The sequence below is a fragment of the Balaenoptera ricei genome, chromosome 20, assembly GCF_028023285.1.
Source record: "Balaenoptera ricei isolate mBalRic1 chromosome 20, mBalRic1.hap2, whole genome shotgun sequence".
NCBI classification, from domain to species: Eukaryota; Metazoa; Chordata; class Mammalia; order Artiodactyla; family Balaenopteridae; genus Balaenoptera; species Balaenoptera ricei.
Window position 1 is genome coordinate 25,535,512 of NC_082658.1, and position 60,338 is coordinate 25,595,849.

The 60,338-nt window shown below is 46.1% G+C and overlaps 1 protein-coding gene across 1 annotated transcript; it reads right to left on the minus strand.

Annotated features, from left to right (window-relative positions):
• Nucleotides 1-303: 303 nt before the first annotated feature.
• On the minus strand, nucleotides 304-39,786 carry IGF2BP1 (insulin like growth factor 2 mRNA binding protein 1). Its single transcript, XM_059906874.1, has 15 exons — nucleotides 39,316-39,786; nucleotides 38,084-38,144; nucleotides 14,411-14,459; nucleotides 13,841-13,892; nucleotides 10,366-10,429; nucleotides 8,796-9,077; nucleotides 7,904-8,038; nucleotides 7,279-7,401; nucleotides 6,368-6,503; nucleotides 5,216-5,338; nucleotides 4,736-4,855; nucleotides 3,830-3,904; nucleotides 2,930-3,061; nucleotides 2,551-2,664; nucleotides 304-872 (listed from the first exon to the last, which is right to left on the minus strand). Exons 1-15 carry the CDS (start codon nucleotides 39,488-39,490, stop codon nucleotides 780-782), a joined length of 1,734 nt encoding a protein of 577 aa, XP_059762857.1. The 5' UTR covers nucleotides 39,491-39,786; the 3' UTR covers nucleotides 304-779.
• Between the last annotated feature and the right edge of the window lie 20,552 nt (nucleotides 39,787-60,338).

The following is a 60,338-nucleotide window of genomic DNA, read 5'->3' on the forward strand; positions in this document are numbered from 1 at the left end:
TGGGGAAGCCCCAACAGAGTGGGAAATTTGAACTGTGCCAATTTTTCAAGGTGGTGATCTGGAATCAATCAGCCACAAGGGCACTCCTTTTAAACGTGGATTACTGTATAGTTCAATCACCTTTCTCCCCATTTCTCCCCCATTCTTTATTCCTTGCTGTTCCTACTGGTTGGTTAGGAAGGGACTGGAATTAATCTACAGATGCCAATGTGTCTTCTCCCTTCGAGTCAATAACGTAAGCAAAGCAATGGATTGGTTCTCACTTTTGCCAGTAGCAGGAAGGTAACATAACCAGTGTGAATATACGAAAAGGCTATGTCAGGGCACAAGAATAGAGGTATTTTAATCAATAAACCAAGTAGAAGAAGGTTGGAAGGATCTTAGGGTCAAGAAGTAAACCATCCTTTGAGGTTGATTAAAACACCCCTCTGCATGTTTTAAAAACCTGAAGGAAATTTTATTTCTCTTCCCACTGGGGTCTGACCCACCCTCTAGGTGGGACCTGGAGAACCTAAACAATCCACGTTTAAAAGCACCCTGAGCTAGAATTTCCATGGTGACACCCTCAGGGGTGGGCAGTGTTGGGCCAATTGGTTGGGTGTTTAGGGCTGAGAGATCAGGGTTCCTCACTGGAACGACTTCCTCAAGCAAGTGGGCAAACCTGATCTACATCCCGGCCCAAGTGTCCCTGATTCCCGCTCATTCTCAGGCCTGCTGGGGAGAACGTGCTCTCGATTTCGGCCTGTTGTCCTTGAGCCGACATGATGGGAAGGGGCTGGTCACTTCCTCCGGGCCTGGGCCTGGTTACTCTGTCCCTTTTGGTGCAGCTGTTTGACTTGCGCCAAGATGTCTCGTATCTTCCGCTGAGCCATCTGCAGACAGAACAAGTGAGAGTGAGGATCTCCGAAGGCGAGGAGATACAGCCTTGGAGAGAAGCCATCGGGGTCTGGACACCAGCGGCAACAACAGGTCATGTTGGACTTGTACGAAAGGTAAGAGAAGACTGAGGATTAGAGTGACCATAAGTTTCTTTGCCTCCCAGCAGACCCTGAGCACCCACTGGATTCATACAGAGGAAGGGAGGATAAACAGTAGTATAAATTCATTCATCAGTATTTAAAACATGACCAAGTGGACACACGTTACTGAACTCAAGGGGAAACTCCCAGAGCTTCCAGGCGCATGTGTTGTCAGAAGGTCAAAAATCAGGAGACCTCGTCACCAATCACAACTCCACTATGCATGTAAATATCCCAGGAAAGGGGATGCATTGGGATAACCAAAAGGTAGTGAAATAAGCTCCACTGTGAAAGTGGACAGAACACCAGAGGACTGGTATCTTTACTCTTTCCTTCTTAAAAGTGTCTACCCTATGAACAAAGTTTTATAAGGGAAATCAACTATAGAATGTGATTCTCTTGACAGAAATTTACCAGAATGTCTCCTTTCCATAAATTGAGTGCTTGATTTCTTGGTTAAAGAGAAAGTTGGTCTAGGTTGGGGAAAGAATGTGGAGTCAATATTTATACATTAATTCCTACGCTGTCACCCCTGTGCTTGATGTTTTACATAGTTTTTCACTGAGTTCTCATTTTAACCAATGAAAAATGTCCCCACTTTGGTATTTAATACACCCTGGCTCTCTGCATCCCTGGATATATCATTTAAATCTCACAGTCCTCATTTGTACAATGAGGTTGTTATGAGGATTACATGAGTTAATAGAGACCACATAGAATAATGCTTGGTGTAGCAGCAGAACCCATAAATCTTAAATATTTCTGTGGCTATTAATGGCTCCCAAAGGGCTGTCGGAGAAAGTTGTCACACTATGCTGGGGTCTGGGTTCCTGTTTTGCCCTTGATTGCGTGAGCAGCCTCAGGTGGGCCACAAGCCTGATGTGACATGCTTATCCTCTGTGAGTGGAAGGGACTGTATCCAATACTCTCCACACCCCTTCTAGCTCCAACACTAGGGGGTTTTAGGAAAACCCCACTAGCTTCCAATCATCCTATAATTTGAACCTGATACCTGCCCTCCTTTCTAGACCCTGGGGTCAGTCCCAATGCTGGGCACTGCTGGCTGGCTTACTGGAAGCAGTGCCGGGATGGATGTGAGTTCCAGGAAGAGAACAGGAGGGTGGAAGAACTGGAAGCAAGGAGGGAGCAGTGGTTCTGGGAAAGGTGAAGGAACTGCTCTGCAAACGGGCAACCCAGGACGTTATTCCATGAACAGGGCTGGGTGGTGGATGAGACCCATTTCTCTTCTCATCCAGTGCAAAAGAGAAGGACTAAGGTTAGACGACAGGGAAGACTATTAACATATAACATATGCTACACCACAGTTATTACATAATACAGACTACCTATGAAAACGGTCAAATCACTGTCCCCACAGCCTTAAGAAGGGATAAAACATCTACACCTCATGCCCTTACACCTGGAAGGAAAGAATGACCCAGCCCAGAGGCAGGCAGAGTGCATGGGACTTGTCGAGGTCATGCTTCTGGAGCCCTGCCGCCCTCCCGTGATGGGGGAGCGACATATGTACCTGGCTGGCATAGAAATGCCCGATGATCTTGACGATGACCTGGTCGTTCTCATCAGGGGTCTGGTCTCTTGGCACCACCACCTCCGCTGCTGTCAAATTTTGCAGCTCATTCACCTGGGGGCAGGGGCAGGGAGGACCGGTCAGAGAGGAGCTCAGGGTGCTGTCCATGTCAAACATGGGTGGGACTGGAGGGTCAAGAGCTTGGTCACTAGCAGGTAGAAACTGGAGGAGTCAGGAGCTGGGCTTGGGAAGTGGAATCAAGTAAACAGGCAAATTGCGAGTACCCAGGCTGGGCCGGGTGGAGGAGCTGGGGGCCAGGGAAGAGCTGTCGGGTTTGGGGACTATGTCCAGAGCTTTCAACCTGACCCTCACGGCTCACCGTTTTGCCACCTTTGCCAATGACCCGGCCAGCTGCCGACGCTGGCACCCGGATATGGGTCTCCAGCTTTACTTCCTCCTTGGGACCGAAGAAGTTCTCCTCCTTGAGTTTTCCATAAATTCTTCCCTGAGCCTGAGAAGAGAAGGTCATTGTTGTATCAGCGGGCCACCTGTGTGTGACGAAAGGGAAGCTCCCCAAGCCCCAGCCCTTCCTCCTCTGGCCCACAGGCCCACCCCCACTCGGCGGGGGAGGGGGGGGGGTCACCATGTAGGCCAGGTGATACGGAAGGTCCACAGGACTGACCTGCCAACACTCCTCCTGCTCACTTGTAACACTGGGGAGCCTGGGCAGAGTAACTGCCCGGTATGAATACGTAACTCCCAAGAGGAACATAGTACCTAAGCTACAAACCAGACCCATGGGGTCTGGGATGCTTGCATGGGCTTGGACAAGCTGTGGCTGGCAAGTCAAGGCCCTGAGTGGCAGCTGGTGGAAGTCACTCACTCAGAGGGCAGGCTCTTGGTCACTCCACACAGTCTAGAGAGCTGTCCCCATTGTCCATCCCTCCCTAGGTCAGAATAAGCTATCAGCTCTTTGGCTGTCTGCCCAAAAGTTCGAGAACCTCGGCATGTCATAGGGACATAAAGGAGAGAAGGGTCTTCCTTGGTCACTAAGGCAGAGGGCAAGGAAGAAGCCCTCAGACTGCCTTCTTTCCCATGTGCCTGTTTACTCTCAGGAAGCAAAGAGGGAAAGCAACAGAATTCCCATTTGATGTCAATTTGAAAGCAGCCTTGCAGCCCTGTATTTTGCAGGGAAGCTTAAAAACGTGATACAGATTTGCACTCCCATCCAAACTCGATTCCTCTGGGTCCTACTTGGAAAAACAATAAAGATGAGAACCTTGAATTGGGCCTCTGGGGGTCCAGTGATGATGACCATACGAACTTTGGAGTCCGGAGTTTCAGGAGGAGCGATCTGCAAAGCAAACACCGGTCAAAGAGGTGCCCTCTATCTCCACCTCCTCCAGACCCCTACCACCACCCTGCTTCCACTCCCCACTTCGGACGGCCAGGGGAGTGAAGAACAAAGACCCCGAACCCCAAGGCTATCGCGCCTGCACCAAAACTCTTATGAGGGCATGGGTGCGTTCGTTTCTTGACATTCTCTAAGTAGGGGCACCCTGCCCACACCCCATCTCCCCCACTCCCCAGCAGGTTTCAGTAGAGTCCTGCCAAGAGGGAGGGGCACAGATGACCAGTCGGGGGAGGGCAGTGACCTCCCAGAGAATCTCCCGGAGCTCTTCTTCAGAGAACATATACTGCATTTGACCAAAACCTTTCAGACCACTGAAACCAATGGCTTGAGACTTGTGAAATTTAACAAAACATCTGTTCACTGTGACAGGTTCTCCATGGCCAGGGAAGGTGGGAAGACAGCTAACATTTACTGAGCAACCACTGTGCACCAGGCACTGAGCCAGGGGCTTTGGCTGCATTACTTCAGAGTATTATCATCCCTACTGTACTGATGAGGAATCGAAGGCTCAGGTCCTATAGCTCAGAAGCTGCGATTTGAACCCGGTCAGCCTTGCCTGAACTGAAGTTCTCTTCTGTGCTACAATACCACCTCCTCCCTTAGCCTGAAAGCCCAGGAGCCTGGAAGGCATCCCACGGAGGACCAAGCGAGGTCAAAAGCAAAGCATCTGCCTAACACTAGGCAGATGGGGTGCCTGAGAACAAAAGTAGAGGGTGATGGGAGCAGAGCACTCTCCCACCCCGGGAACTGGAAGGAGACAGAGCAGGTCACCTTGATGGAGGCACTGGCGAAACGGGAGAGCTGTTTGATGTGCTGCCCCTTCTTGCCGATGATGGCGCCCACTGCCTGGGCAGGAATGAACACCTGCACCATCTCCTGCTCTGGAGCCTGCTGCCAAGACAGGACATGTTATTAACGCAGGTCAAGGGACACAGCCCGGCAGCCCTCCGTGGCCCTGCCCTGCATCCTCGGGAGGAGGAAGGGGTGCAGGCACCCAGCGGCCACCCTGGGCTACATGCTCTGTAGCTCTCTGCGGCAGGGACAAATGGAAGAAGCCGGGCAAGACTAAGAGGAAGAGTGCCGCCAGCATCTGAGGCTGCTGTGCACAGGGCTGATGCCCTGGAGGGCTGGCGCCAGTGGCTGGGAGCCCTTCCCTCTCCCCTCAAATCCCCAAGCGTCAGGCTGCCACAAAGAGTTGGACCCTGCGGCCACATGGCCCAGGGGTCCCCTGTAACAAGACCCTGCACCTACCATAAAGGAGCTGTAGGGAGCAGCTCCGGTGACGCTGCTGGGAGGTGGTGGGACTGCACTGGAGGAGGCTGGAAAAAGGCCTACGGCAGCCAAGTTCAGGCCGGGGATGAGATGAGACTGCAGCTGGGGAAGGAAGGTCAAGAGAAAGAGGTCGGCTCATTCTGACAGGACCTGGTGGCCCTTGTACGTGGCCCTGGCTGAACAAGAGGGTGAGTGGCCCTAAACAGCGGAATGACGTGCTTTTGCCCCGAACCTGCCTGCCCTTCTGGTTTTTACACACACTCACATGTACACCGAGGGCTCTCGCTGGACTAAGAACCGGCAGCCCTGAGGAGAAGGCCCAGCGTTAGACCCTCAGACGTCCTTCCTCTCTAGTGGTTTACTCCGCTCTGACAGAGACATACCTCGGACTCAGCCCATGACAAGGAAGAGGAGACAGATCTCTGACTTTTAGGACTCACCTTTTTGGTCACGTGCCCCACATCCTCACGCCCCTTTAAAAACCAGATGAAAATTATGGACCCTCTCCCCACTAAAGTGCACATAAACACAAACTTTACAGGAGGATCACAGACCTCAAAGCCCAAGACTGGACTCCCACTTGCACCCCAGGAATCAAATGAAGAATCCCTATTAATTTAATTTAAAAAGGATTCTGATGAATCGAGGTCCAAAAGCAAAGTAAAAGCTCCAAGGCTGGGGCTTCCCTGGTGGCGCAGTGGTTGAGAATCTGCCTGCCAATGCAGGCGACGCGGGTTCGAGCCCTGGTCTGGGAGGATCCCACATGCCGCGGAGCAACTGGGCCCGTGAGCCACAGCTACTGAGCCTGCGCGTCTGGAGCCTGTGTTCCGCAACGGGAGAGGCCGCGACAGTGAGAGGCCCGCGCACCGCGATGAAGAGTGGCCCCCGCTTGCCGCAACTGGAGAAAGCCCTCGCGCAGAAACGAAGACCCAACGCAGCCAAAAATAAGTAAATAAATAAATAAAAATTAAAAAAAAAAAATGTAATGCCCACATTTCAACAAACTGCCTGCTTTAAAAAAAAAAAAAATCTCCAAGGCCCCCCCAGCCTGTGAACGCCCACCTCACTGGCGACCCACTCCTGCCGTGGCTCAGGCTCACAGAAGGGCAGGCAGAGGCAGCCAACACTCACGCTCATGGCCGCCACGTCATTCTCATAGGCTTCCCGAACTTTCTTCATGATCTCCTGCTCGGCCCTGCAGCAGTTCTCAATGGCGCCCTTCACAGTGATGGTCCTCTCGGGGTTATAGAGGGTGAGGTCCTGGAGCCTGGGGCGGGGAGCAGAGCAGCGTCAGCCTTCCACTGACAGGCCAGGACCGGGAAACAGGTCCTGGCTGGGGCCGAGACACAACAATGCCATTTCTGCAGGCTGTTTAGTTTTGGGCAAATAGCTCTCTGTTTCTGGCCTTGGGTCTGTAAGCAGGGCAAGGATTCCCCACAGGGGGGTGCGGACACTCAGAGCAGACTGGTAAAGCAGGCAGGATGCTCAGAGCTGGAAGCTGGTCCCCAGTGGTGCCAGGCAATCCACTTCCTGCGCCCTTAGGAACACAGCAGCGACTCTGCCCACTGGTAAGTCTCTGACGACATCAAGAGGCACAGTGCTCACGGAGTTGCTAGAACAGCTGCACGACTTTGGTTCCCCCCACAGTGAGGCAAACCACCACCCACAGCACGTGCTCAGGGCTCAGAAAAGGATCTGGGTCTGTCTGCTTCCCGTGGCCTGGCAGATGCTCCCGAAACCCCAAAGCCCTGGCTCCTGGCCACAGGTTCTCTCCTCCAGGTGCAGAGCAAGAGAGACAGGATGTGGCAGCAGAGGACTGAAGAGGCAGCACGCTGACAACAGCCCACAGCGGTGATGGGCGCTATAATAAATGCTCCAGCCCTTACAGATAAATGCTCTTTACCGCTTCTTTGATTATTCTTCTTCAACAAGCAGAAACTGTATCCAACTTAAGGAGCAGATATTAAGGCTCAGTAATGAAATACGGCCACCCCAGGTGCCCAGGCATCCCACTCGTAAAGGGAAATGAGAGAGCGCCTTACGAGGAGATGGTGATTTTCGTCTCTGTGTCCTGCTCGACCTTCTTCAGGTTGCGCCCCTCCTTGCCAATGAGACGCCCCACGAAATTATTATGGGCCAGGATCTTCAGGGGAACCTCGTCGGCCCTTGGGAAGAAGTGAGGGACAAGAGCTTCTTAGATGGTGGACCACCGCAGATGAGGGGTTTCCAAGGTAAACCCCAAGACAAAATTACGTTTTCAAAGAAAACCAGCAGATCAGTGGTTGTTTAGGGAGAGAAATGGGAAGTAGGGATGGGTGGCCAAGGGCACAAGGTCAATAAGGGCAATGGATATGTTCCTTATCCTAACTGTCGTGATGGTTTTAGAGATATACTCATAGACGAAAAGAAGCCAACTATAGAACAGCATGTTCATTATGATCCTATTTGTGCTAAAATACACGCACATACATACACATGCACAAACCTGTGAGGGCACAGCATTGCTAGGATATACAAGGCGTTATTTACAAGGAGGATTCATTTTCTCAGCTTTTATCCTTTCGTACAATTTCTGTGTCTCCTATTTGTCTCTATTTTTCTTTAAAAAAGTCTGTGTTAGAGTTGAGGAGGTGGCAGTCCCCATGTGCCCAGAAGCTGAAGCCTTACGTTTTGGTGTCCTTTGCCTCCTTGTGCATAATCTCCAAGATCATCTTACAGGCAGAGGAGCAGCCCTCGGGGGTCGAGTGGACGCTGATGGCCTTCTCGGCAGCACCTGCGTTCTCCTTCCTGTGCACGTCGATCCTGAGGACCACAGGTACACGGATGGTTAGCTAACCCTCAGCCAACGCTACAGTCCTGCTCCTTTTGGAACAAGGCCAAGTGCAGAATTGAAATGGGCAGAGAAAAGGGCCAGCCTGTTGCTATGGGTTCTGTCTCAGTCAGGAGGTGGTGGCTGAGAGTGGTGGCGTCTATCATGGGAATACAGGGTTGGGGGATCGACAGCCCTCAGCTCTGAAGCTGCATTTCCCCTTGAACTCTGGATTTCCCCCTTGCAACACCTATAAAGACACGGCACACTGTCCCAAATTAAAAGTAAATAATAAAAGGATGCGTTATGAATAAGGACACAACGTGACCTGTTCTTTTTCCACAGAGCACACAATGATCAGCTATAAAGATCAGAGAAGAGGGGTGGCTGTGGTGGAATGGGAGACGGGTCAGAACTGTGACCTCTTACCAAGGTCCCTGACGGGCCCCATCCCGTTGCCGCCAATAAGCGGTGCCGAAATCACAGAGCACTAAGGAGTGGCCACCTTACCAAGACTAGGTTTGCTCGAGACTTTCTACAAGAAATAGAACCCTTCTTACTAATGAAAGTGTGTGGCCCAGCCACTGCCACCAAATGGCACCCCCCAGGCTTATTCTACCTCCCCAACATTTCCTAAGAGGTAAAGTTGAGTCGAGGCCCCTCAGCGTGCTTCCAGGAGAGACCTCGCCTCCTGGGCACCAACCACTGTTCCCTGGCCCCACCTCCACTTCCCCTGCAGCCAAGACTCACTTGGACTGGGTCTGTTTTGTGATGTTGCGGATGGTGGCACCCTCCTTGCCGATGATGGCGCCCACGTACTGCGTGGGCACGAGGAGCCGCAGGGGGATGTCCACTTGCTGTTGTTTGGCTGGGGCTCCCGCTGCCACAGGAGAGCCCTGGCGGGGCTGACCCCGAGAGCCAAAGCCTCCTCGGCGCCCATTCTCGGGACCCTGTGCTATCTGCTCATCAGGAATGTAGGAGACCTTCAAGGCGTGGTTCTCCAGCTGGTGGCCGTTCAGCTTCATGATGGCTCTGAGGACAGAGGGAGAATCTACTGGTCACTCCAATCCATGCCAATCACACCAAATGCCCTCCCAGGTGTAAAGCACCCAGCTGGGTTACAACATGGAACATGCCAGAAGAAAGGGAGATGACCACCTGCGCACCACTCCCACCTCCACCTTAGAGAACCTTCCAGTCTAAATAGCATAGGACATCAAGTAAGGTATTATAACACAAATAAGTTATATCCACTGAATTTTGGAATTGGCTTGTGAATTTCGACCAGAGCTACCTATCACATAGGATTCACATGAGAATCACATGTGATTCGCGATAAATGAATAATAAATAAAACGTGCTAAAACAAGGTTTGTTGTGTCACCTATTGAGAGTGATACCGTCCACATTTAAGCAAACTCCATGGAAACAGAAGAGGTGGAGACAGAATGGCTTGCAGGAGTTTAAGTCTATCTAGAATGTCTGAAAAACGGGACTGGTGGACACTGAAGGGAAGGGACAAGCGCCATCCATTCCCAAGGCTGATGCTGGTTAGAAATGTTAACAAGGCAACAATATGTAGTAGGAAGTAAGCAAGTGTTGACTTAAAGCCAGGTTAAGGCCCATAGATCAGCCACAGGGACCTCCAGAAAATTCTGAGTCCAGCAGGCAACTAAAAGAAAACTGAATGGTTTGAGAAAGTGGGGGGATTTTACACTAGGTTGGAGGAAACAAATGGGATAGAGGCAACATGCTGAAGGGACAAGAAAGCCATCAAAAGCAAAATGGCCTATAATAGAGTATAAATGAGTACACAAAGTATACACGTCTGTCAGTACCAGTGGGTGGAGAAATGTGACTCAACCAAACAGGCTAAGGAGCCAGAAATTGTGGGTGTGATGGGACTCAAGGCAATCCCTGAGATAAAATGTCTGCCTCTGCCACATCATAACAAATCCTTTAGGTCTTAGTTCCTTCTCATTACCACTAGATGGCGCCATGAACACAGCAAAGGACCCTATGGGTTCTCCCGCAACCAGACACCTATTAAAAGCCAGTATCTTGTCCTAAAGAGGATGTCCCACCTTCCCCGGGGGGTCTTTGGGTCTCTCCCTTCAAAGTATTTGCTATCAATCCTGGTGAGGTTTCTGAACCTTTCAGATTCCTGAACCAAAAGACAAGAGTCTGGATTTGGTTGCCACAAAATCAGAGGCTAGGTGCAGACTCGTGCCCACCTAGACCCCATCTCTGCCCAAGCAGGGGCACCTGGCTCTCACCACTCACAAAGACCCTCCCTTGCCCCACTTTTGGGTCCACTCACTGCCTGGTCTGTTCGCGGTTGGAATAGGTGACATTCACCACTGCTGTCTCACTCTCGGTGTTCACTGGGGAAGCAAAACAGAGGTCAAGGTTAGAGCAGTGAGATCTGGAGATGGCACCAATGATGTAAACATTGTAAAAAGCTCATCTTTGATGGTTATGCGATCAAGAAGGAAATACTTGAATGACAAAGCATTTCCCCTATAGACCGCTTTCACCACAACTCCTGGAAAATTCAAATTAGACTTTACATGCCTTCCTTTGATTTCCCTACCAGCCCTCAAGAGAGCCAGGAATACAAAAGGGTGTGCAGTCAACATATTCGGCAGTTATGCAACAGGGAGAAAAGACACACACACACACACACACACACACACACACACACACACCCAATCTGGAGATAAATTTATTCTTAGAAAGAAATTTAAACTAGTTAAAAATCACACACCTAGTGAGACTGGACCAAGAAGTGGTCTGTAAGGACCTGGCTGAAGAGATTTGGGGAAACACCCAAAACCATTTTAGAGTATCCTCAAGGATATACTGATCAAATGTAAGTGCATCACGACCTAGCTGAATGAGTTGACAAGGGTGGCTGCCATGGAGTCTGGGGGGAAGGATTTGGGAGTGGACCTGGGTTGGACATTAGAATTCCAGGCGATCTGGGCACATACTCTTCCCCCTTTGGGGATTGATAAAATTAACCGCTATGCCTCGTCTTGTGATTATGGGTCGCCTAGGCCTGCTTAGCCCTGGCATGGAGGACTTGGACCAAAAAAATCAAGCCGCCGCCCCACAACACTGAAGGCACTTAGCCACAAAACTGCAATGCAGACCACTCTCAGCCCTTCTGACCTCAGCGGTACAGCTCTCCCACCTCAGTGGAGAGGAAGATTCTAAAAGAATAATCTACCAGAGACCTCCCTGGTGGCACAGTGGTTGAGAATGTGCCTGCCAATGCAGGGGACACGGGTTCGAGCCCTGGTCCGGGAAGATCCCACATGCCACGGAGCAGCTAAGCCCGTGCACCACAACCACTGAGCCCACGTGCCACAACTACTGAAGCCCGCGCACCTAGAGCCCATGCTCTGCCACAAGAGAAGCCACTGCAATGAGAAGCCCGTGCACCGCAACGAAGAGTAGCCCCCGCTGGCCGCAACTAGAGAAAGCCCGCACGCAGCAACGAAGACCCAACACAGCCATAAACAAACAAACAAATAAATAAATGTAAAAGACGGTGAGACAAAGGACTATTACTCAGCCATAAAAAAGAATGAAATTCTGCCATTTGCAGGAATGTGGATGGACCTAGAGAACATTATGCTTAGTGAAATATCAAAGAAAGACAAATAGTGTGCTATCACCTATACGGGGAATCTAAAAAATACAAATGAATGTACGTGCAAAACAGAAACAGAAACACAGACAGAAGGCAAACTAGCGGTTACCCAAGAGGAGGGGGGAGAACCTTAAGGGTATGCGGGTATGGGATTGACAGATACAAACTACTATGTATGAAATTAGACAAGTGATGGGAATTCCCTGGCGGTCCAGTGATAGGGACTCTGCGCTTTCACTGCCATTGGCCCAGGTTGGATCCCTGGTCAGGGAACTAAGATCCCACAAACCGCGCAGTGTGGCCAAAAAAATGTTTAAATAAAATAGACAAGTGACAAAAATATATTGCACAGGGAATTATAGACAATATCTTGCAATGACTTTGAATGGAGTATAATCTTTAAAAATACTGAATCACTATGCTGTACAACTGAAACTAATACTAATACATTATAAATCAGCTATACTTCAATTAAAAAAATAATAATAAAGTCATTCTCTCCCTGAAAAAAAGTAAAAGGGTGGACAGAGAGGACTTTGCTTAGAAAGTGGCATCTGATGGGACTTCCCTGGTGGTGCAGCGGTTAAGAATCCGCCTGCCGGGCTTCCCTGGTGGCGCAGTGGTTAAGAATCCACCTGCCAATGCAGGGGACACGGGTTCGAGCCCTGGTCCGGGAAGATCCCACGTGCCGCGGAGCAACCAAGCCTGTGTGCCACAACTACTGAGCCTGTACTCTAGAGCCAGCGAGCCACAACTACCGAGCCCGCGTGCCACAACTACCGAAGCTCGCGCGCCTCGAGCCCGTGCTCTGCAACAAGAGAAACCACTGCAATGAGAAGCCCGCACACCGCAACGAAGAGTAGCCCCCCCTCGCCGCAACTAGAGAAAGCCCGTGTGCGGCAACGAAGACCCAACGCAGCCAAAAATTAATTAATTAAAAAGTGGCATCTGAGCAGACTAGAAGACTTAATTTTTACAAAATCAAACACTTCCCATTCTGTTCTCTCCAGGTAGCAGGTATTGCCCCCAGATTCGGTGTGTTATAGCTCCCTGGTGAGCCTCTTAACCAGCGGTGACTCCTGTTGGGCGCCCCCAGTGAGGCTCTCCAGTGTGCTCCCAAGCCATTGCTGTCTCTTTGTCCAGGAGTAACTGAGTCATCAGTCTAAGCTGTGAGCAGGACTGGGCGATGGTTATCAGCGCTTCCAGTTGTGTCCTGGCGTTTATGATAAAAGGCAAGCTTCGGGGTCAGCAGGAGAGAACGTGTTTGATTGATTTAGCACTTCATACCTTTATGCAGGCAAGTATTTTAATCATTTATAATGATTTACAGCTTGCCCCTTTCCACAAAGAATTTGGAGATGAATACTTAAGTCTTGTCTAGGTTTCTTAAAGTTCTGCAAACTCAAACTGTTTATTTTGCCTACCTAATGACCAAGCTCTGCTTTATGTCCAACCCAAATCACTCCAAATTTTATTTTAGCTTATTTTCTCTGAAAATAATTTATAACCTTAAGCAATGGAGAAATTTCAAAAATCGTAGCAAACTTCTTATGATCTAGAATTCTTTTTTTATTATTTCTCCTTCTTGAAGGAGAAGTAATAAAAAGAATTTAAATAATAATAAAAATAATTTCTTCTCCACTCTTGAAAGATTTTGCCTGCCCATCAATATGTACAAAAATCCTGTTTTTTTAAATTGACCAAAGACATGTAGCTCACAATGAGAGGTTCTACCAAAAAAAAAAAAAAGACAACCCATTGATTATTCCAGACAAAAACAAAGAATTGTGAAGCTTTTAAAGTAAAAGGGCTACAGATTTACTCAGGCCACGTGCACAATTTCCATTCTTAATCTATTCCTAAAATCTTGGGACCTCTATTGCTACCTTGGTTGGCCCCAGGAGCCTGGGGACCCCGTGCTTGGAATGAGTGACTTTGTTGAGTCTCTCATTAAACAGAGGAGAAACCTGTCCCGGAGAAGCAGCAGAGCTGAAGCTGGAACTACATGTCCCAGCCCCCACCCCAGCGTACCTCCCTCCACACCTCTGGCCATCTGCCCCTCTTCCCACCCACGCCCCCGCCCCCAACTCCAACACCCACCCCTACCCCACCGCCCCACTCCTCTGCCCGCTCTTACCTTGCTCGCAGTTCTCCACTGTACCATACTGAGCCAGCAAGCTGTCCAGTACCTGGGAGCAGGGAGAAGGCAATACAGCTGCTCTGGGCATCCCAGGAACTCACAAAGCATCACTAGACACTCCTCACCCCAAAGCACTGGGGTACAGGCAGAGACTTTGGCGGGGATTGAGCATGTTACCTGCTCAGTTTGCCCTTTCTCAGGTACTAATGCTGATGGTAATCCGTCGGGGTGTCTTTACAGAATGTACTTGAGCTCAAAAAGGCATTTAAGGGCCTTTTTGGAAGCAGACCTGTGCCACCTGAGTCCCTAGCTGATCCTCTGTCATCACTAAGTTTGGGGTTCAGGGAATACCCTTCCCACCTCCCTAATGCCTCTCACGGTAGCGACTGCCCAAAGGACTAATATTGGAAGTCTTGGGTTAAGGATGCGATCCAACCAGCCTCCCCTCAGCACCAGCTTCTCTGGCCTAGCCCCAAACCCCCAGGACAGCTCCCAGTCATCTCTGCCAACTCAGGCTGACCCAGACTTCTTTCCCAGTGCCACTGAGAGTTTCCCGCAGTCACTTACTTCCCATCGAAGCTGGGGTGGAATATTTCGGATCTGTATTTTTCGACTCCTGAAATTAGAGAGAACAGCATCAGTGACAGCTCTGGATACTCTAGGGGCCTGTGACCTTGCATTTTTTAGTCCTGTTCCGGTCTATCTTCCTACCTTCTGCTCAACACCAAAGCCTTAGAGTCTGAGAATGATAACCTTTGGGAATGGAGATTTGGCTTCATTTTAGAGAGCAAAATATAGTGCTACCACAGATAGGAAAGCCAAAATCAGATGCCCTAAGCACTGGGATAACATAATTCCTCCCCCCCCACCCCAGTCACATCTGCTTTGTTTATCTCTCTTAGGTTCTCCTCACCAGTTCTCTTACTCAGCAGCCATCTATTACCACCCACTGTGTTTCAGGATCTAGGAATACAGAGCTAGCTATGTGAATTACTACACGAATCATTAACCTGATACCTTTTCAATCGGTGTCTACTTCATGCTGGACTTTGTTCTGCATGCTGGGGACACAATGATAAAACAGACAAAGTACCTGGCCTCAAGGTGCTCACAATTTATTAGGGGAAACATATATGCAAACAAATTACAGCGGGATAATTGGCAGCAGCTCAGCTCTTTCTTGGTACAGATATGGATTTAAACCTGTGCTCCACTTAACAGCACTGATCTTTAAAAGGTTATTTAACTTCTTTGAGGCTCAATTTTCTCCTTTGTAGAACAGGGATAATACCTATTCACAGGGAGCTATAAAGTAATGTTAGATAATATTATCAAGAGCTTAGCAAAGGGCTTGGAGTAAGTACTTAAGATGTAATAACAGACACATGTGTGGATGCTAAGGTGGAGTAATCAACACGCACACAACCCAGCATTAGGACCACCCCCTCCCTCCTCCCAGTTTACTACGGTTTCTCCTTTCCATCTTTCCAATCCCTCTTAAAAATGTAATTTTCCCTGAGGAAGGCTTTCAGGTTCAAGGTTGACTCCCACAGTGATTAACTGCTCACCACCCAAATCAATGCCCTAATCCCTGGGTTTAAAACATTTCAATTGACTTGATCTGCATTGGTCAATTGTCACTTATGTCTTTGCATATCCTTGATCACAAACTCTTAGTTCAGGGACATGGTCCAACAAAATTCTAGTGGCACAAGGGAAAATGAAACTAGGAAGCAAGAAAATCCAGTTCTAGCCCTTAAACTGCCCCTGATTGGCTGTTCTGACTAAGCCACTCAAGCTTCAGGCCCCATATTCCTGGCTGACATGCAACAGGGCCCAAGGCAGTTCTTGCCAAGCTAGGGGGAAGGGGTACTCAAAACACATGAGAGCAAGGGAAGGGATGCTAAACTCTAACTGTAAATGTTTTTGATCTTGGCTCTGTCCTCAGCCAGGTCACTCATTTCATCCCTGTGACCAAGTGTCTTGAGATGTAAAATGGAAACAGAAGGGTCTTTAAGATCCCTTCTAGCTCTGCCGCTTTGAGGGTAGAAAGTCTTAATCAATGAAATCTTTTCCCAGGTTGAAATAACTTAAGGGAAATGTAGCATAAGTGTTGGAGAATCTATGTCCACAGTTCTCTACTTTGGTTGGTTCATGAACCTGATCTAAGGAGGTTAGATTACAGCAGGACAAGGGTCAGAAACAAGTCCAGTTCCAGGTCCTTGGGTCCCACACCAGGCCAGCTTCTTGGGATCCAATTCACTGGCCAAGAGGGAGCCTCATGGCATCTGCATGACATGGCATATAGGATTTCCCATACACAACACATTTCGTGATGAAATGGGCAAAGAAAATGCAGGGGCCCTCACATGAGGAAAATCAAACTCTTGGTGAACTGAAGAGATGATTATACCATTGGAAGATTGAGAACACTGATCTACCTTAATGCTAGTGACAGGGGTTACCTAAGCTGAGGGAGGACCTCCCTCAAGCAAACGCTTCTGGAAGGACTGCGAGGAGATGGGCGGTGCCTGCCTGGAGTTCAAACCAGTAAGAGCTTAAAGCAGTCCCCTGCAAAAGTTTAGTTTGAAGAGCACTCTTTCAAGATGGTCCTATAGATCACTATAATCTCAGGTCAAGGGTCAAAAATACCCTCTTCCTACTTCAAACTCCCAGTTTTAAGGGCTTCCTTTTCAGGGTAGGGAGGAGTTGGGAGGGGATGGGGAGGTGAAATCAAATCTCAGTTTGGGATGTTAATCCATATCCTGAAAGCAATGGCAGTCTGGAATGTCTGGAATGTTCCAGGAGGGGGAGGAGGGCAGGGACACCCAACCAATGAAAGAAAAGACATCCTGGCAACCCTCCCCCACCCCCAACAGGCAGGGACTCACCCACCCCTCCAGGGCACACACACCCAATCCTGGGAACCCAAGCCAGGCCCCTTCAGGCCTCCAAACCTGGCCAGCAAAGCCCCCAACCCTGACAAAAACACAGAGACCAAGAAGAACCTTTGTCTTTTATGCCGTTGGCCTGGTTTGTGTTAAGTATGGTGCTTAACACACCATATTTCTTTCTGGCCCAAAGCACATGTGACCATGCTGAGAACTGGACCCAGTACTCCCTTCTAGGAACCCATGGGTAACTCACTCACCCTACAGGTATTTCTGGATGCCTCGCTCAGACTGGGCCGGGGCAGTGTGCTGAGGGCTTGGGGAATCAGCATGGAAGCTAAGAGACCCTAACTGCTTACTTCTTCGCTCAGTACCTTAGTTTCCTGCGGAAAACTGATAGTGCTTTTGTGAGGGCTTAAAGCAGGCGGGCGGGGGGCGGGGGTGTGCCTGCCATGCCGTGGTGCTCAGTCCCGGTCCCCAGGAGCCACTACCTGTGACAGTAAAATGGTTAGGCTTCTGCACTGGTGGGGAAATAGCGGCAGATACCACAGCCTAGAGAGAGCCCCGGCACTCCCACCTCCCGTGACAACCAAAGGGCCCCACTCCAGCACTCCTGTTGAGCGGCTCCCACTAGGTTTGAGTGGAGCCTTCGCCCTACAGGCAGTAGGGCACTGCACTATGCGCAGGACCCTAAACTCTAACACCCATTGTTTAGAAAAGCAAGGGAACTCCCAGAGGTTCAGGAGCCACCACCCACCCTGGAGCTGATAAACCTGCTGAGTGAAAGAATGAAGCCTCCAGCCCCTGGCAATGAAGGCAGTGGTTGCGCCAGTCAAATTATTTCCCTGGATGCTGATACCCGGTGGCTTCTTACCCCCTCTGCCTGCCCTGACCAGCAGGGCAGTTACCAGGCCCTGGGGCAGCTCCCCAGATACAGAGCAATCACAAGGGATGCTCCTTTCTAATGTTGCTGGGGACAAGCAGGGGACACCAGGGCCACAGGGACCAAGTGACCATTCAAGCCCAGGGGAGATTCCAGGAGAGACCGGAGGGAGAGAGCATCTGAGCAACGGCGTCGTAAGGAGTTAAGTAGGAAAACAAGAGATTCAGGAAGCACAGGAGCTAGGCACCCGGAAGTATGGCTGGGAGTGCTCCCTGGGCAGGAAGCTCTCGTCCTTTTCTCCTTTTTAGAGAAATGTCATTGACTTAGAGACTGAATGGGAAGGAAAACAGTTCATTAAGGAAGAAGCTTACATTTGAGGAGTGCTTACCAGATGCCAGGCTCAGATTCAGCACCTCCTATAAGCCTCCCACTACCCATGACCACGATAACCATGGCTCCACTTTACAGACTGGGGTCCTGAGATTGAGGGCTTGAGTATCTGCCAAGTCACATAGGTTCTAAGAGCCAGAGCCAGTACTTGAACCCAAAGACTGTCTGGTTCCAGGCTCTTTGCACGGTCCCCTGCGCTGCCTTTTTGATGGCAGAAAGGAAAAAAAAGCCTTTGCCAAAATATAGTCAAGTTTTGGCTTGAGAACAAAGTTAAAATACTCAGAGTTCACACAACAGAGTGAACAACGGGCCTGCTGAGTGGGTGCTGCTCTCCAATAAGTCGAAACATCCCACTTGTAACTCCTTAAGACGCATATTTCCATTGTTAGTGGAAAAGTGATTCTGTGCTTATTGAACACTGACTAGACATTTGATAATATTGTTAATATTTTAGGACTTCCCTGGTGGCACAGTGGTTAGGAGTCCGCCTGCCAATGCAGGGGACGCGGGTTCGAGCCCTGGTCCCAGAAGATCCCACATGCCGTGGAGCGGCTGGGCCCGTGTGCCACAACTACTGAGCCTGCGCTCTAGATCCCACAAGCCACAACTACTGAGCCCACGTGCCGCAACTACTGAAGCCTGCGTGCCTGGATCCCGTGCTCCACAACAAGAGAAGCCACCGCAATGAGAAGCCCGCACACCTCAACGAAGAGTAGCCCCCGCTCGCTGCAAGTAGAGAAAGCCCGTGCGCAGCAATGAAAATCAAACGCAGCCAAAAAATAAATAATAAACAAATTTATTTTTAAAAAATATATATTGTTAATATTTTAAAATCAGGTAATTCCCTGGCAGTCCAGTGGTTAGGACTCTGTGCTCTCATTGCCGAGGGTGCAGGTTCAATCCCTGGTCAGGGAACTAAGATCCCACAAGCCGTGCAGCACGGCCAAAAAAATAAAATAAAAAATAAAATAAAATCATACTGATTTCTAGAAATACATACTGAAATAGTTACAGATAAAATGTCATGTCTAGGACTTGCTTTAAAGTAATTAGGGGGAAAATTAATACAGACTGGATATGATTTGGTAATTTTATTTATTTATTTATTTTTGGCTGTGTTGGGTCTTCGTTTCTGTGCGAGGGCTTTCTCTAATTGCAGCGAGCAGGGGGGGCCACTCTTCATCGCGGTGCACGGGCCTCTCACTGTCGCGGCCTCTCTTGCTGCGGAGCACAAGCTCCAGACGCGCAGGCTCAGTAGTTGTGGTGCACGGGCCTAGTTGCTCCACGGCATGTGGGATCCTCCCAGACCAGGGCTCGAACCCGTGTCCCCTGCATTGGCAGGCAGATTCTCAACCACTGCGCCACCAGGGAAGCCCTGATTTGGTAATTTTTAAAGCTAGGTGATGAGTACATGGTGGAATTATTTAATTATCCTTTCCACATTCCAAAGTTTTTTTTTTCCATAACAAAAAACTTTTTAAAAAAAGATAATTCTGAGAAGATGTGGTACATATATACAATGGAATATTACTCAGCCATAAAGAGGAATGAAATTGGGTCATTTGTAGAGACGTGGATGGACCTAGAGTGTCGTAGAGTGAAGTAAGTCAGAAAGAGAAAAGCAAATATCGTATATTAACGCATATATGTGGAATCTAGAAAAATGGTATAGATGATCTTATTTGCAAAGCAGAAATAGAGACACAGACGTAGAGAACAAATGTATGGATACCATGGGGGAAAGGGGTGGGGTGGGAGGAATTGGGAGACTGGGATTGACACATATACATTATTCATACTATGTATAAAATGGACAACTGATGGGAACATACTTTATAGCACAGGGAACTCTACCTAATGCACTGTGGTCGCCTAGGTGGGAGGGAAGTCCAAAAGGGAAGGGATATCTGCGTGTGTGTGGCTGATTCATTTTGTTGTGCAGTGGAGGCTAACACAACATTGTAAAGCAACCATACTCCAATAAAAATAAATAAATAAATAAAACAAAAATAAAAAGATAATTCTAGCTCACCCAATTTTAAAGTCATCACAGATTCAAAATTAATGGGTCTAAGCCAATGAGGTTTTCCTCTTTTATTTTTATTAGCAAGAATCCAGGCCCTGGTGAGGAGCCGGCTGAGGGCAGGGAGAACGGGCCTGAGTCGAGCGGAGAGAGGAACAGATGCATAGATAGGACACTTTGCAGAAGGGGGCCTCCCCATATGACAGATGCACACCTGGACGGAATGCACCCGGGAACAGTCTTCAGGTCTTCCGGAGGACAGCTAAAAACTGCCCCAGGGAGTGTTCTTTTTCTAACCCTTTGCAAACCAGCTCCTTCCTCTTTCCACCCCCATTCCCAGAGGGTAGTGTGCCATCTTCAATCACGCTGGCGGCCTCACCCTGCCCGAGAGGGAAGCGTTCCTTTAAACCAGGGTGGAGCAGGCCAGTTGTGAGGAGGGAGGCAACAGTAGGTTTTGGAAATCTTTTCAGTCTTGGGGCCTCAACCCCCAGAGGCCACTATCAGAGTCAAACCTGGACTTTCATCTCTCCAGAGAACTAGGATTAAACCAGGATCTCCAGATTAGACCCTTCACCTCTCCACCCCTCCCCCGGGCCGTGATTCTCTGACTAGCAGGCTGCTTGCTCTTGGGCAAGTTAGGCCTTCAACTCCCTAGACCTCAGTTTCTCATATCAGGGGAACAAGGATTAGGATTAGTCCATTTTACTGGATCTTGTGTCCCCAGACAGAGATCAACCCTGTCCACCTATAGTGATACACTTTCTTAATTAGAGTGATTTTCTGTGCCTTAATGGTCTGCCTAAGTGGTTCTTAACCCCCTTTTTTTCCTGGAGACTAGGTTCCCATTAGGAAATATGATAAAAGCTAAGAACACTCTCCACCAGCAAAATGCAAAATTCACTCCAGCCTGCAGACATCTCCTCGAAAATGTGGGAAGAAACTAGCCCAAGGCAATTAGAAAGCTAAGCTTGACTGGGGATGGAGTTGGGGTTATTACCTGGCAATTTTAAGAGTGAGCAACTAAGATTTTTCAAACTTGCAGTAACACCATGCTCTTTCAATTCTAATCAGCAGTCAAGAAGGTCACTACCACTTCCCCAAGGTTTCTGGTGTCCAGCTGCTGTGGAATCATTCCAGATTTTCTTGGCACCTACTATGCACTGGGCCTGTGTTGTCCACACTACAGTAGCCATTAGTCTAGTCATATGTAGCTACTGAGCACTTCAAATCAGCAACTGAATTTTTTCTTAAAATTAAAATGTTTGTATAATTTAACTTTTTCTTCTGTATATTTTATGAACTCTAAATACAGATCAACTGTTTCCAATGAAAATTTAGCATATGAATTGGGACAGGCTCTAACAGTAAAATAAAATACACACTGGGTTCCTAAGACTTGGTAGCCCCCCCAAAAGTAAACGATCTCATTAATCGTTTATATTGATTCCATATTGAACTAATAATCTTTTGAATTAACTTTAAAAATAATTTTTGAGTTAATCGTCTACATTAATTTCACTTTTTTCTTTTTTAATGTGGCTATTAGAAAATTTACACTTACATATGTGACTTGCCTCGCATTTCTACTGGACAGTGCAAGGCGCTATGCTGCAGCACAGAGCGTGGAGGGATGAAGAGGCCAGGCAAGCCTCCTGCTCTCAGGAGTTTACAGTCCAGCAGGGGACCCCAGTTTGGTTTTTTTTGCTGTTGCTGGTTTTTTTTTTGTTTTGTTTTGTTTTGTTTTGTTTGACCATGTTGCAGGGCTTGCAGGATCTCAGTTCCCCGAACAGGATCGAATCCGTGCCCCCTGCAGTGCAAGCGAGGAGTCCTAACCACTGGACCGCCAGGGAAGTCCCCTCCGTTTGGTTTGGGATGGGAGAAGAGAATAGACAAGGTTAAGTGGGTTGGGGAGGTGGGCTGGCCACAGTACCCTTTCAGAAGTGGGTGATCCTGGGACTTCCCTGGTGGTCCAGTGGTTAAGATTCCATGCTTCCACTGCAGGGGGCGTGGGTTCGATCCCTGGTCGGGGAAGTTCCGGGTGCTACACAGTGCGGCCAAAAAAAAGAAGTGGGTGATCTTGTTGACTCCTCAACAAGAGTCCCATGCGGCTGACACCGGAGAATAAGCACCACCCCCCCCAAAGCTGGCTCCCATCCCAGTTTTTCTCCCCAGCTGGAAATCACACATAAAAGATGTCCTAACGTGCCAACCTCTGCCCTTTCCATAAGATCACCACTGACCTAGTCCTTCCTCCCCACCCTGCCTCCTTATCCCTGTAGAGTGGAGAGGTGGAGAAAAAAATAATTGTGTAGGAAAGCTTCTGAAGGGGGCGGACCTGGCACGCTCCAAGCATGGCAGTAGCTGAGAAAGCGGGCCAGGCTGGGGAGGGGAGGAGGAGCTGGCCCAATGCCCAGGGCTCCGTGCCAGGCTGATCCAGAGGCAGGGCAGCCAGACAGGCAGGCAGTCGGGTGGGTTGACCAGCAAGGTAGGGGCTGGAAAGGAAAACACTGACCTACTGGAAGGTGCAGGACCAAGCAGAGCAGATGCCACCACCAAGGGGTCAAAGTACTGGGGGGAGGAGCTGGAAAGCAGGGACACCACTGGAGTGTATCTGTGGTCCCATGAACATGGTCTTTTAAAGGTATGAGGCACACACACACTGTCCCACATGTGCTCCTGAACTAATGCTGAGGACAGGAAGGAAACGCAAATCTCGGGGAGAAACTCTGGGATGGACGATATTCCCTCTCTGGCAGGCTCTTGTACTGTGTTTAATGTGCTCCTGGCCTACCTGGAGTCAGGGAAGAAGAGGGGGATTCACTAGGCCTCTTACATGACCAAGGACACACACACCCCATTAACCCAGCAATCGGCAGTTCCAATTGAAGAAAATCAGATTCCTACATTGAGGAAATAAGATTCATACGCCGAGGTCTGAGAGGGTCTTAAATAGTCACCCTCATTTCACAGATGGAGAAACTGAGGCTCAGGAAAAGGAAAGAGACTTGGCAACTGTGAGGTAGGACTAGAACTCAGCTGGTTGATGCTGAGTTCTAGTCCTACCTGGTTTATGATGAGCATAAACCAGCCTCCTCCCAGGCTGGTTTATGCTCATCTCACCAAACTTCGCTTCTTTCTCTCTGACAAGAAGTGTTAACACAGCAGAAGTTGTATAGCCCCGATGTCAGCAGCAGGAAAAATGCCCATATCCTGTATGGCTAAGTGCATGCCAACTGGCTTTTACTGCATGCGGCTCCAATTTGGGCACAGGATTTAACTTGCAGAAGAGCTAACTATACTATAATACGGCTGGATGACTGTCAGAGAGATTTGTTAGCAGGGAAAAAGTGTAGTCACCAAAAATTCTGTCTTGAAAAATTTCACGTTGGTTTGGGATAGGCAGGGCTGCAAAGGTGAGAGGCGGGTGGGAAGGTGCCACCCAATGTTGGAAAGCAAGCAAAAGAGGAATAAATCCTTTGCTCAATTCACTCATCTCGGAAATACATGGTTTGACTAGAGAGAGCTCACGTTTTTTTTCTTGCCCATCTGGGCAGTGCCAGAGGAAGCCAAAACAGAAGCTGAGACAGTGGAGCTCTTTCCAGTCAAATTCCAAGTCGGCCTGGGCCAACTGCCACTCCCTCCCTCCACCATGCTCTCTCTGCCTAGAACCATGCTCTTTCACCTGAGGGGCTCCGAGAGCCAGAGATGGCCTCCTGAGCCCTACACAGTGTGAAGTGCAAGGTGTGATGAAGCCATCAGACTAAACCTAATGCATGGAGACAAACAGGAGAAGTGACCTGGTGTAAGCAGTGCAACCCTGTTGGTCCAGGCAGCGATGGTGTGGATAAGAAATTAACCATTGGGGACACTGCTCACCTGCCTTCTCTGGCTGGCAATGGGAAGCATTTCCAGGATCTTCTTGGGGGGGGGGGGGGGGGAGGCGGGTGTTAATTCGCTCCGACAGAGGGAAAGGTGGAGGGGGGCTAGAAAGACCATTTCCTGCCCCAGCCTCACTAGAGACGTTGGTTTAGCTCACCCCCCAGGGGAGATGTCAGCATCTCTCCAGAAAGCTTAAGAGCCAAAAGGTCTGGCACTCTGGGGCCCAGAGACCTGACTGACGGTGGAGCTGACACCCAGAGGAAAGCCCTACGGGGCATGCCTCGGAAATGGAGCAAGGGGGAGAGGCTCTCTCCTCAGGAGGGACCGGCAAGCTTGGAAGCACAGCTCCAGGCTAGGATTTTGAGGCAGAGAAGCAAAGAAAAGGATACTAGACCAGACTCAAGAGAAATCAGTTTTCTGCAACTCACAATTTGCACTGAGAAAGACCCTAGTGGAGTCTGGGTACTTCTTGGAATTGTTAGTGTTCCTGCTAAAGGATAAGAATGCATGCCAGCATACGCTGAAAAATACTAATTCACCCTACTAGTGGAAAGGTGCTCTGGTGTGTCCCTTAACAACCTCAAGGAATCCTTGTCTCCTCTCCACAGCTGCCAACACAGACCTGTTGGTGGCCGAAAACTTCAGGAAGCTGCTGTTTGTTTCTTTCCAGTGTGTAGATCTTCATCAGAACAACTCTCTTCTGACATGGACCCCTATCCTGAGTTCTGCCCTGGCTTGCGCGGGAGCAAAATGCCCTCTCTGTAGAGGTCTTTCTCCCCAGCCCCAGACTCTTCCAGGGCGTCACGACAGCACCATTCGAGACGGTTCTCATCCATCCTGGGGGGAGCAGGGGCAAGGTCTCTAACAGCCCAAGGGACGGCGAACACGGCCTTTCAGGAGGCCGGCGGAAAGCAGGCGCGGGCAGGGCAATTGAGAAAGAGGTGCCGGGGAAGGGCGGCAGCAGCTGAGAGTGGGGGAGGGCTGGCAGCAGCTGGGGGGGAGGAGGGGAGTCCTCATGAACGGGCAATTGAGAAGGGCCGAGCAGCTGAGCGGCCGGGCTGGCGTCGCCGGGCCTGTGCCCCACGTGGGCCGGCCCCTTCCCCCAGCCCCTCTCACCTCACCCAGGGGAAGCTGAGCGCTCGGCCCCGCACCCCGGCCGCTGGGTGGGCCGAGTCGGCAGAGCACAAGGAGCGGGACAGAGGATGTCCCCGGGGGCCCCCTCTGCTGGGGGGCCCGGCGGTCTAGAACGTTCTGCCGCCAGAACCCCCTCGGCGTCCCGACTCTCCCCAGCCGGTCCCACCCGGCCCAGGGGGCCCTGGGCTACGCGCGCAGGGCCCGGAGGGGGAGGGGACACGCGCCGGGGGCTGCCGGGTGGGGGTGGGGACCAGGACTTTGCCCTTTGTCTCTCTCTCTCTCCAGAGCCACCGGCCGAAACCCGACCCCATCAGTGAGCCAGGCAGCCAGCGAGGGCCAGGCTCCCCCTCCGGGGTCCTTTAGTAAATCCAGACCCGACCTCCCCGTGGTCAGGGCTGTGACTGAGGTGGTCCTGTGGGGGAGGGGGCTTCCCGCCTGCGAACAGGCCTGCAAGCATTTAAGTGGGTACCGGCTGGGGGTAGGGGGCTGGGAAGGGGCTGGAAGTGGGGCCGCAGAAGCAGAAGGGGAGAAAATGGCCCGGGAGGCGGCATTCCTTGGAGACCTCGGCTGGGCTGTGGGAGGAGGCAGGACCCGGGCGGGAGGCCTCCCACTGCGAAGGCAGGAACTGAGGCCTGGGAGTGGGGTGGGCTGGGGGCGCGGAACCAAGAGGCCTTCCGGGCCTCGAAAAAAAGACCCTCCCCTCCCAGGGCGTTCTGGGAGCGGCTACAGAAAATTTATAATCGAAGAGTCACACCTCCATGCAGAGTAGGGTATTTGTCTGGGGCTGCGAATGACCTTCTTTTGTCTGCCCTCTTGGGGTGTCATCAATTAATGGTAGTCTTATTAATAACTCACGTTTACACAGTACTTTAGGGTTTACAATCCACACTCTCCTATGAGCCTAGAACACAGGTTGATTTGAGCCTCTAAACCACAGAAGATTGAGAATATTTTTATTTCCATTTTGCAATTCAAAAAGAAGCTCAGAGAGGTTAAGTGCCTAGTCCCAAGTTGACACTAGCCAGCCACTGTCACCACACCATGAAGCCGGCTCCTGCTCATCAGGGAAAGGTAACTGGGTTCTCGCTCCTCAAAAACATGTATGAGCTATGAATTATGATTCTGCAGACTTGTAACAAAGGTCAACTCTTTGTCCCTTCCTGCTAGGAGGAGGGCGGATGGGAGGGGAAGCCACTCGATCCCTGCGCCCTTCCCCCCAACCTCTCATTTTCCCCAGGTTTGAACCCAAACAAAAGGAAAGGGGAAGGGAAAAAAAAAAAATTAGCCCAAAGCGCCAGCCCTGGCACCTATAGGAATGCCAAAGGATGGAAGCTCTTAGAACTCAAAATAGCTACCCAGCTTATTTAGCGGGGTTCATGGAGATGGGGAGGCTTCATATGAGGACACGAGGCCCAGGAAGATACTGACCCCAGATACCACGGTGTGCACACATCTGGCAGAAGGGCAAACTGAGGTTGACGCCTGAATCCTAAACCACTCAAGTCCTTCTCCACTTCATTCAACCCCCTTTCCGTGGTTTTTCATTAAAAGCAGAATTCCCATTTCCCATGATAGCTGCCCAGACAAGGGGAGAATGTTCTTAGTTTTCTTCAGCCACTCAAGATTGCCTGAAAATCTCAATGGTGAGAGGAAAAATAATGCAAGGCAAGTATGAAGCACCTACGGAGGAAGGAGGCTCAGAGCAGGGAGAAGTTAATGTTGGGCATGTTTTTATTTGCTAACCTTATGCTCTCCCCCCCAAAACATTCAACTTCTCTGAATATTAGAGGATCAGCTATTCCCACCTTCTAAGAGAGCTCAGCCTTGAAGGTAGAAAGGCCTGGGTTAGAAACCCAGCACCAGTATTCAAGGTATGACCTTGGCTAAATTACCATAACCACTCAGAGTTCCAGCTTCTTCTTCTGTGGAATGAAGAATAATGCCTGCAGGGTTCTTAGGACTCAATGAAGGAACAGTGCCTAGCTCTGAGTAGATAGTCAATAAATGCTCCCTATTATTTTTTTTAAAGCATTTTTTTTAAATTTATTTATTTATTTATTTATTTATTTATTTATTTATTTATTTATTTATGGCTGCGTTGGGTCTTTGTTGCTGCACATGGGCTTTCTCTAGTTGCGGTGCATGAGCTCCTCATTGCGGTGGCTTCTCTTGTTGCAGAGCACGGGCTCTAGGCGCAAGGGCTTCAGTAGTTGCCGCACGCGGGCTCAGTAGTTGTGGCTCGCGGGCCTAGCTGCTCCACAGCGCGTGGGATCTTCCCGGACCAGGGCTCGAACCCGTGTCCCCTGCATTGGCAGGCGGATTCTTAACCACTGCGCCACCAGGGAAGCCCTGTGCTCCCTATTATTGCAGAAGGAACTCGTCTTTTGACCCACAGCACGTCACACAGAGCTCTAGAGAAAAGAAGATGCTCAATAAGGGAAATTACGGACATCTGCCATACTTACCTGGGGGCCTCTCCCCACTAGGATGCCATCCCTCTCTTCCAGAAGAGTTGTCTTCCCACAAACATCTCCGTGCCTGTCCACAGTGCTCTCCTGAATCCACTCCTATTTTTTCTGCCTGTCCTCCAAAAACACAGCTTAAGCTCACTCAAAGCCTACCTCCTGTTAGTTAGTTCCTGTTAGTTCCTGAGCTTGTGTGTCTCTCACTGCATGCAGTCTCTTAGCCTCTGCTGTCCCACAGCTTTTCCTGGATCTAAAGTGAAAACACTGGAGGGCAGGAATTTTATCTTGCACCTCTTTTGTGCAGCTCCTTCTCCCTATGTCTCCCTTCCCTGCCCTGAAAAAGACCCAATAATGCTAAATAAAAACCCAATAAATAATCAAATGTATAATTCAGGAGAAGGGTCAGACAAAGACCCCCATTTTATACAGAATGAGGAGGTGACCACCGTGTAAGAATCAAAATTGGTGATGCTTTAAATATGGCCAGAGGGAGGCGGGAATGGGGTGTTACTGTCTACTGGGTACAGTTTCAGTCTTGCAAGATGAAAAGAGTTCTAGAGATGAACGGAGAGGATGGTTGCACACCACTGTGAATGTTCTTAATACACCCGACCTATACACTTAAAAATGGTAAATTTTGTGTTATGTATATTTTACTACGTAAAATTATTTTAATTATTTCATATTAATTTTAATTAATATAAAAATGAAATTTAATTTAAAATTTAATTATTTTTTTTTTTTGGCTGTGCCATGCAGCTTAGCAAAAAAAAAAAAGGATAGAGGTGGAAACCTAAAAGCTCCTGGAGAAAAATGATCTGATAAATTGTATTTCTTTGCTGTCTCCACTCTAAAGACCAAGGTCTTTTGTTTGTTCTTCATTATATTTCTATAACCTGGCAGAGGGCATGTCAGTAGCAGACTCTGGGGCTTCCCTGGTGGCGCAGTCGTTAAGAATCCGCCTGCCAATACAGGGGACAGAGGTTCAAGCCCTGGTCAGGGAAGATCCCACATGCCGCAGAGCAACTAAGCCCGTGCGCCACAACTACTGAGCCCACGTGCCACAAGTACTGAAGCCCTCGCGCCTAGAACCCGTACTCCGCAACAAGAGAAGCCACCGCAATGAGAAGCCGGGGCACCACAACAAAGAGTAGCCCCTGCTCGCCGCAACTAGAGAAAGCCCGCCCGCAGCAACGAAGACCCAACACAGCCAAAAATAAATAAATAAATACATTTATTAAAAATAAATAGTAGACTCTGAATAGATAAAAATAAGTGGGTGCATGCATACATGTGTGAATGAATGCATGATTAGCAGTACCAAGCTTTGGAGCAATATGCAAGCTATCAGATGTCTATAACATGTTAAATATTTTCTTACATGATTTAGTTGTAAAAATATATTTTTAAAATTAACACCCCACTCCATCTCCAAAAAATGGCTAATGACTGACTGGCAAGAGCCCCACACACCCAGGCTGAAGTGGCTGACCATGTGATGTTCTGAAGAGGAGAACAAAGGAACGTGGGCCTAGACAGGCATCATTCCTCTTCTAGTTAGAAGTTTAGGGAATTACCTGGCGGTCCAGTGGTTAGAACTCTGCACTTCCAATGCAGGGGGCAGGGGTTCAATCCCTGGTCGGGGAACTAAGCTTCCCCATGCCGTGAGGCATGCCTCCCCTCCCCCACAAAAAAAAAAAAAAAAAAAGAAGTTTAAAGGAAACTACTCAAGATGGTCAGGGGCAAGGGTGGGAAAGTGAAAGAAAGATGATCTGAGAGATCTGTGAGGTTATGAGGTTCGTGAAGATCATTTTATTCCACCTCTTGCCTCCCACAGCTTATTCCGGACAGATATCACTCCACTCTATTCTAAAAAGTCAGCAGAAGCGGCTTTGAATCAAATGGTAATAAACATTGGGAGGAAACCTCTCTATATAAAATAACTTCAGTCAGCTAGATTTTCCCTTCTACATTAAATAAAAGGTTGCTGGAGTGGACACTCTAGAAAATAAGTGAAGAGATTATTCTTCTGAACCCTGCCGTCTCCGCAGCCAACATCCTATTTACATCTCGTCCTCGCTCAGAACACACTGGCTGCAGCCACCAACAGCCACGTCTGTGAAGGATCATCTTTGCCCTTTAATTTAGGGTTCTGTCTCCAAATCCTGCCAAAGCAACTGCTCTCTATTACAGTTGGACTTCTCCTCCCAAGCAACTTAGAGACCTGGAGGAGGAAGTAGCATAAATACGTCTAACTCTGAATAGATAGCCTCAACAAGCTTACTCCACCCAACAGGCCCACTCTAGTTCCTCTCTCCCCTCATTTTCTCCTCCTCAGAGTACCTAATGGAAAGGTGATAAGTCCCAAGCAATCCCAAATGCCACTCCAGAAAAGAGGCAACACACATCATTCCGCATAAACTAATTGTAAAACCCTTTATAGTAACTGAATAAAGTCACAAGCCTGTTAAATGGCCTAAAACCACATCCGGATTGGAAGCCCTTCTCCCCACCCCACTAAGAGAAGATTCAACCTTCATTCCCTGGACTGAGATGTGGAAAGGGGCTATAAAGTCTGTGGGTTTGTGAGTTTGTACCTTTTGGGCAGGGAGGGCTGAAAAAAGGAAGTGGACATCAAGGTGGGTCCTGAGCACACCTTTGGGGACTGTTTCCAGACCAGGGAGAGAAACTGAGACCACTGTGGCTTTGCCATCTAAGAGGGCACGGGAAGGGGAGCCACGTATGCCGTCACTTCCTCCGCAGCCAAGGGTCCCCAACTCCTGAATGCCTACTTTGTTAGCTTAAGCAAGAACAGAACTTCAAGACAAACATGCCCATCTCCTACCAGATAGGGGAAGCTGCCCATTTCTTCTTCCTCAGACCCCCAAAAGGACTTACACAGTCCCCTTCATCCTGAATTCTTACAACACCTCATCTGCAGAATTAGGATAGTTCTCCTCTCATCAAAGTCCCTACCCTACATGCACTTTTGACAGGAGCACCGAAGTGTGAAATTTCAGCGAGGAAGCTGGCCCAGGTTGAGGGCATCAACATTGCAATGTATGCTCCATTCTCCTAAGAGGATGGTTAAGAGACAGTGGTAGGGTCCACATCTAGGGGCTCTTGAGGGTTGCCCTGATGAGCTTCATCTCCCTCTCCCAAAAGGTGGCCTTTCCTTTCAGCACACAGGTTATCGAAAGCATCCTGCACACAAATCCCCCTCAATATGCCTATCCATCATTGTTCCACATAAAATACACGCCATATTCACAGAAGTGTACTTGAACACCGTACCTGTTGCCTTAGATATATGGCCAAGCTGTTACACACAGTCCAAAGACAGGAGGCACAGGTCCACATGGGAAACAAAGGAAAATAATAGCTAATGTGTAACAGCACCAGCTTACAGTTACGGCAATGACGGCTCAAGGAGGTTAAGTAACTCTTCCAGTTTCCCAGTCATTGCCTGACTCCAAAAAACTCTTGTTTTTGAGCACTGAGCTCTCCTGGAGAGACCTTTCCTCCACACTCCTGTAGGACTGAGTGAGGGACCTAGGGTAGGTCATGAGACTCTGACCTAATAATAGAGCTTCCTCCCTCCTTGAGCCTCAAGAATTCTGAAAATGATTCCTGTCCTCCCTGCTCCTGTTGCCAAAGAACTCAGACTCCACAACCAACCTTTACACAAAACAATTTTTTTAAATTTCTAAATTCTCTGATTTCTCCTCTTAAAGATTCTAACTATATCCAATCAACTAAACTATCCAATCAAACTTAACTTAGACTTAACATTTTCCATTTCAAGTGGCCAAAACATCTGGATGAAGGACTAATTTTTTAACTGAAACTAACTCAAAATGAATAAAAATTGAAGCCTTCCTTAACCCACTTTTCCTAAGGAAATGTTGAAAGGATTGACTAGAATCCACAAAACAGATACATTGGAGAGGGAAAGAGAAAATGAAGAGAGATCCTCCACTTCTCCTGTCTCCTCTCTAACAGAGCTTTTCTCCACAACCCTCCCCCTAAACTATGGCCAAAATTCCCACCCATCCTGATGGGTCACTTATACGCCTTTAGCCACCAAAATGCCACTTGTCTAATAATCAGACTTGTCCTAGGGGTGTTGAAAATATCTGGACAATCCAGTCAAAAATTATTTTACTCATCCAGCTGCTTGCTCTGTATTTCATACAAAAGCAGTTCACTGGTGGGCTCGCCATGCTCTCTGCTCTCTGCCACACGACCAGAACATCAAATCCTGGAAGCCTGGACTTCTGCACTAGGACTGCATTTCTGGTGGTGTTTGTTCTGTATACAGTTACATTTCAGTGTTTCGCAATCAGGTTTTCTCCAACTATATTAAAATGATGAGGTCCAGACCTACTTTTCTCCTGTGATTTACCCATAATCAACACACGTTTTATTTCAGCAGTCTGCGTTTAGGGTGAAAGCTTGTTCCAGCCTGTTGTTCCTTCATTCCATGACTATTTATTGCAAACCTACTGGCTGCAAAGGAGAAGGAGGTCTTACAAAGCTGGCTCTGCTTGTTCAATACTAGGATGACCCCTTGGACCCACTAAAAAGTACAGAGCCCCCTTTAAACAAACTCAAGTTCTTCTACTAGAATGCAGTTAACAAACTGGGGACTGGACATCTCCCTGCTGGCGATGCGCCCTTGAAATGGTTTGTGTTGTCACAGGCGCTCTCCTGGTTGATCATTTTCTAGCTAAATCAAACTTTTATCAATAACCAAAAAAGCATACATTTTGATTCCACGTTTTTTGAGAAGAGACCTTTTCTTTTTTGTTTTGACAGACATTTAAAAAGGTGTGGACTGGGCACAGGTGGAAATGGTATTATGCAAATTTGACATTAACATGGAGTCAAACACTGGCTGAGACCCTGAGAAAGATCTTCAAAGCCTCGCCAGTGGCCAACTGGAAGACCCGTTGTCCATCTTTTACAACATAAATAAAACCCATCATAGAACCTCTGGTTACTATTACTCCCTTTGTTATTGTTTCAGTCAGCCTTTGGGACATGGGGACACACAGTCCATCTACTGAAGATTACAGATTATGCGACGCTGTTAACTCTCCAAGGTTCTATGCCCCATGGCCAAGGGGCCTCAGCTCCTGGGAGAGGGCAACAGCTAACATGCACTTCCATTTTCTCTCCACCTCTCCCCTCTTACTTTCCCCTGACCTGCTTTTTTCCTCCCTCCCCTGACTCTTCACTCCACAATCACGCTCCAGCCTTTAGCTCTTGCCTTAGAATGTAAAGGTCTTGAGACAGCGCGGGCGCTGGAAGGTCTGCACCGCGGGGCCTGGGACCTCTCCCAGTGGGGAAGGCTGGGGAAGCCGCGGGGAGGTTTGGGATCTGGGGGCTCCCAGAACGAAGGCGAGGCTGTGGGCCGGCGCGCCGCAGCCAGGGGTCTCGGGACCCTGGGAAAGGAAGCCCTCGTCGGAGACCCAGGCCTGCGGATGTTCCCGGGCAGGGGCTGGTTCAAAGGCAGGCGAGGGCCCCTGCGCGGAGCGGGCAGAGATTGCGAGGCCGGGGCTGGGCTTGGTCTGCGGCGGGCGGGGAAGGGCAGCGGGGCCGGCGCGGGCTCTCCAGGAAGCGCCTCCAGCGCCGCCGCGACTTTCTCTGTTTTTTGAAAAAGCGAAGGGAAGGCAGGCAACTCCGAAAGCAAAAATCGCCTTGCCCTGGGCTGAATCTACCACCCGTCTTCTAAACCTGGTGTCTGCGACCCCCTCTCCCGTGGGTCGCTGTGCGCCTCCAGCCGCTCCTCTTTAAAAGGGAAGCGGGCAATCCACCCCAACCCCCATCTCCCTCTCCCTCTCCCTCCCTCCCTCCCTCTCTCTCTCTCTCTCTCTCTCTCTCTCTCTCTCTCTCCCCCCCCCCCCCTCTGTCTCTCTCTCTCTCTCTCTCTCCCTCTCTCTCTCTCTTTTTTTTCCCCCGTCTGGAATTTCCAACCCAGGACTAACTCGTCTGATTTTTCCAGTCTCCCCTGCTGCTTTTTCCCTCCTCCTCTTTTCTCTCCCAAACACTCCCATCCCAAAATCTAAGCTGCACTTTCTGGAAGGCATTAGCCACATTTTAAGAATCTTTTAAGAGGATGGGGAGCGAACAAGACTGAATTTAAATTCTAACAGCTGGCAAAATGTCTGTTTTTCAAACGCCTTTGCTTCATACATTTATTCTAATAACAACATCACCAACACTACCACCCCCCCACACACACGACAATCAACACAGGTACAACCAATACATATTTCTTCAACACAAAAACCCTTACTTAGACTTCTACAAATAGCACTTAGGTCTCCCTCTTTTCACTTAACTAAAATTTTAATGTTTTAAAATTTTATACTCACTAGCCAATCTCAATGGTATCTTTGTCAACTGGATGTTACACATTATAGAATAAATAAGCTCAAAAAATAAGCCTTAAAAGTACCCAAACACATAAAATATGATTCAAATGACATATATTAAGGTAATTTTAAAAGATTAGAAGCTCTGGACCTGTGAATCAAGATTCTTCCAATGGTAATGTCATGTATTTTGTCTCTAAAACATAATTACAAGAAAGAATGTTTTGCTCTTGTTCCAGCAAAATCTATGCCATTAAAACTTCACATTTGAAACAGTTAACTATACTTTGAATAAATTAGTGATGGGAATTACAGTTCTTCCCCCTCTTTACTCAAAAGTTCTCCATCTGGGAAACCACTGGAGTAAAATTTCATCTTTCTACTTTGGGTTAGAAAATAAAGTGTTCTGGAAACCTACAACTCTTCCAAAGGATAGTCATATACCACTGTCTTTAGGAAAGTCACCTTGAAATACTGAGCACTAAATAACAAGTTAAAGATTTCTCTAGCAGTGAAAAAAACTTAATTTATGAATTTGTAAACATTATTTTCTAGGTGAAAATTAAAATGGAGAAAGTGAATTGATTTCCACCTTTCCTCCAAACAGCGCAGAAAAATTAAGAATCAACTTATTTAAAACTCAGAAACTTGATATTAGTAAGAAAACCTTTTTGCTAAAAGTGTCACAAACCGTTTCTACTTTGAACTTACTAGTTGAATATCTGGTCAGACGTATCTTTCAACCATAACCACTAAGGCAAAAGTGCCTGCAAGTACTCCCACCCTAGTACTTGTCCTCCTTTATAGTTGTTTTTTAAAGACATTCCCTTGTTTCTTAACAACCCCCATACTTAATCTTCAGCCCATAAGAACAATTTTCCTTAAAGGCAAACCCATTTCTGAAGGCAAAATTTTTGTCTGTTTTTAAAACATTTAGTGATCCAATTATTTCTTCAGAGTCTCCGCAAATCATTTAAAAATATTTTTGCCACTTACAAGACATCCCTTTGCAGAGATTTCTAAAGCAACTAACTTTAGAAAATTAAACCATAAAATCAGAATTAAGTTTGAATACTTTCTCTTCTGAGAGTTCTCACACTTATAGGGCTAGGAGACCAATTTCTGTGTGCTTTTTGATAGTTAGAAATTTAAGGGAAAGTGTTATTAGCCCACCTCATTTTAAGTCAGAGAAAACAACCATTAATCTGCCTAAGGAAATCAAAGTCTTTAACTTGAACACATTTCACCTAGAGAAATGCAGTACATCTCTTCACTTTTTTTCTTAACAGCAACAACTTTTATTTTGATGACACCAGTGGACAGGAGGTATGCTATCTTTAGGCCACATTCCTCTAGAAAAAGGCACACACAGTGGCAAATGAAACAAAAATTTAATTCCCTTTTAAGGAATTTTCTCCCCAAATACCCAAGCCTCACTAACATGATACCCCTTTACCTTAACTACTCAAGTGTCTGAAATTAAAACAAACAAACAAAAAAACACATACAAATCCTTTCCACAACTGTCTTTAAAATGCTTTTGGTTTTCCTCCTTTGTCCTAATACTTGACAGTGAATATATACAAATTCTCAACAATAAGCTGAAACTCTTGACCAAAATTCCAACACTGACTAAGAGAGTATTTGGGAAGGTGATCTCAGAGAAATTTAACACCGCCCATTTTAAAAATTCAACTTAATGTTTTCAGTTTTTCAACTTAATGTTCAGTCTCTTGAGTTCTTAAAAAGGAATAAATTATATTTAGCAAATAGAGACAAGGTTAAAACAAAATATATTAATACTTCAAAATCAGTTACTCAGAGTTAATAACTGCTAAAAAATATTGTAGCTTTTTCTCGATAACCCCCCTCTTAAAAAAAAAAAAAAAAAGGAACATTTAGGTTGCCAGGTTTTTATGAATCTCTTAGAAATGTTTAAAAAGTCATAATTCATTTGGAACTGAGTACATCAAGAAGAGTTCTCTATTTTAAATAGTGAAAACAATATATATACACACACACAAAATATATATATGCACCATTGTTCATTTTGCTTAAAATATATTAGTCATAGTTAATTAACTAGTTCCTGTTCTATACATCCATGAGACTGAAAAAGCCAGGAACAAACCAACTGAAGAAATACTTTCAGACAGACTAAAAACACATACCACAACATGCTTCCTCAAAGAACACAAAATGATAGAGCAAACTGACTTCATGAAAACAAACTTTCTTTTTTTAAAAAATCCTAAAACTTCAAAAATTGATTCACTCTAGAAAAATGAAGTGCCTTACCACTACTCAGAGAAAAAAATAAAACACAACTGACTCAATGTTTGTGCTCAAAAATTATTTCAGGAAGGGGGAGAGAATACACAAAAGATTGAATATGGGTGTGGAAGGGAAGATTCTGTACCCACTCCTCACAAACCCCACCCCTTCCCAACTGAAAGGAGCCCTCAGTAATACATTTTGGAGGGAACAAGAAGGAGCCTAAAAATGGCTTTAAAGCAAGTAGATGGCTTAGGGGAAAAGATCCATAAACACTGAGCACCATGAAAATTAAAATATAAATGTTGTGGGTTCCATTTCATCACATTTTGCTATTTTCTTGCTTATCACTTCATTCCCTTTAAAATTTAAACCATCCTTTAGAGCAAAAGAAAAAAATTCCACATATTTCAGAATTCCAGTTATTCTGGTTATTGTTCATCAACATGTTTCAAACACTCAGCTTTCAGTTCAAATATCCCCTATCTTCTCAGTAGATCTACTGATGTCAGTGTACATAGTTCTCTCATTCCCATCTCCAGGAAATGCTTCCAAATAATAAATAAGACTTTTTCCCTTTCTTCCGATTTTATTGCCTCTTTACTCCTAACTCTAATTGCCTTTCCAATAACAGAGTATTTCAAGCACTTGAGGTTAAATCACAAGCTCTATAAACATAGTTACAAGCCATATTGATCATCTATAGAAACAATAGTTCCAAGTTACTTAAATATCTCAAGCTAAACCACTGAAAGATTTTTCTCACATTAAACTTTCTAGACTCTCTTAACTGCCTTCAGAAAAACAGAGCCACCCACCTCCACCTTCCCACCCAGAAAAGGCCAGGAACTATTCTAAAATGCAGCAAGTTTCCAGTTGAAATGAGGGGAGAAAGCGAGGAGAAGATCAAAGATTTACTGGGGGCTGCAACATGAGAGAAAACTCTGCACTGTCAACATGTTTAAAGTCAGGTCTGAGAAAGCAGAAAGACTCTGCCCTTATACTTCCCAGCCAGAGTTCAATGAAAGATTTGAACCATGAATCAGCTTTGGGGATAACATGATAAGAGTTACCCCCTTTGCTGAAGTGAGAATAGGAAGGTATTGGAACACAGTCTCTCTCTCTTTCACACACACACACACACACACACACACACACACACACACACACACCATTCATCCAGGGAGTTCTAGACCCTCCAAAGAGCCCCAGCTCACAGCCTGAACACAAAGCTCTCACCCCAGATGGTCGGTCCCCTTGCAACAATGGACTGAAGGAGTGGGGGTGGGGGGGCTCAGAAAGGATAGTACAGCCAAAGCATATTTGCAAAATCCAGTTGGGAGGGGAGGATGTGTGATGGGAGGGACTAGAGGTAGGTGTCTGTGAAAAAAATAATGTCCTTGCCTGTTGCAGAAGTATAAATAAAGCACAAGCACAGAATTCTTTGGGGGGCAGGAATTCATTCCACTTCCCCTAGAGAGTCAAAGGGGACCCCCTCCCAATCCACTTAAGAATTATGGTGAGGGAAGGGGGGGAAAAAACAGTCCTGCCAGAAAGTTGCTGAATGTCCATGAGTCTCAACTCTCTAAAGATTTTTAGCTTCCCCACAAAAATGGTCCCACACACCTTGAACAAACTCCACAAGGTTTCTCCTCTATTGATTTTTCTCCCTTTTACTTCTCCAAGTAACATCTCCTAGCCCACCCCAGCCTCAGCTTTTTTTTTTTTTTTTTTTTTTTACAAGCTGTAAACCACCCATTACAAGATCTTAGCCAATCTTCCCTCCCTGCCCCCAACATCCGGAGTTGGGGGTGGGAAGGCCAGTAATGGGTTTCTTCCACTGGAGACACTATGGACCCCTGAACACAGCCTCTCAGCGCCCCCAGGCTGACCCCCTCCCCAGAGAAGAGCTCTTTCCTACCTTTGTTTTTTGGGGACGGAGTGTTCAATCTCTAGGCGTTTTCCTTGCAGCTCCACTTTCCCTAAAGATTAAATTGAAAAAGACAACATGAGAGCTTGGACGGGGAGGGCGGGGGGGCGGCAAAAAGAAGGAGAAATCAGGGTAATTCAGGAGTTACTGGGATTTGAGATCTTCCTAGGAATCCAGGTAGTGGGTTCCGCAGCCGGATGCGAAAAGGTCGCCTGGGGAATGGTGGACTCTCTAAATTCATTATCGTGTTTTCTGAATTTTTGTTTTGTTCTCTCACTGAGGTAGCCGAGTAGTGGACAGCTCTGGGAGCCGGATCTGGGGGAAGTGCGAGGGCGTCCGTGAGGGCCGGCTGCCTTTACGGCTCCCAGATGTGGGGAGAAGGGGCCGAGAAAGGGCTCCCCGTTTCTCCCAAAGTCTGTGGCAGGGGGTGGGGGTGGGGCTGCAGAATGAAACTTTATTTTCCTGTCAAGCCAGGGAGAAGGGCTTCGGGCGGCGGGGTGGTCACCTGTCGGGGCCGGCCGGGAGGCGAGGTCCGGGGGAGCGGAGCTGGGCCCCGCGGGAAGGGTCCCCGGCGGCCGCGGCGCGCGCCTCTCGGCCCAGCCTGGGCGTCTCGGGAAGCAGCATGGCGACCCGCCGCCGCCGCGCCACCCCGCTCACGCCCCACTTTCAAATCAAAATGGCTCAAGCCCCGGGCCCTGGGCGGTAGGCGGGACCCCGCTCCTCTCAGGTCAGGCCCGAAGGCTGCCGTCCCCACGGAAACCCTGGAGGTCGGGAGCGGAGCGGGGACCCCTTCCCAGCCCGGAAAGGCCTACGGCGGAGGAAGGGGAGGGGGTGCGCACGGGGTGGGGGCGTCCAGCCTCGGACACCGAGGGACTGACGTAGGGCGCCCAGACTGAGTTGGCCTCGGTGGCGAGCCCCCCCCCCCTCCTGCCAACATGGGCTCCCGCCCCGTCGGTGGGAGGCTAGGAGGATCACCTCACTAAAGCCTCCAGCTCTTCATCTCGGGCTAGGAGGAAGGGGCGAGGAAAGCCGAATATTTCCGCGCGAGGGGCCAGCGGGGGGACGGAGGGGGCGTCGGAGAAGGTGGATGGGAGTCGGTACCGAGGCCAGGCCCCGCAGGCCGGGGGCAGAGAGGAGTTGGCGGGCAAGGAAAGAGGAGGAGCAGGTCCCCGTTGTTCAGGCATTTCGCGGTGCTTTTTCCGGGGAGGTGGGTGCACTCTTACCGGAGAAAGTTTCGATGGCCTTCATCGCCCAGTGCTCGTCGGGGCAGTCCACGAAGGCATAGCCGGACTTGACCAAGAACTGGCCGCTGTAGGAGATCTTGTGCTCCGCAAACACTTTCTCCAAGTCCGCGGGGGTCACGCTCTCGTTGAGATTGCCGATGTACAGCTTGTTCATGGTGGCGGTCTCGGGCAGGACGCAGTCCTGGGCAAGGCCGAGCGGGCGGGCGCGGGCGGCGAGCCTCCTAGGCCGAGGCGGGAGGCGGCGGCAGCAGACGCAAACTTTCTTTGCACCCCACCCCTGAAGTTGTCCGGAGCCGAGGAGGGGAAGGCGGCCGGAGGGCGCGCAGAGGTCGCGGGAGAGTTCGGGGAGGCCCGGGAGAAGTGCCCGCGGCGCGCTGGGAGGCGGACGACGCGGCTCGGCTCCTTCCCTTCTGTCCGAAACCCCTCCAAGCGGGCTGGTGTGTCACGTTTCTCCGCGGCCGCCCTGGCGCCGCCTCTAAATAAAATCGACTTGAAAAAAAAAAAATGGAGCGGAAAAAAAAAAAAAAGGCGAAGCCACGTGGTGAAAGCCCCCACCCACCCTGCAGGGGAAGACCCCCGACGCCTCCGGGCCTTTGGGCCCTCCAAGCCGGCCCAGCCCACCAAACTCCCGGCCGGGGGGGGGAGGGTGCCTCTCAACTTACCCCCCGGGTAAGTTGGGCGGGTGGGGGCTGTTTTCCCGAAGCTCTACTTGCCCCCTCCCCCTTGCAAGAATCTGGCCCCTAGGGAGGCGCCCCGCCCCCCACCCATCCCCCTACCCGGGCCCTAGCTGGGGGGAGAGTGGTCCGGCCCAGAATCTCCCACCTCTTAATGGGTTGGATAAAATGTGCGGTTATTTTTTATTCGAGTGGTCGGGAGTGGGGGGAGTTAGCCCACCCTACCCCAGCTAACTGCTAGCGACTGACAGGCGGGGGACGGCCGAGAGAGACAAAGAGAAGCCGAGGACTCTGGGGTCTTCAAGAGGGGGTCGCGCGAGCCGGTGATTTCAGAAGAAAAGCGCTATTCCCCTAGATCTTTAAGTGGGAGGGGGGGTCTCGGCCTTCCCAGCCCCAGCGCTAGGAGACTCCCTCGCCTCGGGGGATACAGGATCGAGGGGCCCTGCGAGCGCGGGACTGTGAAGCTGGAAACACGGGGGATCGTGGCTGGAAACCAGGGATCCACAGGAAATCATGTTTCGGGATTCCCCCGGGGTTCATACCGGGGGTTCGGCTGTTGAACTATAACGTCTCGGGGTCCTGGGGGAAAGCGCGGATCCGGCCCAAGATGACCCCGAGAGAGAGGGAGGGGTGGAGAGAAGGAAGAGGAGTGGTCGCGTGAGCGGACCCGGGCTAACCGAAGGGGGAGGTCTCAGGCAGGGAGTGACAGGGTGGAGATCTAAATGATCCCTTTCTCCCTCCCTGACGCGGGGGCAGACAGGTGGAGTACCCTCCCCCCGTCCCACCCGCGACAGCGACGGCAGCTTTCCCAGCGCTGGGTTCGGGTCTCGGAACTTTGTTTGGGGTGCGGGATTTGGATCCCGGCGGGAAGGCGGGAGAGGCGCCGAGGGCCGGGGGCCGAGCTCTAAGCCCCGCCCACGTCCCCAGGTCAGACCCGCAGGGGGAGGGGGTAATTTCCGCTCCGCGCTCGGGGAAGCGAGGGGCGGGAGCTGTGCTCGGAGGAGGGGGCGGCGGCCCCTCCCCCGCCCGCTTGGGGAGGGGGGAAGCGGATCCGCCCTGGTCCCTTCCCTCGCCTTTGACCAACTCGTTCCGGATCTTCTAGCCCCGGGAACCCGAGGGACGGACCCGACTGGGCAAGGGGCGACACGTGGGCGGTCGCACCCCGTCTCGGCGGTGGGGGAGGGGGCAGTTGGCCGCGCGTTTCGGAGTCCCGGCTACGCTACGCAGAGCCGGGCGTGCGGTCCACGAGCACCCGGGATCCCAGGCCGAGGGGCGAGCGAGGCCAACGAGTTTCTAGCGGCGGGGGTTGGGATGGCGCCAGCGGGTGGTGGAGAGCGCGGCCAGGGGACCCTGGAGCCCCCTTAACCAGCGAACCAGGGAGCGGGGCGGGGGTGGACCCCCAGTCATACCAGAGTCTCGAACTGGGCGGAAGCTGGGGTTTTGCTCTGGGTTCTGCGGGAGGGAGAAATAATTCTGTCGCGGGCACGCGTGCTGCGAGGGCAGGTGAGGAAGGGGGTCACTCTCCCTTTCCCGGTCCCCGACCCCATTGTCTCAGTCGCCTGCGGCCCGGGCCGACTCCGCAACACGTGTTGGCTGCACCGATATGAATGCCTTAGATTTTTTTTTTTTTCTTGTTATTATTTTGTGTTTGCAGAGTCAGTGAGCCGACTCCGACTTCGGCGCACCGCCCTTCTGGCAGAAGATTTTCTACCGTTCAAAAGTCAGGAGTTAAAGAACTGCACGCTCCACCTTTGTCCCCCTCCCCGTTTTCCCCGCGCGCTGAAAAGAAATGGGGCTTGGGGGTGGGGATGGGGGAGGGCTTCCAACTCGGTTTCTCCATCTCCACCACCTTCAAAACCCACCCTCCAAATCCGCGTTTTGTTCTTGCCAGCCACGTGTTTGTCGGATTTTTACTTTTGTGATATTTTTTCTTTCCATGGGTCTGCAGAAATTAAAATACTATAAGCCATCAGTTGCTGAGCAGACGAAAAATGTTTTCTCTCCAAGAAGGTGGGCGATATCTCTATTCCACCCCCCACACCTCCTCCGACTCTGCTCCCTGTTTCTGACTCTTAATATTCAGTCAGCTCTTGACCATAAACAATTTTAAACAAACCAACGAGCTGGAAACTGCCTGCCACATAGTAGGTATTCAATAAACAATTTCTTAACTGAAAAGCAAGCTAATACAAATGTTCTTTGTACTAGAGCAAAGAACATTCGGAGGAAAATTAAGAGGCCAGGGGAAAAAAAAATTATCTTGGCGAGAATGTGTGGGTCTGTTGCCCGGGGACTCTTCTTGGTGCTGTGTGTGTACTTTTGAAAGGGCTAAAAGATGGTCTCAGAAAGGCTGTTGTGTTCCTTGGCCTTTCCCTATATAGGAACCCCGATCTCCTGAAACCTTTTCTGTTACATCTGGGAACAAGGAAGAGCGTACTTGGGAGGGCATTCCAGTTCCCAGAAACTTTAAGTGCTGTTTGCTTCATTTAATTTAAATCTTTAGGAATTAATAGAAGCACCTCTCAGGTTTTCTCCCTGGGGAACATGTCCACTACTCTATCTCTTTATTCCTAAGACAAAAGCAAGTTACACCCCACAAAAATCTTCATTCAGAGCTCTAGACGCCTGTAAAATGCAGCCCACCTTTTCCTATCCTAAATTCAAAAGGGAAACAAATTTAAGTTAATAATTGAATTCGGTTCACTTTTATGTTGATTTTTTCCATGTAAAAATAGAAGTCTAAATGTTAGCTGAAATTAGTCAGTTTCTTTAATGTTTTAAAATGACAGAGGAAAAAATATTAATGTATTAAATTAAAAATTTATCAACTACTGATAAATTGAAACTGATTAGTTCTTTTTAAAAATCAGCTGTTCACTGAATTCTAATCCTCCCCCCACCCCCACCAAGAGCTTCTGTGTATAGTCAGAGGCTGCAAGAACACAAGAGAGAGGAGGCAGCTGGGGCTGAGATGCAGACCCTTTTAGCCCCCAAATCAGTTTTGCCTCAGTGACCTGGCTATTTTAGGCTGAGGTTGGGGAGACTGAATGATGTTGATTGGTGCTTCATCTCTCCCCTCTGAGTGAGTCCAGCTCTAAAATTAACCTGAGAGAAGGGTTATTTCTTGTCAAGACTCACATTCCCAGGTTAGGGATAGGAATGGGATGACTTGGGATTCCATAATTTATCATCATTCTTTTCTTTGGCTTTTTAAAAATTAAAGACAACTAGTCAACATTTATTTGTTAATAACTTTTTTTCTACACAACTTCTTTGGGAAAATTTAATCTTCAGTGCAGAGTTCAATTTAGTTTGTGAGAGTTAAAAATATAGCTGCAGGATAAATTGTTTTCTTTAAGAATAATGATTTTTAAAAGTATTATCATTATACTTCTTGTTGTTCTCCTCCCCCCTTCCTCCTTCTTCTCTATTTTTTCCTGGAGAAGTGTTTGGTCTAGTTACATAATTCAATTCTCTGAATTCAGAAACACTGAAACTTGACTCCATTTTAAAGATGGGATTCTGATCCATTTTCCTTCAGTGTGAACATACAAATACATGCAGAGAGAAAAAAAATTAAGAGAATAAAACAACTTAAAAAATTTAAATATAATTAAAAATTAATTTTAGTACTTCTTTTCAGTTGTTTTCAGTTGTTTTCCATTTGTAATAGTTTTATATTTTGTCATCTTATTTGTATATCTTGATTTTTTACTTGCTGTTGTGCCATAAGTATTTTCCCATGCTGCCTGCAAGTTTTGATAATGATCATTTTTAGCCAGCATGTTCTCATCAGCCCAATAGATGTAAGTTAATCATTAATCATTATTCTTAGATATATGTTACATCAAATTTTTTTTACTTTTGTTAGTAGTGCTGAATAGGTATTTGAGGGCATATAACTTTTTCCTCTTTTAGATTAGCTCCTTTGGATAAATCCCCAAAATATATATTGCATTTTAAATCTAACAGTTATCAATGACTTTCTATTTTAAAAGCTTCACATGTTTTACAAAAAAGAGGACACACACACAAACTGGAAAGCAGTTAGGAGGAAAATACATTAAAATAGAATTTTTCCATTTTTTGTTTTCTAATGAATCGTAATCAATATTGAAATAAACTTATGGTTTCTATGAAATATAGAAAAAGAAAATTTCACATTTACTGACATATGGCCACGTTGACTTCAAAGTGTTTGAAAGAATTTGTCTTTTGTTTGCTTGGTTTTTGTTTATTCTGTTGTTGTTTGCTTGTTTTTCATTGTTATTGTCTTCAGATATTTTACTTCTTCCTGCAACTTGAAGTCTTGGTGTGGTTCTTTTAACTGCCTATAAACTTTGAAAAAGTGTAAATTTGTCCCAATTTTAAAGCACATTCAGCATTTTCTCCTGTCAAATAAATAAAGATAACTATGTGTTTAAGATAACTCATAAAATGTAAGAGAATTATAAGCAGAAAAGGAAATTTCCTCCTTCAAATTATTATTTAAAAGTGTTCAATGTTTAAAGCCTTAAATAGAAATGTATTTATTCCAGAGATAGAAGAGATTCAAGGAAGAAAAAGAACTTTAAGAACAATCATTTGTTTTTGTATGGGTCACACAATGTGTGTGACAAAACTGCTCAATTTTTGGTTTTGGCTCAGGTTTGCAATGTAGAAACTTGCATAAGGCAGGGAATCATTTATTTTATTAACTTAAAAAAAAATGGATGTTTCCAAATTCAATTTGTTAGTCAATTAAACTGCACCACACTAGCCCCTATTGACACATGTAAAAGAGATGGTCGATAACATTCCTCAGATTACAAGTACTGCATTTCACTCCAAAATCATTTGGTTAAAAGATAATGAACAACTTTGTTTAGTTCCTGTTTTGCACAAAATGTAAAATAGATTATTGGTTTGTTTGGGGGGAAATTGTACAATTGAAGAAAAGACAAGGAAATAAATGTTATTTTTCAAAATAAATTGTAAAAAGCAACAAAAGTGAGGGAATACATACCTCAATATTAAGTGGGAATAGTAAAAAGACAATTTTGTACTTGAAAGCTACATATCTTCTAGGTATTTAAATGATTTTAATTCAAAATGAATCAGTTACAACATCAAACTGCATGGAGTTAATTTGACTTTAGCTGCATAACTTCTATGTTTTTTAAGACTGAAAGAATTTTTCTATCTGGAAAGCAAAATATTTTTGTTCGCTTCATTAAAAATTTACTTCTGATGATAAAATTAATTGATTTTACTCCTGTTTCTAGTTAGGACTTTTTTTTTCACGAGGTGTCTTAAATGTTTCTGAGTGCTTAAAAGGGGATGCTACTATTTTTTTTTTTAAGTTGAAAAAAGTAATACATATACTATTTCACTAATATTTCATCAGCAAAATACTCATTAAAAACACTTAATCTGTCTTTGTAAAACAAACCTTTCCTTTGTAAAAGGAAAGGGACCCAGCCTAACAGTATATTATTTTTAAAAAACTGTTTGTTTAACTAAATTGAGATACAATTCTAAAAGTGATTTCAATTTTCATGGGTTAACAATCTAGAAAGAGTTTTGGTCCACACACTTCTCCCATAAATGCTGAAAAATTTTTAAGAATTATTATTAACACAACTTCCATTCTTAAACATAACTGGAAAGTATTTGATTAACATGTGTATGGTAAATGATTGAATAATTTTTATGAATTTCTTTTCATTTCTAAAATGTGCTTACAAAGTGTGTAGGAAGCAATATTAGAGTTATTTCTAAATTGCTTTGAAATGAGGTTCAGGATCTCTTTCCCTATCTTCCTCTTCCTCCCCGCCCCTTCCCCCCGCCCCTCCCCTTTTTCTTCCCCCCTCCTCTCCTTTTGTTCCTCCATTTTTCTTCCTACTCCCGACACTGTCAATTCCTTTCCTCCTCCCCCTTTACCTTTACCCTCTTTTCAATTTTTCTTTTTTCTTTGTTACTTCTCTTCCCCCTTTTATTATTCTCTGACTCTTCTGCCCCTCAACCCATTTCTTTCCTCTTTTTATTCGGTATACCTATTCAAACTTTCTATGCTTTTCTTCACTCCTTCCCTCTTCCTTCTTCTTCTCCCACTATCACTGACTTGTTGTCATTCAAACTGTTATTTCCGGTGAAGTGGAAGGATACAGAGATGCTTGAATTATTTTATACACCAAAACGGGAAACTTGTTACCTCTTTGAGGAGAACTCCAGGGTAATTCAGACCCCAGAGCTCCTCCGCCCTGTGCTCCCAGCATGTGTTGTCTGAACATTCACTAGACACTTTTACTTCTTTGTATCATTTTCCTGTGTCTTGTGTTGCTTATAACTAATTTGGTTATTAGCATTTTATGTTTCAAATCCTTGGGGGTAAAGACTATCACCCAGGGAGTCAGACACAGGTGTCTGATATATATATATGTATATGTATGTGTATATATATGTATATATATGTATATATATATGTATATGTGTATATATATATATGTATATGTGTATATATATATAAAATAAGTATCTTTTCATACTACCTGAGAAGAAGATGAGGTCAGTGTGATTAGATAAAATGCTGTGCTCAGCCTGTAAGTGCTTTTTCTTTCCTTCCTTCCTTCCTTCCTTCCTTCCTTCCTTCCTTCCCTCCCCTCCCCTCCTTCCTTCCTTCCTTCTTTTCTTTCCTTTCATTTCCCCTCCCCTCCCCTCCTCTTCTTTTCTTTTTTAAATACAATACTCAACAATCATCAGATGAAATACAAGTAAATGCAGCCATCCAAAAAACTGATTGGTCTACATCAAAAATAGCAACCAAGGGGTATCTCTGGGCTTGTCGCCCCCTAGTCTTGTGCCCATGACAGTACCCATTGCCCACTGAGGAACATCCTCTCTCCATTTCTGGTCAAAGGAATAGCCTCGGAATTATTCTCAGCTCAGGGTTTCAGGCACTCACTGGCAACCATCAGAGTTAGTTGGCACATCTCTGTCATCCTGATTTCCTTGATGCCACACAGCCAGCAGGACAATCTCAAGGGACAGTCTACATGCACCTCCTGCCAAGAGCCCTCTTAGGGTCTTCCTTCTGGGAATGCAGCTAGCACCCCATTAACCATGTAATGATTTGTTATTTTGTATGTCATCCAAAGCAAAAATGTCACTCCAGGACAGCCTTCCATCTTGGTGACTCTCTCCCAGAATGTCTGGTATAGTCACCCACCCATAGTAGATGTTTATTGAATATCCTAGCTATCAATACAGCTATGAACCCTCAAGGAGAAGGCAAACCAATTTTTATAGCAGGTTAAATTAAAGAAAAAATTAAGCCGGTCATGAAAATAGCAAAGTGCTTTGTTTCGGTTTTAATTTATAATACTCATTACTAGCAAGAATATAGTGAAATAAAACATTCCATATAACTGTGGAGGAAAACAAGTTTAAAGCAACAAAAGCCTTTCAAAATTCATACCATTTGACTAAGAAATTGCACTTTTGAGTAACACTTCTACCAAAAGTCCAGTATATAAAACTTTTTATTCAGCCTTAAAAAGAAATTAAATGAAATACTGATACCTGCTACAATATAGATGAACCTTAAAAACATTACACTAAGTAAAATAAGCCAGATACAAGAGGACAAATATATGATTCCACTTACATGAGATACCTAGAATAGTTAAATTCACAGAGACAGAAAGTACCAGGATTTGGGAGGAGCAGGTGGGGTGGGTAGCTAATGTTTTGTGGTTACAGAGTTTCAACTTAAGAGGATAAGAAAGTTTTTGAGATAGTATGATCGTTGCACAACAATGTAAATGTACTTAATGCCACTGATTCTTACACTTAAAATGATTACAGTTATAAATTTTATGTTATATATATTTTACCATGATTAAAGAAGGCAAAAAATATCTTTTTCGAAATTTAAAAAAAAACAACAATGAACAAGGATGTGTTATGTGCGTGTCAAGAAAAAAATGTTGGCAATATAAATGCTTAAAAGTAGTGGAATCTTCAAGTAACTTTAACATAGCCACTTAGTAAAATATTATGTAGCCACTAAAAATTATGTTCAAACAAGACCAGTGGGGCTTGTGTTTGGGAGAGCTGGGGGGTTGTTAGAAACAGAAACTCTGCTCCTGAAGGACGTACACAAAATCCCACACTCTCTGAGTCACATTCTTGAGTGGGGTTGTGATTTCCTGGGTGTATACATGTGTCAAAACTTATCAAATTGTACACTTGACCTATATTTTATATTTCCTACCATCCTTCACAATAAACTGTCAAGAGTTCCAGATCAAGCCTGAACATATAATGCAGAGGAAGAAATGTGATTTACATTGAGTTTAAAATTAAAGTTTTAAACTAGACTAAATTTTAAAATAAAAAATTTTGAAATTATTAAATTTGATCAGTTTTTCATTAAGTGATGTGAAAATGAGATTCCATAGATCATCACTGATGATTGTGATTAGAGAGGCATAAAACTATCTCATGTTACACTCTGCTTAGTTTACAAACTGGTCACATGAATACAGTAATGGATGTATGTCTGTATGTTGTTTCCTTAATTAAATACAACAGAGGTAATATCATTTCAAAGTGTAACCTCAGTAATATTAGTTTTACTGACAAAATAGATTATTTATTTAATTTTATTTTTTTTGTCCGCACCACACGGCATGTGGGATCCTAGTTCCCCGACCAGGGATCTAACCCGTGCCCCTTGCCTTGGAAGTGTGGAGTCTTATACAGTGGACCACCAGGGAAGTCCCCAAAATAGATAATTTAGCATTTGTTATAGAGTTAAATTTGGGGATATTGTTTGGACTCAGTATTTTGTATAAAATTCCTTGAATACATGTCTTACTATTTTGAATTTTCTCCTTTATCTTATTTTACCTGAGTATACAAATTCTTAACTCAGTTACTAGCATAAATCTTTAATAAAATAAAACTACATTTGTGTTAAAACATCAAAAAAATTATGTTCAAACAGAATTTAGAAAAACTTGGGGGAAGTTTACAAAAAATGCATGTCACAAAATTGAGTATTTGTGCTCATATAGTCTGTGTGGTTGACAGAAAAAAAAAAACTACATGTGCATAAAAGACTAGAAATTACCTTACAGCAACTCTTGCCCATGGATACCCAGAGACATGTGCAAGAATATTTTACATCAGCGTTGTTTATAATAACAAAACCTAGAAACGCTACAAATATTCATCAACAGGAGAGTGGGTAAGTAAAGCCAGGTATAGTTATGCAATGGAATACTAGTGAGCAGTAACAGTGAATGAATTTTAGCAACGTGTATCAGCATGGGTGAATTTCGTAATGTCGATTGAAAAAAAGAAAAAAAACAGAGACTGAGTAATATACATATTATGGTTCAATTTATATAAGTTCAAAAAAATATGCAAAACTAAACAATATATTGTTTAGAGATGCATCCAGAAGAGGTTAAACTTTAAAGAAAAGAAAGAGAATGATAAGCAAACTTCCAGAATGTGGTGAATTTTGGGAAGTAGCACAGGGATGATTGTAGAGGGGCTTATAGGGCACTTCAAAGATATTGGGAATGGATGTCCTAGTTCTTAATCTGAGTCATGGCTATGCAAGTGTTTGTTTTATTATTCTTGAAACTGTACGTGTATAGTTTGCATTATTTTCATTAAGTATAAATATTTCATAATAAAAATTAATGGAAATAATAAAGTTTGGAAAAATTGTTAACAATACTTTTTTTCTTCCAGTTTTATTAAGATATAGTTGGTATACAGCACTGTATAAGTTTGTGTGCAGCGTAGTGACTTGACTTAACGCACATCATGAAATGATTACAAGTTCAGCGAACATTCATCATCTCATATGATACAAAATTAAAGAAATAGAAAATAATTGGTTTTCCTAGTGATGAGAACTCTTAGGATTTACTCTCTTAACCACTTCCGTATATAACACACAGAAGTGTTAGTTATATTAATCACATTGTACATTACATCCCTAGCACTTCTTTCTCTTATAACTTGAAGTTTGTAACTTTTGACCACCTTCCTCCCATTCACCCTCCTCTCACCCCCCCCCCCATCTCTAGTAACCACAAATCTGATCTCTTTTTCTATGAGCTTGCTTGTTTGTTTGAAGTAATGACATACAACACTATGTTCGTTCCTGGTGCAGAACATAGTGATTCAATATTTCTATACATTTCAAAATTATCACCACTAACAATAACTCTTTGGTTTTGAGAATATGAGTGGATTTCTTTCTGTTTCCTCCCTCTCTCTCTCTTTCTCTCTCTTTCTCTCCCCCCTGTCTCTTTTGCTGTCTCTTGACTCTGCTATATTTTCAAGATTTCTAGACTGTCTATTACATTTTTACAACAAACTTTTAAAAAAGGTAAAAGGAATATTCAAGTTAATCATCCCCAAATACCTTTAAAAGCCAAATAGGGAGTAGCTTTGGCTCATCCGCTCTTCCAAGATTTGATGCAGCCAGAAGTTCATTTTCCATTAGCAGTCAGGGTTGAGGGTTAACTGCAACTCACCCTGATCCATCATGGACGTGGCTTGACTTTAGCTAAAGGTCTGATTAATTATACATGTATTCATAATACACTGAGGTGGTATGTGCTAAAACTTAGGACCAGCTGGTGAAAAACAGGAAGCAAGCACCCAGATTCACACCTGCCCAGTCTGTCCTGGATCTTGCAGACACATTGCTCCTTTCAACTCCCAGACTTGAGTCATTTTCGTTTTCATTTGCATTCACTGGAAACCCATAAGGCTGAAGCTTATTTCTTCCTCATTAGTCTCGGAGTTTCTTGCTGAGGGATCTCATGTCCTTCAATACACTGGAAACCACATGGCAGGATCCATGTTGCTTCCTGTCTCTAAGTGAGTGGCTTCATTATTTTTACCACCTAAGATCTCCTTTATTATTCCCCCATGAGCCCAATATTTTGAAAAACGTTGCCTATCAAAAAATTCCATTGATCAAGTAATATCAAATATTGAGTGGCTAAGCAGAGCTTCCACACAAGTGGCAAGAGGTTATACTATTTCCACCAAAAGCAAAGGGACTTGGCATTGGAATTTACCCATACAGCCTTGCCTGGAATAATGTCTGATTGGTTTGATGTCGTAACTGGCTGAAAATAGTTCATGGATATACTGCACCCATTATACCTTCCTTCCTTCCTTCTTAGAGCCCTGGATCTGAGGACCCTAGGGTTTGAGAAACAGTCAGGACGAGCTTTCCTAATTCCAGCACTTTGCCTGGGAGGAGAGCAGAAGAGGAAAGAAGAAATGCAGAGAGAACATTGTAAAATGTGGTAAATACCCTGAAGTGGTAGTATCATTGTTTCTATTCTATAGCTCAGCTAGGCCACTGACAGGTAGCAAGACCAGGAGTCTAACCCAGATATGCCCGGACCCAAGTCCTTGCACTTGCCATTATACCAGTGGAGCATTTAAAAATCTCCATGCAGGGCTTCCCAGGTGGTGCAGTGGTTAAGAATCCGCCTGTTAATGCAGGGGATAGGGGTTCGAGCCCTGGTCCAGGAAGATCCCACATGCTGCAGAGCAACTAAGCCCGTGCGCCACAACTACTGAAGCCCGCGTGCCATAACTACTGAAGCCCGCGCACCTAGAGCCCGTGTTCTGCAACAAGAGAAGCCACGACAATGAGAAGCCCGCGCACCGCAATGAAGAATAGCCCCTGCTCGCCGCAACTAGAGAAAGCCCGAGCGCACCAACGAAGACCCAACGCAGCCAAAAATAAATTAAAAAAAAAAAATCCCAATGCAACCCACACATGTACCACAATTTATTTTATAGAAAGGTGTAAAGACAACTCAATGGGGCTTCCCTGGTGGCATAGTAGTTAAGAATCTGCCTGCCAATGCAAGGGACACGGGTTCGAGCCCTGGCCTGGGAAGATCCCATAGGCCGTGGAGCAACTAAGGCTGTAGCCACAACTACTGAGCCTGAACTCTAGAGCCCACAAGCCACAACTACTGAGCCCACGTGCCACTACTACTGAAGCCTGCGCACCTAGAGCCTGTACTCCGCAACAGGAGAAGCCACGACAATGAGAAGCCCGCGCACCGCAACAAAGAGTAGCCTCCGCTCATGGGAACTAGAGAAAGTCCGCACACAGCAACGAAGACGCAACATAGCCAAAAATAAATAAATAAATTAATTAATTTTAAAAAAAGACAACTCAATGGGGAAACGATAATCTTTTCAACAAATGGTGCTGGAACAATTGAATATCCATATGCAAAAAAATAAATATCCTTCCATACCCCAACCTATATACAAAAGTTAACTCAATCATATACTTAAATGAAACCACTTAGGTCATGTAATTAACTGTAAAACCAAAAACTATAAGAATTCTAAGAGAAAATCCTTGTGACTTTGGGTGAGGCAAAGCTTTGGTACAACACCAAAAGCAAAATTCACAAAAAGCCAAATTGATAAAGTGGACTTTATCAAAATTTTAAAAAACTGCTTCTCAAAAGATACTGTTAAGAGAATGAAAACACAAGCCACAGTGGTGATCATCTTGCATTGTACAGAAATATTGAAACACTATGTTGTGTACCAGAAGCTAATATAGTGTTGTAGGTCAATTATACTTCAAACAAACAAACAAATTCATAGAAAAAGATCAGATTTGTGGTTACTAGAGATAGGGGGTGAGAGGAGGGTGACTTGGAGGAAGGTGGTCAAAAGTTACAAACTTCCAGTTTTAAGAGAAAGAAGTGCTAGGAACATCATGTACAGCATGATGAACATAATGAACACTGCTGTGGGTTATAGATGAAAGTGGTTAAGAGAGTAAACCCTAAGAGTCTCATCATAATGAAAAAATTTTTTTCTTTTTTTAAAATTTTCTATCTTTGTGAGATGATGGACGTTCACTGAACTTACTGTGGTCATCATTTCATGATGTATGTAAGTCAAATCATTATGCTGGACACCTTGAATTTATACAGTGCTGTATGTCACTATACCTCTAAAACTGGAAGAGAAAAATAGAAAATAAAAATGCAAAAAAAAAAGACACACCACAGACTGGGAGGAAATTTTTGTAAATCATATATCTGTCAAAGGACTTTATCCAAAGAACTCTCAAAACTCAATAACAAGAAAACAAACACCCCTCCCCGCAAAAATTGGCAAAAGATTTGAGCAGACATTTCACCAAAGAAGATATACAGATGGCAAATAACGCCATGAAAAGATACTCAACATCATTAGCCATCAGAGAAATGCAAATTAAAATCACAATGAGGTACCACTACATACTTATTAGAATGGCTAAAATTTAAAAGACTGACCATATCCAGTTTTGGCAAGATGGTGGAAGAACTGGAAATTTCATACAGCTGTTGGGAATATAAAATGTTACAACCACTTCAAAAACAGTTTGGCAGTTTCTTAAAAAGTTAAATATACCCTAATCCTAGGTATTTACCCAAGAAAAATAAAAGCATTATGTCCCTACAAAGACTTGTCCACAAGTGTTCACAGCAGTTTTATTTGTAATAGCCAAAAGCTGGAAATAACCTAAATGTCTAACAACAGGTAAATGGATAAACAAACTAATATAGCCATATGATCGAAGAATATTACTCAGCAATAAAAAAGAATGAACATCATGCCACAATGTAATTGAATCTCAAAATAAGTATGCTAAACGAAAGAAGCCAGACAAAAAGAGTACATACTGTATGATTCCATTTATATAAAATTCAAGAAAATACAGACCAATCTACAGTGACAGAAAGCAGATCAGCGATTGGACAGAGTAAATAGTAAGAGAGAGAGGCTCAAGGAAACTTCTGAAGACAGCAGATATGTTCCTTACCTTAGCTGGACTGATGGTTTCATGGGAGAAGACACATGTCAAAACAACAATTTGTACACTTTAAATTAAATATGTGCAGTTAATTATGTGTCGGTTTTACCTCAACAATGCCATTTTAAAAATGCCAACACTGTGGAGGGAGTGGTAAATTGGAAAAATGACCATTTTCCATCATCATAGTAAAGATAAGTTCACACAAGAATCATCAAAGGTGTTAAATCAGTCTGAGGGTGGGGTAGGTCTGATGAGGAAGAGGGTATGTGCATTGTCCTAACGTGTCTCCGTGTACATTGCTTATTAGTTATAAGGAGAAAAATAGTAACTGTACAGTGGGAAAATCCAACAAAACTTTGGGTGATCAAAATTATCGTCAATTATGGGAAGGTGGAAGGCAGACACATTGTTCCTCCAGGTGCAATACCTCAAAAAGGACACACTTTCATTTTCTAGTGTTCTGGTCAGGTTGCATAACCTGAATCTCAGACAAAACCAAATGGAGAAACATTCTATAACATAACTGGTCTATACTCTTCAAAATGTCAGTATCATGAAAGAATGAAAGGCTGAGAAACTGATTAAAGGAGAATAAAGAGACATAATTAAATGCAATACATGAGCCTGGACCTGATCTAAGAATGGAGGAGAAATACCTGAAAGGATGTTGTTGGGATAACTGAAAAAATTGTAATATGGACTATATGATTTATATCAATGTTAAATGTCTCGAATTTCATAACTGTACTTATTGTGGTTAGATAAGTGAATATCCTTGTTTGTAGGAAATATGGGTGAAAATATTAACTGGTAAAGGAGCATGGTGTACATAACCTACTCTCAAATGTTTAGAAGATACATAATAGAATGATAGAAGAAAAGTGGCAAAATGTTGAAAGTTGGTGAATCTGTGGGTATATTGGAGTTCTCCATATTATTTTTGCAACTTCCCTGTAAGTTTTAACTTATTTCAAAATAGAAGGTTTTAAAAATCTCCAGACAAATGACACAACAGAGTCTCTGGGAATGACACTGAGGCACTAGGATTTTAAAAATCTTTCCAGGTAGGGTTGCCAAATTTGGCAAATAACAGTACAGGATGCTCACTTAAATCTGAATTTCAGGGCTTCCCTGGTGGCGCAGTGGTTGAGAATCTGCCTGCCAATGCAGGGGACACGGGTTCGAGCCCTGGTCTGGGAAGATCCCACATGCCACGGAGCAGCTGGGCCTGTGAGCCACAACTACTGAGCCTGCGCGTCTGGAGCCTGTGCCCCGCAACGGGAGGGGCCGCGATAGTGAGAGGCCCGCGCACCGCGATGAAGAGCAGTCCCCGCACCGCGATGAGGAGTGGCCCCCACTTGCCGCAACTAGAGAAAGCCCTCGCACGAACCGAAGACCCAACACAGTCAAAAATAAATAAATAAATAAAATAAATAAAAAAAAAAAAATCTGAATTTCAGATAAACAACAATCTTAACATTTTTTAGTATAAATACTTCCCATGCAGTATTGCTGCCTACCCAAGGAAGTACCCTCTTGGAATGCAATTCTTTTTTTATTTTATTTTATTTTTTTATTTGGCTGTGCCAGGTCTTAGTTGTGGCACGTAGGATCTTCATTGCTGGCATGCGGGATCTTTTTTAGTTGTGGCATACGGGCTCTTAGTTGAGGCATGCAGGATCTAGTTCCCTGACCAGGGATCAAACCCGGGCCCCCTGCATTGGGAGCGCGGAGTCTTAACCACTGGGCCCCCAGGGAAGTCCCTGAAGTTCATTCTGATACCTGTCCTCTGCTAGTCTTGTAGCATATCAGAGACATTAACTTGCATTATCCTCCTTCAATATCTAACATCATCTCCGTTTCTACTCTTGCAGCGAGACAGGGACTGAGATAAATATAAATAGATATTAAATGGCCAGAGTTTATGATGATGAAAAGAAACACTGAATGAATCTAGCATCTTCTATACTAATGATAATGATGGTCAACATTTTTTAGCACTGATTATGCATATGGTAGCCAACCTCTAAGGTGGCCCCCAATGACCCCGCCTCCTGGTGTTCACAGCCTTGTGTAATCCCTCCCACATTGTGCCAGGGTTGGTCTGTGTGACCAATAGCATACAGATGAAGCGATGGTATGTTGCTTCTGGATTTAGGTTTTAAAAGACATTTAGGCTTTCATCTTAGGTGCATGCCCTGTCTCTGCGGGGAAGAAGCCATGCGGTGAGCGGCCTTATGAAGAAGTCCACATGGTGAGGAACTGAAGCCTTCAGCCTACAGTCATGGGAGTGAGCTTGGAAGGTGATCTACAGCCCCAGATGAGTCTTCCTTTGAGACTGCAGCTCAGCTGACATGAGAGACCCTGAGCTAGAACCACCCAGCTAAGCCGCTCCCAGATTCCTAATCCTCAGAATTGTGAGAAATAAATGTTCTTTGTTTTAAACTGCTAAAATTTGGAGTAATTTGTTACCCAGCAAAAGATAACTAAGGTATCAAGACATAATGTAACATTATGCATCATCTACGTATACGTGCTTCCCAAAATAATTCTTTGAAGCAGGAACTATTACATTCCCCATTTTGCAGGAAGGTAAACTAAAGCCCAGAAAGGGCACGTTGCTCCAAATCACCCTACCAGAAAGTATAGATGGATCTGTCTCCAAAGCCCTCACCCCTACTCAGGAATTTCAGAGCCTTCCATGTTTCTGGTGCTGGGCTGAATCAGCCTGGCCTTATTATTTCATCTTATTTAATTCTCACCATAGAGTGAGGTAGGGGAGGTAATTCCAGAGAAAACCACCAGCCAACACTGGCAGGAAGCCCTCAAGTTAACAGGACACACACTTTACACTTACCTATAAGCTAGGCAGAGCAGATTTTGTTTTCTTAACCCCAGTTTAGAGACAAGTAAGCTAAGGCTCTGAGTCGGTAAGGCCTTCGCCCAGACAAAGCCAAACAGCCCCGGGAGTGGTGAGCGCGGGTGGAGCTGGGCTTGAATACTTCTACTCCTCTCTCTGCATCCTACCAGGCTGCTCCCTGATCTAACTAATGAGGGGCATGTTTTCCGAAGTTGCAGAAGGCCCTCCCCATACACATTGCAGGAATGTGTGTGTGTTGTGTTGATGGGAGGGTGGGGGGCTCACTGGGGACCCTGGAAACTACTTCATCCTTCATGTCACCGTTCAAGGAAAAGGAAGGGAAAGCTCTCACTTTTCACCGCTCTCTTCACTTTTCACTCCTCTCTTCCTTTCCCTGTGATGTGCTCCCACCTGGGAGAGAGAGGGAATGCTGCTCTCTCTGGGAGGGCCAGCCCTTTGGCCTTTTACCTAAATGCCAATCCTTTCCCTCCCTGGAACTGAGAACCTGTGGCCACCCCCTCCCAATTCTAACTCTTCACTGCTGTTGTCCTGTGGATTAGGCTGCAATTACTAAGGACTGAGCTCTTTTCTCGACAAACAAAAGCAAACCAAAAACAAAACAAAACAAACGACAAAACAAACAAACAAAAAACAACCCTTTGAAAACAGCAAGAGGGATTGGGGTTAGAACTAAGAGGGGACTTCCAGACCGATCCCCTGTAGCAGATGGTCAAGAGAGGCTGTAGGTAGTATTAGGTTGGCCAAAAAGTGCCTTTGGTTTTTAAGTAAAAATAAAAGGCACATTTTTCATTTTCACCAAGAACTTTATTGAACAACGTATTCACCCTTTTGTTCCACTACCTTCTGCCATTTTTCAGGCAACTTCATAATTCCATCTTCCCAAAACTTTTTATCTTTCTGAGCAAAGAACTTTTCCAGGTGCCTTTTACAGTCTTCCAGGGAACTGAATTTTTTTTCATTAAGAGAAATTTGTAAAGACCTAAATAAATGGAGATCTGAAGGCGCAATGTCTGGTGTATATGGCGGATGAATCAGAACTTCCCAGCCAAGCTGTGACAGTTTTTGCCTGATCATCAAAGAAAGATGCAGTTTGGGTTATCCTGATGGAAGATTATGCATTTTCTATTGACTAATTCCGGATGCTTTTCGTCGAGTGCTGCTTTCAGTTGGTCTAATTGGGAGCAGTACTTGTTGGAATTAATTGCTTGGTTTTCCAGAAAGAGCTCATAATAGAGGACTCCCTTCCAATCCCACCATATACACAACATCGCCTTCTTTGGATGAAGACCGGCCTTTGGTGTGGTTGGTGGTGGTTCATTTCGTTTGCCCCACGATCTCTTCCGTTCCACATTGTTGTACAGTATCCACTTTTCATCGCCCATCACAATTTGTTTTAAAAACGGAACGTTTTCCTTACGTTTAAGTAAAGAATTGCATGCGGAAATAGGGTCAAGAAGGTTTTTTTTCACTTAACTTATGTGGAACCCAAACATCAAAGTGATTAACATAACCAAGGTGGTGCAAATGATTTTCAACACTTGATTTGGATATTTTGAGTATGTCGGCTATCTGCCGCGTGGTATAGTGTTGATTGTTCTCAATTAATGTCTCGATTTGATTGCTATCAACTTCAACTGGTCTACCTGACTGTGGAGCCTCATCCAACGGAAAATCTCCAGCATGAAACTTCACAAACCACTTTTGACACTTTCGATCACTCACAGCACCTTCTCCATACACTGCACAAATCTTTTTTGGAATTTCAGTTGCATTTTTACCTTTCTTTAAATAATAAAGCACAATATGCCAAAAATGTTGCTTTTCTTCTTCACACAAAAATGGCTACACAAAAATTCACCAATTTTGATAAGTCTTTTTTTATTTTTATTTTTTTGGGTGGAAGTCTTTTTTTAAAAGCACGCTGATATGACAGCTGTCACATAAAATCTAACAGAATTGTTTTGAATGAAGTTAAAGACAACTAAGCGCTACTAGAGCCATCTTATGGAAAAAACTGAATGAAACTTTTGGCCCACCCAATACATTCTTTCTTTAAGATCCTTCTGGAAAGTATCTCTCTTGACCGGAGTGGTACTGGAGGCTGAGTGGGTAAAAATGTCTGGGACTACCCCTGTGTTTGCGATGTGACTGGGGAGGAAAGATGGAGGTGGTCCTTCTAGGAATCAGGAGAGACCAGATGACTCAGCAGAGTTTGTCAGGGTTCCAGTCACCTCTTGTCTCCTCTTCAGGAGAAGAATAAAATCTGCCACCTGGTGTAAGTGAGCTCTGAGAGGGGTGTCTGCTTTCTGAGTCAGCCGGTGAGCTTGAAGAGCAAGTGAACTTTTTTTTTTTTTAAATATTCGTTAAGAATTAATTTATTAATTTATTTATTTTTTGGCTGTGTTGGGTCTTCGTTTCTGTGCGAGGGCTTCCTCTAGTTGCGGCAAGCTGGGGCCACCCTTCATCGCGGTGCGCGGGCCTCTCACTATCGCGGCCTCTCTTGTCGCGGAGCACAGGCTCCAGACATGCAGGCTCAGTAGTTGTGGCTCACGGGCCTGGTTGCTCCACGGCATGTGGGATCCTCCCAGACCAGGGCTCGAACCCGTGTCCCCTGCATTGGCAGGCAGATTCTCAACCACTGCGCCACCAGGGAAGCCCGCAAGTGAACTTATAAAGCAGAGTCCACGGCAGGGAGGCTGCAGCCAGCCCTCTGAATCACCTTGGCTTGGCTTTGGAGACTGGCCTGGAATGTCTGTGGTGGCCCTGTGGGCCTTGGGGGGATGGTGAGTCACCTCTGTGAGCTGGAAGAGCCAGCAAGCCCCCAAAGCTCCTCTGCTGCTCCAGCTCCCGGGGCGCCTCAGTCCACATGCCAGGAGGGTCTGGGAAGCAGGACCCTGGGTTCTCCTGCAACAGAACTGCCATCACCCACTCCTGCGCTGATTCCCTGACTTCCCTGGCTCCTCAGACACCCCAACCCCACAGACTTTCTCCACCTATCTGGGCCATCAGCATTTGTATCTGGGCTTCCAACCAGTGGGGGGCATCTCCTGCTTCCCCATCCCCTGTGTCCAGCTGATCCCTCACATCCTAGAGATTCTCCTCAGTGCACTGAGGCTCTGCTCGCTCCCTGCCCTGCCCCCACCCCCGCACTGCACTGGACTCCGCACACCAGGGCGCTGCCCATCGTGGCATCGACAGGCTGGTTGGGTTTCCAGTTGGGTTTATTGAACTATTTTAAGTCCAGCAGGCCCTTCTGATCCCCAGAAACTTCCCAAGGCCATCTCTCCCATTCCCAGGCCTCCCAATATGCCCTGGGGGGTCGGGGCTGTAGGTTCCCCTGGGAGTTTGACATCTTCTCTGATCTCCTTCCCTGGTCCTCCCCACATCTGTCCCTCCCCCAGGACCCAGGCCACATTTCTCCCTAATCTGTCCTCTGTTGGGCATGAGAGCCCCAAATCAAAGGGAAACATGGAAGGGGGCTGCAGAGAGGTCATTTCCAAGAGGAAGTGGGCTAGGGACCAAAAGTGCAGCTGGCCTTCCGAGCAGCTCACCCCCAAACAAATCCCCAGAGCGCCGGGCA

Bases quoted from the DNA above. Each gene is read 5' to 3' on its own strand.
- IGF2BP1 (XM_059906874.1), bottom strand. From the start codon at position 39,490: ATGAACAAGCTGTACATCGGCAATCTCAACGAGAGCGTGACCCCCGCG. The intron at 2,665-2,929 runs GTGAGCCGTGAG...CCCTGCCCCCAG, and splicing joins TTGGCAAAGGTGGCAAAACG to GTGAATGAGCTGCAAAATTT. The intron at 873-2,550 runs GTACATATGTCG...TTCTGTCTGCAG, and splicing joins GGCATTTCTATGCCAGCCAG to ATGGCTCAGCGGAAGATACG.